This window comes from Vulpes lagopus, chromosome 8 (genome assembly GCF_018345385.1).
Source record: "Vulpes lagopus strain Blue_001 chromosome 8, ASM1834538v1, whole genome shotgun sequence".
NCBI classification, from domain to species: domain Eukaryota; kingdom Metazoa; phylum Chordata; class Mammalia; order Carnivora; family Canidae; genus Vulpes; species Vulpes lagopus.
In genome coordinates this window covers 106,999,927-107,064,782 of record NC_054831.1, presented here as the reverse complement: position 1 = coordinate 107,064,782, position 64,856 = coordinate 106,999,927, and the positions used below count along the sequence as shown (strand labels likewise).

Here is a 64,856-nt window from a genome sequence, read left to right as displayed (position 1 = left end):
TTCCATGGGGCTCAAACTCATGGCCCTGAGATTAAGAGTCACATGCTTTATTGACAGAGTCAGCCAGATGCCCCTTATCTAAATATTTTATTGTATTTTATTTTAAATTTTTATTTTTTTTTAATTTTTTATTTATTTATGATAGTCACAGAGAGAGAGAGAGAGGCAGAGACACAGGCGGAGGGAGAAGCAGGCTCCATGCACCGGGAGCCTGATGTGGGATTCGATCCCGGGTCTCCAGGATCGCGCCCTGGGCCAAAGGCAGGCGCCAAACCGCTGCGCCACCCAGGGATCCCTGTATTTTATTTTAAAGTAATTTTTATACCCAATGTGGGGCTTGAACTTACAACTCCGAGATCAAGAGTTGAATATTCCATCAATTGAGCCAGCTGGGCACTCCCCCTTGTCTCAATATTTTAAAACAATGTATTTATACTGCTATTTCTTTATTTAAAAATTAAAAGCAGTAACTATTGACTAAAGATTTAGTTTTCTTATACCTGTACCTTGAAGTCCTTTCCTCCTTTTTTAATTTTTTAAAAAAGATTTATTTATTTATTTATTCCAGAGTGAGAGAGTGGGAGTGGGGATAGGGGCAGAGGCAGAGAGAATCCCAAGCAGACTCCAAGCTCAACATGGAGCTCCCATGACCCTGAGATCATGACCTGAGTCAAAACGAAGAGGCAGCTGCTCAAACGAATGAGCCACCCAGGTGCCCCTATTTAATTTTATTTATTTATTTTTTTAAAGATTTTATTTATTCATGAGAGACACAGAGAGAGAGGCAGAGACACAGGCAGAGAGAGAGGTAGGATCCACGCAGGGAGCCCAATGTGGGACCTGATCCCAGGACTCCAGGATCACACCCTGGGCCGAAGGCAGGCACTAAACCACTGAGCCACCCAGGGATCCCCCAATTTTATTTTTAAATTTTACTTAAGTATTCTTTACACCCAATGTGGGGCTTGAACATCATGAACTTATAACCCTGAGATCAAGAGTAGCATTCTTTACCTACTGAGCCAGCCAGATGCCTCTCTAATTTGGATTTTTTTTTTTTAAGATTTTACTTATTTATTCATGAGAGACACACAGGGAGAGGCAGAGACACAGACAGAGGGAGAAGCAGGCTCCCTGCAGAGACCCTGATGCAGGACTCAATCCCAGGACCACGGGATCATGACCTGAGCCAAAGGCAGACACTCAACCGCTGAACTACCCAGGTGTCCCTCTTCTTGGATTTTTAAAAATTAGGCTATCACACTTTTAATTTTTAGTTGCTAACTTTAATTTTGCTCCTTCTTTAAAAATTATTTATTTATTTATTCATTCATTCATTCATTCATTCATTCATTATTTAGCAAGAGCTGGTGTGGGTAGGGAAAGGGCCTGAGGGGAGGGAGACAGAGAATCCCAAGTAGACTGCTGAGCACAGAGCCTGACCTGGGGCTTGATCTCATGACTGAGAGACCATAGCCCAGCTGCAAACAAGAGTTGGACACTTTATGAACTGGGCCACCCAGGTGCCCCTATTTTGCTTATTCTTTAAAGCATTCTTTTCTTGTTTCATAATTGTAATATCTCTTTCATTTTCTTTCTCTCTAAATAACTTTTAAAATTTTATTTATTTACTTGAGAGAGAGGGAGCGTGAGTGGGGTGGGGGAAGGAGCAGAGGGAGAGGGAGATGCAGATCCCTGCTAGTAGGGAGCCTAATGTGGGGCTCCATCCCAGGACCCTAGGATCATGACCTGATTTGAAGGCAGGCATTTAACCATTGAGCTACCTAGGCACTGCTATTCTTTTTAAATTTTATTCATGAGAGACACACAGAGAGAAGCAGAGACACAGGCAGAGGGAGAAGCGGGCTCCCTGCGGGGAGCCCAATGTGGGACTGGATCCCAGGATCTCAGGATCATGCCCTGATCCAAAGGCAGACGCTCAACCACTGAGCCACCCAAGTGCCCCTAAAGAGCTTCTTTTAACACTTCTTTCAAGGCAGGTCTACTGGCAACAAATTCCTTCAATTTTTGTTTGTCCATGAAAGTCTTTAGTTCTCTTTCATTTTTTTTTATTTTTTTTTTTCATTTTTTTTTTAAAGTAGGCTCCACATCTAGCATAGAGCGCAATGGGGAGCTTGAACTAACAACCCTGAGATCAAGACCTGAACTGAGACCAAGAGTAGGACACTTAACTGAGGCACCCAGCACCCTCTCCTTCATTTCTGAAGGATAATTTCATAGGATACAGAGTTCTTTCGATATTTAAAATATTTCACTCCATTCTTTTCATGCTTATATGGTGTCTGAGGAGAAGTCAGATGTAATTCTTATCTTTAGGTATTCTCCTATCTGTAGGTATTCTCCCCACCTCCCTACCCAAACCACCCCCAGCCCTTTCAGGATTTTTCTTTAAAGATTGTATTTATTTATTCATGAGAGACGCACAGAGAGAGGCAGAGACACAGGCAGAGGGAGAAGCAGGCTCCTTGTGAGGAGCCCTATATGGGACTCGATCCTGGGACCCCGGGATCACCTGACCCAAAAGGAGATGTTCAACTGCTGAGCCACCCAGGCATCCTGAGAGCAGATCTTGTGAAAGAACATACCACTTTGCACATTTCAAAAATGGTTTCTTCTACTCTCCCCTCCTGGAAACTTAAGAGGATTATCTGGTGTTAACTATGAGAACCTATAGAACTCCAGAAGGTAAAATGCACAAAAGTGAGTTCACTCCCATGACTGGGTCCCCCTGTGTTTTTATCTCTCCGATTTGTGCACACTGAGCCTCCAGCAATTTATCTGTTATATTTCTGGTTTCCCTAAGCTCGTGCTGGTTCCTGTGCAGGTTTCTGCTGGTGAGTTCCTGCCCTGTACGTGTCTGTCATTGTCTCCAGTTTTGGGGGAAGTGGTGTGACCTGTAATCTGATATCTTACAGATTTAAGTAAACTTTTCAGTGTGTGTAGCTTTTTACTTGTTAGGATGGAGTGGTCACTCCCAAGCTTCTTATATGCTGGACTGGAAACATCAATTTCATGTTTAATGGAAGAATGACTGAATGAGTCTTGTGCCTATTCCCTCCAAGGAAACACAAAGTGTTCCTTCACAGGACAGTGTCTCTGGCCTTCTTCCATGCCTACTGAATTTTGTTTTTCATTGTATCATAGCAGTGAATTATTACTAAATCTGGATTTGGAACTTCTAATCTACATCTAGCACATGAATCTACACAATTGGATTTTGTGATTATTTGGCCTGCTTCCCCCACTAAACTGGAGGACAGAATCTAGAGGTGGTCCTAACCCCAATATAGGGGCATCACTCATGGGTAGCAGGCGGCAGCCAAATTACCAGGACCCCCAGTGACTCAGAGATCAGGAATCTCAGCTTTCCAAAGAAGACATTACACAGAGATGACCCCTATTGACCAAAATAAGAAACTGCAGTCATACACTCCTTCCATACAGGGAAATGATCCACATAACCCCTGCCAGCTTCCAGGCACTTCACATGTTATTATGCCATTTGTCCTTGAATTTACAATATTTACATCTACAAGGTGGGCACCATCACTATCATTCTCACTTTAGAGTTGAGAAAAACAGGGTTGAAATAAGTGAACTAATTTCATGAGTTTCCACAGTTTAAGAAGCATTGCTAAGAACCACCCCAGGTCTGTCCTGAGGCTAAAGGCTTTGCTCTACCAGTCCCCTGCTACTGAAAGTGTGGTCCAAGGACCAGAGCATGGGCAACACTAGAGCATCAACAATACAGACTTCTCAGGGCTCCTGTGGGGCTCGGTCTGGTGAGCATCTGACTCTTGGTTTTGGCTTAGGTCATGATCTCTGGGTCAGGAGACTGAGACCTGAATGGGGCTCTGCGCATAGCGAGGAGTCTGCTTAGAGTTCTCTCTCCCCCTCCCCTTCTGCCTCTTCCCCACCTCATTCTCTATCATAAATAACCTTAAAACAAACAAACAAACATCAATACAGACTTCAGGCAGGCTCCCTGAATCCACACTTGCTGAATTGGAATATGTATCCTAAGGAGATAAAAATTTTTATCTGTACCTTAAAGGTTGAGGAGTACTCTGACTCCCAGGAAGTGATAGGGAAATGCCAGTTTGCCTTCTTGAGGAGACACTGAGTCCTCCTATTTATTCTGTGAATGTGGATTTCTGGCTACAAAGCACTTCTGTCATTTTTCATGTACTGTCTCTACATTGGCTCCTTTTTCCCCTGGGAGGTAAATAAGGTCAGTGATTATCATTCTGATTTTAGAACTGGGAAAACAGAAGCCCAGAAGGGTGAAGCAATTTACCCAGAGGCATCCCAGCACTTGACATGGATTGGCTGGGAGTACGATCCAAGGGTTCCCAGATCTGGCATCGGCACCAGCATGGGGACCATAGGTTCCAGAGCTTGCCTTCAGGGGTCAGAAACCACTAGAGAGGGCCTTTTGCTCACTTGTTTATCTATGCATGATGAGTGCTGAGTCCAATTTTGCTACCTGCATGTCCCTGAGCAAACTATGTGATAATCTCTCTTAGCCTTGTCTTCAGAGCTATTGTAAAGATCAAATGAGGAGGATGCAGGTGAAGTGCTGGCACAAGGTAAGAATGCACAAATATTTGTTGCTATTCAATCATTTGCTCCACAACTATAGGACACTTACTTACTAAGTGCCAGGCTCAAGGCTCTGGGCTAAGATACCAGATGGATACAAGTGTTCAAAAAAACCAAAGGCCCAAGGTTGAGTGCAGTTTCAGCCTCCCCCAGAACTGTCTTAACTGATCAGTTAGGAATTTTCTGGTCAGCACCAAGGAGGCAATCTGTCATCTGGGCCTCTCAATCCCCCAGGGAAAGATGAAGTAATCCACCTAAGCTCCCTGCCCTCCTTCCCTTTAAGGGAAGGTGACTTTGCCTGAAGCAGTCTGTTCTTTTCTTTCTCTAATAACCAGCTTGTCCCACTCCTCTTCCCATAAAAACCTTCCATTTTGCACAACTCCTTGGAGCCTCTCTATACTTGGATAGGATACTGCCCAGTTCATGAATTGCCTAATAAAAGCCTTATTAGATCTTCAGATTTACTCAGTTGAATTTTTTTTTTTTTTGAGAGAGAGGGGGGTAGGGAGGGGCAGATGGAGAAAGAGAGAATCTTAAGCAGACTCCATGCTGAGCAAAGAGCCCACCCACGATGTGCCGCTCCATCTCACAGCCTGGGATCATGACCTGAGGTGAAATCAAGAGTTGAACATTTCACCAACTGAACCACCCAGGTGCCCCTAATTTTTTTTTTTTTAAAAAAAAAAAACAAGAAATATGCCCTTGCTCCCATGGAGCTTAGTGTATTGGAGGATATATGATCAAGTGCTTATAAGTAAGGTGAACAAGACTGGGAATGTCTTGAGTATCATGAATGAATGGATGATTGTTTGCTTTTAGCATAGATGTAACCTTTTCTTCTCTCTGTTCACTCAGAGAAAGTGAAACCAAACCTCAAGTTCTGGTGTCCAGAGTCCCGTGTGAGGCAAGGCCTGAAACTGTCTCACCCCTCTAACCCTTCAGAAGTACTGGGCCACTTCATTAGTATTTTCCCCCTGGGGAGTCCCCACTCCCACCAGGAGGGAAAGGGAGCATGGTGGGAGATGAGCTGGTTAAACTTGACCCTCCAGGCAAGTCTCATCCTTGCTCTCCTACACTCACCTGATAATCCCACAGACAATGGCCACTTTTCAGTTCTTCAAATATCAAGTGCCAAATTCCAAATTCCTCCCCACAGGGCTTTTGCACATGCAGCTTCCATGGTCTGTAAAGGTTTCCCTATCTCTCTTCATTTAGTTTATCCCTACTCATCATCCAGGGGCCAGCTCAAATGTAACTTTTTCCAGGAAGCTTTCTCTCACTCCCCAGACAAACTTCAGGCCCCCAAATACCACATTCTGTATATTCTCTTCTTGGCACCTATCACAATTTGTAAGTGTGTACTTATGTGACCACTTGCTTAGCATTAGTCTTACACAGCAGTTTGAGAATGGAGCTGCATACAGCTGAGTATCCTGCAGCCCTGGAAAGTGCCTGGCTCCACAACCAGGACAACCAGGGCCTGCAAACACATGCCTCTGAAGGGATGAGGTGGTTGTTCAGGCAGGAGTCTGAAGCTCATCGCAGAATGTGAAGTCAGTGAGCCCTGCAGCATGGAGGCCAGTCTGAAGGCCTATGGTGTGGGGAAGACAGGAGGACTTGAAACAAGGCAGTGGCTGTGGGACAGGAGACCAGGGCAAACTGTCAGGTTGGCAGGTAAGGGCTGGTGGGATGTGCAAGAAAGAGGAGGCATCTAGAACCACTTGTATGCTCCCATCTTGGTGAAGGGAACATAGCAATACTCATGCCTGAGACAGGGATCAGAGTTGATAAGGCCAAAAGTCCCCACCCCAACCCCTACCCCCGCAGCCTATTTTCCTGCTGTCAGTGGCTTGGATTCTGTCCCCAGCACCAGACATAGGCCACACAGCTCAGCAGCACAGCCTCTTTTTATTAACCACCCTCTCTGGTATGAATGCTTACAAGTAGAAAAGAAACAGTAAAATACCCTGGAGGGGAGGGCAGAGCAGGGGGCTCTCGAGGTTAGGCCAAGTGGCCAGATTCCAGCTCCTTTTCCTGACTGGTCTGTTTTGTGTGATGACTCCCCTCACATCCTCCATCCCTCGGCTGAAATCCAACATTAGGAAGCTGTTCAGCCCTGCTGACTGGACCATCCTAAGCTTGGCAGGGATGGGCACTGGAAGGGCCTGATGCTGAGTACGGGCTAAGAGAACACAGCAGCACTGGTCTGGCCCCAGGGGCTGTGGTGGGTGGATCTGAGGAAAGGCAGGTCATCCAGTCTGGGAACTGAGCAAAAGTCTATCCGGCCACCAGCCAGCCAGCCAGCCTCTGCTTCTGCGATCTCACAGCCCTGAGTGGTGGGTTGCTGGGTGGGGGTCCTGCTCACCCCTGGAACAGAGGTTTTGAGCAGAAGGGGCCAAGGAAATGTTGGGAGTTCCAGGTGGAGGAAGCCTGATTCAATGCCTGGGATTGGTCAAAGTGAACAGCCAAAAAGGGAAAAGTGGGAATGCAGACCTAGAAAGAAATGTCCCTCTTCTCCCCACCTGGGGCACAATCCATGTGTGACCTCAGTGTGATTGACAGACCGCTGAGGCCAAGCCTGGTGGACCTGTGGAGCTGAGAAAGCTGGCAAGAGAAGGTCTTGCATACCCCCTACCCTCAGTCTTATGTGAGCAGGAGAGCCTGCACCAGAAAAATGGAGTAGGGAGTGAAGAAACGACGGAGGGAGGGAACAGACAAGATCTGGACTGGAAGGGAAACTTCCAGACTGTCATGACTACACGAAAATGTTGCCCAGTCAGTGACAATTCAGCTGTTCTTCTCTGTGGGCTATCCTGCTAGGGTTGACAAGGAGAGGTGAGCAGAAGGCCGGCAGAAGAGAAGCAGTCACTGAAAGAGAAGTTATCAGAGAGGCTCACCTTGACACTGACCAGCCCAGCCTACATGGGTTTGAAAGGTTCTCAGGCTTATCACCCTCCCTGTGTCTCTGAAACACAGGGCACATCTGGAATCTGAGAGAGCAAAGTAGACTTCCTGCCAAGGGAAAAGCTAACTGAGGAGTACTCACAGCACCGTGGTGGCACGGTATGGCCCCTGGCCTCTGCTTCAGACCGGGCTGGCACCGTTTGTAAACATTAGACTTGATGATGTCTGGGGATAGAAGAAGACAAGAATGCCTGGACTCTTAGGTTTGGGGAAAGAGGCCCCAGGCTGAGGTGGACAAGGCATGACTATCTACCTCTGTGCATCTGTATGACTTTTGTGCTACCTTTGGAAGCTGCCATCCCAGAGAAGCCACTGCTGGCCAAGCGGCTGACAAACTGGAGCAGGCACTGAGTCTCAGAGTAATACGCACGGTTCCTGCTCAGGACAGGCTGCTCTGAGGAGGATGGTGGTGGCCCTTTGCCCACACTCTTTCTCCAAAGGAAAGTCAGGCCAGGTTCTCTTTTCTGAGGTGTTCTGACCCTCTTCACCCATGTTTTTCAGGCATGGAGAAGCTGAGAGCTGGCAGACAGGGAAGGTTCTTCTGTGATATGAGACCTCCTCCCTGCATCCTCACACTGCTGGGACCACAGAGCAGGAGGGGAGCTGGGTTTGAGCTGTCCAGAGGTAAGAGGCCTGATTTCACTCAAAACTGTCCCTGGAAAAGGATGTCCAGATGTCATCCCATCAGGAAAGGGGAATGATGCTGGACTCAGAGTGGTCCCACAGCTCTGAGAGATGGGCTCCTGGGTTCAGTGGCAAAGGCCATGTGTTGCCTGGGAGGCAGCTGTTACGCCAAGAGATCCACAAAGATGGCGTTGGTTGTGGTCTGGCCGAAGATGAAGGCTCCCAGGGTCACCAAGAGGATACCATAACTGACCAGCGCCCACCAGCTGTAGGGCAGAGGGAGAGAGGGACCTAGTCAGTCAACCTACAATTGACTTTGCAGACTTCTCTATATGTATATATATATTACTGTTTTATATATATATATATATATATATATATATATATATATATATATATATATCAGTTAATTACTGTAATTACTTATCCCACTTCTTTACAATTAATTATTGTAATTATACCACTTCTCCTGTGGGTAGAGCACTTCCTACTTTTTTTCTTAAGCACTTCCTACTTCTGAGTGACTTTTCATATAAAGGTATGTGAGGCCAGGTATGTGATCCCTAGACCATGCGCCAGAAGACCAAGACCTAATGGGATTTATTGTCCTTGGTCATAGTAAGCCAAGGACAGAACCAGGATTAGAACATATGTCTTCTGATGGAAATAGGTTCAGGACAAAGCAGTTCACACAGAGTATGATCCACTTCATTTACAAAAGAAAGCAGACATCTGTAAATCTATGTATCAAGAACAGCAACAGGGAATTAAGAGGGTACAACAGGGCATCGAGATTAGGGTGACTTTTATTTTTTTTAGGGTGACTTTAATTTTCTTCCTCAGACTTGTATTATTAAGGTTTTCTATAATGAATATTACTAGCACAATTTTTTAAAAAGCTTGCAGCAACCTGTTTTCAACCTCTGTACTATTCAAGGAAATGTGGATATTAAAACAATGTCATGTTTTTCATCTATCAGACTAACAGTAATTTAAAAGCCTGTTCTATACAGTACTGGCAGGGATGTGGAGAGGTGAGCACTCTGCTGCTAGAACTCTGACTGGTACTGCCTTTCTGGAGGGAAATTTGAACCCATGTGCAAAGGTAAAAATGAGCATTTCCCATGATCCAGCAATTTCCTTCAAAGAATTGATCCTACCAAGATCCTCAAACCAGGTGTGCCAAGATGTACATGTCTAAGAGTATTCATACATTCACCAAACAGAATGCTCTGCAGCCCTCAAAAAAGGGAAGAAGTGGACGGATCTTCTTGTGCTGACACAGAGTGATCTCCAAGACACATGGTTAAGTGAAAGAAAGCAAGTGGTAGAAAACTTTGGCCTGAAGCCATTCTTGGAAAAACCAAACTAGACACACAACCTCACATGCTTGTGTATACATACGCCTAGTTTATGTACACAAAGCTCTCTCAGGAGAAAGGATACAGTGGGGAGTTGGCTGTGGGGGCAAGAAGGACTTCCACTCTTTTCTCTAAAGCTCTTCAGTAGCAATTTGAACAGTTGGAAGCAGCATGTGCCACTTGGTCTTTTAAAACTGTATTTAGAAAACTCTTAGGTTTTTTAAGTATACAAGTCTCTTGATCCTTCCCTGTTTTAAGCCTCCCTGCCCCTACTGGACCATCCCTTGTCCAGCACCTCCCTGACAGGACCATAGATGTGCCCGGCTTTACCTGGCTGGCTTTACTTCTTCCATCTCAGAGAGTTTGGCTTGAATGAGGCACAGCCCTGGAAGAGAGGAGGTGGCCCCAGAACTCAGGTGGGCTCCTTCACTCAGGCCCACCCACCCCCTTTACCAAGAGGTGGTGGCAATGAATGGACAAAGGCCTCTGTGTACTCGTCCAGATATTCCATCTCTGTCCTCAATCCACACACAGCTGGAGGCCTTGCATCTGCTCCTCCAGAAGAGGCCAGCATCTGACAGGCACTTCCTAGGCTACACAGGAACCTCAGAGCTAACAGGGGCAGCCATGGAAGATGATATAGCAGTAGCCCCCACCATACCCAGGGCCCTTCCAGTTACTTCTAAGAAGTGGTCCCCCTGGTCCAGGCAAAGTGGCAGCAGCTTTCAAGCTGGCCTCTTGGAGAGGAATAAACTGGGTACAGGCGGAACTCGTGGCTGGGCACATGGGACCACTTCCTTGGAGATCTGGCGGCAGAATCGTGTCTGAAACACAGGTCTCCCGACTTCTGCACCAGACCCCATGGCCGTCTTGCCTATAATGGGCTGAACCAGCTCAACCCCTCACAGTCAGGCAGCAACAGGTATGTGCATGAAAGGTGATGAGTGCAGGCTGCACACCCAGACAGACCTGCATCAGAAAAGCTGTTACTCAATAGTTGAGTATGTTAACTTCCTCCCATCTCACCAGCAAAGTGGAGATAACACCTGTAGCTTCTTTTCAGGAGGGGCAGGGGTCAGCACAGAGCCTAAGTCGGGTGATTAATAAGCACTAGTGGTAGTTCTTCAGGCAGGAAAGCAAGGGAGGTACTGAGGCAAGCAAGGGAGATACAAAGCAAGGGAGGCCAATGCTGTGGGGGTGCCGGGAGTGCCCACCTGGGAAGACAAAGATGAAGCAGGCAGCCAGGCCTCCAATGACCGAGATGACCTTGCCGATGTCAGGGATGAAGAGGGCCAGCAGCAGGGTGAGCAGGAACCAGACCAGCGTCTGCAGCACACGCCGCCGCTGCTCCCGCCCCACGTCCTCCTCCACCGGCATCCCCTGGTAGCGCAGCCATAAGCCTTCGACCACAGCCCTGCCCACAAAGACAGTGGATCAGAGGCCCCTACCTCCAGCTCACGGAGCCAGGCCTCTGAGTGGGTGGACTGGGGGTCTGGCCCTAAGCTCCCAAGCCTGTTTCCTGTTCTGTGAAGTGGGCCTGACAGGACTCTTCCGGTGGCTGCCACGGAGACTGGATGGGATGGTGGACGTGACACGCTCAGTGCCTGGCCTGGCCCCCTGGGAACTGACACTGATTCTCCTGAAAAGGAAGGGTCTGGGAACCCACAAGACTAGGTGTTCAGGAAAGGACTCACAGAAGGTCAAAGGACCATGTCCAAAGGGCTTTTGTGAGCCCTGAGAAGAGGAAGCACCCTATGGGGTAAGGAGGGAGCTCACCGCCCGCAGAAGTGCAGGATGGGGTAGGAGGTGAGCACGCTGAGGATGATGAAGGCGCGGGCAACAGCCACGGCCATGTCCTCTGAGGGGTAGGACAGGAGCACATCGGGATCCACAGCAGCCCCAAAGGTCAGGAAGCCACAGATGCCTGAGGACAGGGACAAGAGGGCTGGGCAGGAGCAACCCTGGTAGGGGGAAGGGGGGCGGCCATTCACTCCTGGGTGGTGCACCAGATGGGGAGTGTCCTGGGGCAGCTCTGGAGGCTGGGACCCGAGGCCTCACAGCCCATCCGCACCACCACCTTTGTCATCTTGAGCTAGCCCAGCATGTTCTCGTTCCCGTTCCCCGTGTCAGAGTGTCAACACTCATATTGTCTGCCCAGCCCTTCACACCTCCATCCCCTCAGCGTTCAGGTCTAAGCCCAGACAGCCCTTCCTCAGAGAAGGTATCCACCCTGTGTGTCCACGATGCTCCTGACACTGGGCACTCACTCACATCACCCAGCTCTACTTTTCTCAGAGCACGCCTCTCTCTCTGCATTTTTTTTTTAATTTTTATTTATTTATGATAGTCACAGAGAGAGAGAGAGAGAGAGGCAGAGACACAGGCGGAGGGAGAAGCAGGCTCCATGCACCGGGAGCCTGATGTGGGATTCGATCCCGGGTCTCCAGGATCGCGCCCTGGGCCAAAGGCAGGCGCCAAACCGCTGCGCCACCCAGAGATCCCTGCATTTTTTTTTTTAAACACTTGTTCACTGTGTCTCCCCAGCCAGAACACGAGCCCCAGAAGGACAGGGACTCTGCCTAGTTGCCTCTTTGGCTCCTGGCTTTGTCTTCAGAGGAAGGACAGTGCTGGCCCCATTACACCTGCGGAAGGTCTTCTGTCCTGCTCTGTCATCTAAATCATTCCCCGCATGGCGCCCACAGCCATTTTTTGCTGAGACATGCTCCTGCTTGAAACACTTCCTCTCTAGTTCCCCCAGTCCTCAGGCCCAATCGGACCTATCAGTCCCCTGTCTGGCCTTACTGCCTGCCACTTGCTCCCAACTCACTCCACTCCAGACCTTTCTGTCTCTGCCTCAGGGGCTTGGCATTTTCTGCCTGTCTGGAATGCTCTTCTCCTGGCCCTTCAGATTCTGGCTCTTTCTCACCACTGGGGCCTCCCCAGATGTCACCCCTTCAGAGAGGAGCCTTCTGTGAACCACTTCTTTCCTGCGAACCATGGCAGCTGTCACCACTTTTCTAGTCCCACGCACATCTCCCCTGTTTGACTGTCATGGTGGCACTCACCACTGCCTGGAATGCTTTACTGATCCCTGATTTACTCTTGTAAGACTCTCTTTAGCTAGATTGTCAATTCCATGAGAGCAGAACCATGTCTGTCAATCTTCGCGGCATCCTCCATGCTGGGAATAGTTCCTGGCACTTACTAGGCACTGACTGAAGCTGCTGAGTGAATGGATGAATATGTCTCTCTCATTTGGGCCCACAGAGGAGGCCCAAGGCAGCCCAGGGTCAAGCCAATGCCTATGGAAGTGTCTGATATGCTGGGAGTGCAGGGCTGTCTCCAGAAGAGCTGGGCCAGGGGACTTGGAGCCAAGGAGGGAAACCAGGAGCATTCCAAGCCCAGCCCTCAGAGGGGAGCACTCACCTGTGCCCATGTAGACAGCGAGGGCTATGACCATGGCGGCTGTCACCACTCCACCCCAGGTCTTCACCTTGGGCCGCTGCATGCTGTTAAAGACGGGCACACTGCTCACATGGCACTGTTAGGGTGAAGGTCACGGTTATGGGGTGAAGTGACCCCTTCCTCAGTTTCCAGAGGGAGGTACTTTGGGGACAAAGGCCACGGGGAAAAGGGACATGTCCCAGGGCCCTGACTCTTTCTTCCCAGGATGTCCCCATCCTCCCTGTAATGTGGATTCCAGCCCAGGGAGGGGGGAGTGAGCTAAGAGGACGACAGGAAACTTGCAACTGGCACCTGAAATCCGAAGCAGATGGTGGGCATAGCATTGAATACGGCTACCCAGGAAGCTGGCCTGTGGACAAACACATAAGAATCTGCTGCCTGTGAACCCCCCAGAGCCACCAACCCATGGCTCATTCCCGTATTCTTCACTCAGCCCACCATGCCCACTCCCCAACCACTATTCCACATGTTCAACCCCCCCTAAGTCTGGAAACAGGGAGAGGGAGCATCTCCATTTCACAGGTCATTAAACTGAAGCTCTGGAAGACCCTCCTGGGACCAAAATCTGGAATTTCTGGATCCTGCACTGGGGCTTTTGCTTCCCTTTCTCTTCAAAAACAGGATTTTTTTTTTTTACATGACAAAACAGATTATACTGTATAGAAGATAGAGAAATTACAGATAAGCACAAGTTGCAAAAATGTCCAAGTTCACCATGGTAGGCTCCATAAGCAGGGGCCTAGTCTCATGATAGCTCATCTTTTGGATATTGGTGGCAAAGTCTCCCTGGGTCTGGTTCTCACTCTCCCCTCCAATGAAAAGAGATAAGGACCTCTTGCCTCCTTCCTACAATGACCAATGGGTCAAGCTCTGGTGAGCAAACGAGGCCTGAGAAGAGCACTTGTGTGGCCTTTTGATGGTGGCCAGCAACTCCACGGGCCCAAGTGGTGGGTTCCCCAGGGGTTCTTACCCACCTAGTCAGGATGTCCCCTGGGGTCATCTCTTTATCTGGCCAGATATATTTGATGATAATGATGGCAGTGACGTACCAGGTGCCCACGACGCTCAAGAAGCTGCCAGAAAGAATGGATTGAGCTTCCTCTTCTCCAGTGCCAGATGTTCTCTGACTCCACCCCAGGAGTATCCACCCTCAGCTCTAGTGACCACAGTGTCAGAATGAATTGGGTGACTATTCCAAACAACAATTATTTATTTATTTATTTATTTATTTATTTATTTATTTATTTATTTATTATTTATTTATTTATTCCCAAACAACGATTTAAAAAAATGCACAAGAAGTAGGTTTTAGAGGGGTGCCTGGCTGGCTCAGTCAGAAGAGCATGTGACTCTTGATCCTGGGGTCATGAGTTTGAGCCCCATGCTGTATGTCGAAATGAATAAACTTAAAAAAAGAAATAAGTTTTAGAGAAACTGGTCACAGCTTGGAAGGAGCTAAGACCTCAAGAGGGGAAGAGACTAACATTTCAGACCATTAGGAAATGCACTGGTTCAGCTCCATAGCTCAGACGTCTGGGCTTCAAAGCACATCTGTTACTTTGATTAGTGCAGCCCACACTTGGTGACAGCTGCAGCAGGGCCCTTGAGAACCAGGAGCCGTTGGAGGTAAAAGAGTTGAAGATTCAAATACTGGAATGTCAACATTAAAGGGGACCTTAGGAGACAGCTGATAAGACCCTGTCAATTATGGATCACAGGAAACAGCTCAGAATTACACAGCTTTTCTGACTCTGAGCCAGGAAGCCAGTCCTTTCCCTTCATACCAAGCTGCATGGAGCATGCGGCCAGGCTCAACAATTCCAAATGATCAAATATCCCACTCTCCCTGGGAAAACCAAAGCCCTGGCCAGGAAACTGCTCTCACACTCCTGATTATCATCTGTCCTTCCTCTGACAAGGACATCTGGAGCTGAGTCTTTCACTGATGCAAAAGGCCACTGTCTTGCTTGTTGCTGACACAAAAGTAAATCTTAGGCTGGAAGCCTCACAAGCCCTGGTCCACCCTGCCTTGCCCACTCTTGCTGCCCCCGAAGAAGAGGACTTCTCCAGTAGCGCCTGAGTCTCTAGCTGCCTGTGATTAGAGCTTCCATCCGGCCCAGGTTGTGGTGGGGTCTCCGAACCTGGCATATTTCTGGAAGCCAATCTCTCTGGGGATAGAAAGGGGCAGGATGAAGAGGACGGCAGTGAGGCTGATGGTGAACTTTCGGTCTGTGTACCAGGGGCTGCTGCCGCCCCCCTCCGGCTCCTTTGCCATCACAGCTATAACTGCACAGGGAAGAAAGAGGGAACATCACTCCAGGCTCCTATAGGCTGTGACCCTCCTGCTCTGGTGAGCCTCAGGGCCTCCATCAATCTAATGGGCTCAGCAGCCAGGAGGCAGGATTTATAGAAGAATGCTGGATCCAGGCTAGGCCTTGGGCAGCTGTTCATGCCCATTCCCTCCCCCCAGGGATCCCCAAGGTCGAGGGGGAGGTATTAATGGGGAGCCTCACTCTTGTCTTGTTGGTCCCCAATGATGATGAGGAAGGCGATGCAGGTGCCGAAGGTGTAGATAGCAATGGTCACCTCACAAAGTACTCCTGTCAGCTTGCCACACACGGCCCATACCACCTCCTGGTAGGTCCTCTCATTGCTGGCCTGGGAGCAGTAGGCCAGGATGACGAGGCCGCTGATGATGAAGACCAGCATGCCCTGCAGGCAACACAGAGCCAGAGAGTGTGGGAAAGGCCTGGCTGCAAAGGGCAGCTGGGTCTTGTTCAGTATTTACCAGGCCAATGCCCAAAGCCAGTTTGGTAAAGGAGTCGCATCCTGTAGGCAACTGTACCAGATTGCTGGATGCTGCCGAGTTGAGGTTTTTCTTTCAAAACAGAAGTTTTGTAGAAAATTTCGAACACACACAAGATTTGACAGAATTGTATCTTGAACTCCCATGCACCCATCACTCAGCTTCAAAAATAATCAATTCATGGCCTATCTTGTTTCTGCTATTTCCCCTCCCACTCTGGATTATTGGAAGGAAATACAGGCTATTGAATTATTTCACCAGTAAATATTTTAGCATGTAGTTCTAACACATAAGGGACCACTTTCTAGATGTAAACTACAAAATTAATTATGTAGTTGGTGTCTACACTTCTCTGATTGCTGGGAGGCCTTCTGAAGCCTCATCTGGGCTCAGAGGAAAGAACACTGGAATAGATTGGTAATGTCTGCCAAGTATGAGGGTGGGGAGAGTGGTCACCTGTGTCACTGACCATCTTGGATGCAGCACCTCCCTTCTGAGGTACAGAGCCCTGGCCTAGCACCTGACCTGCATTTCCACCCTAAGGGCCAGCATACTCACCATCTGCAGCGTGACACCAGCTGCCACACCCCCTGCAGAGCTGAAGGCCGCGGGGAAGTTGAGCAGCCCTGCACCTAAGCAGGCATTGACGACGATAAAGATGGCCCCCACTGTGGAAGTGGTGCCTCTACTCAGGCCCTCAGGAGAGGCCTCCCCTTCGCTCTTGGGGGCTGTGTCCACACAGGGACTCTGCAGCAGACGGGCCCGCTCCCCAGAGTCCGTGCTCGAGCCCCACTCGCCAAGGTCACTGTTGATGCTGACCTGGGCCATGGCCCTGGGAGCCCTCTTCTCGCAGGGTCTGTGGATTTGGCCTCACAACCACATCTCCTGGGTAGCTGAGGGAACGCCTTCAGCTGGAGACCAGCACCAGCCTGTTTGGGACTATTATCCTAGGAGGCCTGTGAGCTCCAGCTCTTTTCAACCTAGATGGGAGACAGGTACTACCGTTATCCTGAGATGGGCACAGAAAGCTGAAACAACATTCCCAAGGTCAGATGGCTGAGATTCAAACCCAGGTGTCCCTGTGTGCAGAACACTGCAGTGGGTACCACAGTGAAGGGTGGCAGAGACAGAAATACATCCTCTGCAAATCCTGCTTGCTTCAGGCTTACAGACCCATAGGGTCAATAAGACATAAACATTAAAGAGAGGGGTACTAACACTATAGCACTACAGAGAAGCAGGAGTATCGTAGACATATCTTATCTCATTCAGTCCTTACCACAGTGGTCCTTTTTCTTTCCTTTTTAAAAACATCTTATTTATTTATTCATGAGTAACATGGAGAGGGACAAAGACATAGGCAGAGGGAGAAGCAGGCTTCCCGGGGAGCCCAATGTGGGACTTGATCCCAGCATCATGCCCTGAGCCAAAGACAGACACTCAATCACTGAGGCACCCAGGTGTCCCATACCACAGTGGTCCTAAGGTTCATTGAGATTGTATAGCTGACCTAGGGTCACATATTAGCAAGAGGAAGAGCAGGATTTGGATCTAAATTTATCTGGCTTCCCAGCCTGTTTCCACTTCACAAGGTTGCACAAGAGCAGCCTTCAGCTAGAACTGTAGGTATTTTTTAAAAAGATTTTATTAATTTATTCATGAGAGAGAGAAAGAGAGAGAGAGAGAGAGAGAGACATAGACATATATACATAGAGGGGCAGAGGCACAGGCAGAGGGAGAAGCAGGCTCCCTGCAGGGAGCCCGATACGGGACTCGATCCCAGGACCCCGGGACCATGACCTGAGCCTAAGGCAGAAGCTCAACCACTGAGCCACCTATGCATCCCAACTGTGGTTATTTCAGTGAATTACAGTCCAACATACCTCTTTCTGGTCCAGACTCTAAATTCTGCATAGCTTTCAAAGTCCTTCAAAATTCAAGGCTAATTCTCACTCTTCTCTTGCAACACTGATCTAACCACCGCCCATCAGAGAGACATCCCTTTGATGCCCTCAATACATTTAGAATGGCTAATGAAAAGCTTAGGTAGGTAGTCAGATGCTTCCTATTTCTCCTTCTGGTGATGGCTGAACAAAGATAGGAATCGTACACTCATGAGAGGGAAAAGGAAGAGTGGGAGTGCTCTCAGACAGTTGTCACCAAGGATGCAACCAGGGGACCCAGTTCCAGAGGAAATACCTCTCTGCTGCCTCCAAGTCCAGAAATATCAGTCTGATGCCACAGGGCTTCCTCTTATGCAACCTGTTACCCAACCAGTAACTCAGCCAAAAAAATCAAAGCTGTGAGTAGTGGAGGTAGAGATTTGGGCTCCCAGCTTTCCAGCTGGCTCCAAGGAGAGCCATGCAAAGTCAGCACTCCCAGAGCTGTGAGACCTCCGCTTTCACCCGGCTTACATCTCAGACACAGAAGTCTCAGCACTGGTCCAAGAGCTCTCAGCTCTTCTTCCTCAAAACATCCTCAGCTCCAAAACCCCCAGCTTACCTGCTATTTCCACCTGATGGCCTACGGTGGAGGGTGTGTTGCTCCTTACAGGTCTTTCTCCCCAAAGATCTGGGATCTGATTTTCCTCACTTCCCTCTATGGCACCAATTTCTTCTTTCTCAAAACTTCACCTAAAACCTGCTGTCAGCAGAAGGAAGAGTTTGAGCTGTTTCTGTGCTGGTCAGTAGAGGGAAGGGAACCGAGCAGCTCTGACGCTAACTCACAGAATAGGAGCACCAGTTAGGTCAGGGGAACAGGCCCAGGGAAGAAAAAGGGCTAGACTAATGTCACAGCAGGTAGTTGGCAGAACCAGAACTAGAGGCCTGATGTGCACAGGCTCAGGCCAGAGCTGTAACCACTGCCGTGGGCCCCCGGAGATTCCAATCGGAGGGGGTTCCCTGTACAGCCGGGGCTGGATCCCAGAAATACGCAGGGTGGGCTGCATAGGGAGGTGGGTCAGGGCGTACCCGGAGGGTAGGATGCCCAGGCCCGAAGCAAGGCGACGGGGCTGCGGTGAGGTAAGCTAGGAAGGCGCTCTGGGACGCGATCCGGGCCTAGCACTAGGCGGAGCCAGTCGGTCGGGGCTGCGGCGGGGCCAAGCTGGCCGAGGGCGGGCGGGGGGCCGAGGACGCCTGGCTTCGGAGCGCTGCAGGGAGTGGGCAGGACTCTACCGCAGCGGGGGCCCCAAGACTGAACGCTTCCACCCTCCACAGTCCTCCCGCCACCTACCTACAGTGCTTCACACCCGAGCCGGCGGCAGGGACACGTGAGCAGCGGTCACATGACCGCCGGGACTGCGGCGGCCGCGGGAGACGCCGGGAGTTGTAGTCTTCTGCGGCTTTAGTCTTGGACGGCACCAGCTCCTGCAATCCTCAACCCCACAGCATTGACCTGAGCCCCTCTCCGCGCCCAGATCGCTATACTTATACTGTTAGTTTTAATCCTGGTATCTTGGTCAAGCCAAACACTTCACTTTCCTCCTAGGAAGAGCATTAGGAGCTTTGGTGTCTTAGCAGTCTCATGAAGTGGGCAAACCTATTTGGCCTCCTTAATCCTTGTCCGTCTCCCTCCTTGCCTTCAGGCTCGCAACCAGAGACCCTGTAGTTTCTTTCACTGAGGACAGGGAAGGACCTTCTGTGCTGTGTGTTCTCTACTATGCGAAGACTGGTCTGAGTGTTGCCCAGGGCCTAGATTCTAAGTTTCTGAGGCATCTAGTTACTCATGTAAATAAATAGTCGCATGAAGGAATGGGTGTCCAGAGCCCTGGCTTCTGTTCTTGGCTCTGTGACACTTGCAAGTTGTCACAAAATATTTCCAATGTACTAGGTCTGTGTTATATGAGAAGATGCTCTCCACTATACCTACCTATCCATGTGTCAAAGGTCCTCACTAATGAGGGAACACAGGGAATGTCATAGAAACCCATCTTTTTTTTTTCTTAAGATTTTATTTATTTATTCATGAGAGACACGGAGACAGAGAGAGAAGCAGGCTCCATGCAGGGAGCCTGACGTGGGACTCATCCCAGGTCTCCAGGATCACACCCCCGGCTGAAAGCGGTGTTAAATCGCTAAGCCCCATCTTTTAACTGAAATTTTTATTGAGATCACTGTAGATTCATATGCAGTTATAAGAAATAATACAAGAGCTCCTATGTACTTGAGGGAGAAACAGGCTCCCCTCAGGGAGCCAAAGTGGAACTCAGTCCTGGATTTGACCAATGCCCAAAGGCAGACGCTCAACCACTGAGCCTTCCAGGCATCCCGCTCCTGTGTTACTGTTTCCCTCAGTGTGTTACTGTTTCCCTCAGTGGTGACATTTTGCAAAACTACAGTACAACAGCCAGGATATTGACATTGACACAATCCACCAATCATATTCAGATTTCCTCTTGTTTAGGTATTTCGTTCTATACAGTTTTTTTTTTAAAGATTTTATTTATTTATGTATTCATGAGAGAGAGAGAGAGAGAGAGAGAGACAGGGAGAGAGGCAGAGACACAGGCAGAGGGAGAAGCAGGCTCCATGCAGGGAGCCCGACGTGGGACTTGATTCAGGTCTCCAGGATCACACCCTGGGCTGAAGGCGGCACTAAACCGCTGGGCCACTAGGGTGCCCCTCGTTCTATAGTTTAAGCACATGTGTAGGGTTTATATACATCTGCACCACATTCAAGATACTGAAAGTTTCCCTCGCCATAAGGATCCCTCCTGTTGCTTTATAACCATACTCATCTTCTCCAGCAAGGCCACCCCTTCCATAACGCCAGCAACCACTAATCTGTTCTCTATTTCTAAACATTTGTTGTTTCAAAAATGTTATGTAAGAGGCTCAGTTGGTTAAGAATCTGTCTTTGGCTCAGGTCATAATCCCGGGGTCTTGGGATTGAGTCCTGCATTGGACTTCCTACTCCGCAGGATGTCTGCTTCTCCCTCTCCTTCTGCCCCTCCCCCCTCTGCTCCTGCTCTCTCTCTCAAGTAAATAAATAAAAACAAAAACAAAAAAAGTTATACAAATGGAATCTAACAGTCTGTAGTCAGGATTGGCTTTCTGTACTCGGCAGAATTCCCCAGAGACATGTCCAAATTGTTGTGTATTAACATGTATTTTATTACGGAGTAGTATTCCATGGTAGGTATATACCAGTCTGTGTAATCACTTGTTGAAGGATATATGAGCTATTAGCAAGTTTTTTAAACATAAGTAACTTTATTGAGCTTTATGCATTTTATCATAAAATGAGAGAGAGAGAGAGAGAGAGAGAGAGGAAGACGGGGAGAGGGGCAGAGGGAGAGGGAGAGAAGCAGATTCCCTACTGAGTGTGGAGCCCGATGTGGGGCTCAATCATGACCTGAGCTGAAATCAAAGGTTGGACACTTGACACGCCTGAGTGGCGCAGTGGTTGAGCATCTGCCTTTGGCTCAGGGCATGATTCCCTGGTCTGGGGAATGAGTCCTGCATCAGGCTCCCTGTTGGGAGCCTGCTTATTCCTCTGCCCGTGTCTCTGCCTCTCTCTGTGTGTCTCTCATGAATAAATAAATAAAATCTTTTAAAAAAGAGAGAGGCAGAGACACGGGCAGAGGGAGAAACAGGCTCCATGCAGGGAGCCCGACATGGGACTCGATCCCGTGTCTCCAGGATCACACCCTGGGCTGAAGGTAGCACTAAACCACTGAGCCACTCGGGCTGCCCTAATCTCAACATTTTTAATAAGACTGTCATTTTTAAAAAGTGGGTCTTTCAGGTTGCTAGATATAAATTTATCTATTTAAAAATAAACTAGTAGGGATCCCTGGGTGGCGCAGCGGTTTGGCGCCTGCCTTTGGCCCAGGGCGCGATCCTGGAGACTCGGGATCGAATCCCACGTCGGGCTCCCGGTGCATGGAGCCTGCTTCTCCCTCTGCCTGTGTCTCTGCTTCTCTCTTTCTCTCTCTCTGTGTGACTATCATAAATAAATAAAAATTAAAAAAAAAATAAAAAAATAAACTAGTAATTTCTTAAAAAAAAAAATTCCCAAGCCTAGAAGGAAAAAAGTTAAAAATTTTTTTCAAGGAGGATGAATAAGCTGGGCTTTGGTTGTTTAAATGCAAGCCTGAAGCAGTCTAGGTCTACTAGTGCCCAATGGCTGTCCATGGGGCAGCTATATATGAACCACCTAGAAGTTTTATTTTAAAAAACAGATTCCCAAGCCTTATTTCAGACATACTGAGTCTGCATGCCCAAAGGTAAGAACAGGGAACTAGTATTTAAAAAATCAATCCAGATTTGGGAACTATTATACTTTAAATTAGAACAAAGGCATGACTATTCTGAACCACCTCCTCCATCATGTGCAAGAACGTTAACATCTTAGAGCCCAAGAAACATGGAAGGGGTAAAACAAACAGTCTGAACAGTGGGGAGAAGCATCAGGTTCACACCTATCAGGTCTGTTTTTAGTGAGGAATGGGACTTAGTCCAGGGCAAGCTGGTAATACATGCGTTTAAAAATAACAAGTCAGCAGGGTGGCTAAGTTCCTTTTTGGTTGAAGTCTTGGCAGCCAACTTTCAACCTACTGGCCCCAGACAAGGAGACTTAAAGCAGTTTCTCCCAACCTAGTCAGTCCTTTTATGGACTACTGCTTTTCTTTTTAAGATATTTCCAAAGACACCAGTGATCCAGTCTGTCTACTTCCTTTTACCACCTTGGTATTTCCATTAGCAATAGGAACATCCCCGCCCCTACCCTGTGCACTGTGTCCCTCAGGGAGGGAGGAGAAACAAGAGCTCACTTCCCCCTCCCCCTCCAACTGTCACAACACCACAGATGGGGGATGGGCTCTGGGCCTGGCTCCTGTTCCACTGTGTGTCTGGCCAGGAGCCCTCCCATCTTGAATGGTTCCTAGCACTCAGCAGAAGGGGACAGAATAACCTTGGGCAGGACTGATGCTAAGCAGATGCCACTGCTAAATGCTGACAGAGCACATGACTTCATGCTAAAGGCTTCACACTGGCAAACTACTGTTTGCATCTTTCTGGTAAACCATTTTAAAACAACTGAATTAGTTGCTAACTTTTAAGCATCAGTCCTTGAAAAACCAGGACTTCCATTTTATTTAAAGACCTTAAGACCTGCAGTCCTGAACGTTTTCTTTCAGTGCTGTCACTTCCCTACTGCCCTGCAACACCAAGGGATGAAGGCTATGCACCAGGCATGATCTCCTATCTATTTCACATCACTTTCTATTTTACATTCATACATTCACTGTTTGCTTGTATTACCTACTTGGCTCTTGTAGACACCTAAAGTCGCCACTGCCCCTCCATTTCTTCACTGCTGCTCTATCTACAGGTTTCTTCACAGTATTTCATTTGACCCCACAGTACCCACATTTTCAACATCGTTGGACTGGACAAGCTGAATGGCAAGACAAACAGAAAGCCATGGCTTTGGTTTACATTCAGAACAGTCACATACCTACTGGCTTACGGGCAGCTGAATAGACTGCAGATTTCTGGGACAATTGGCCACTCCTACCCATTCCCCCATTAAAAGAAAAACGTAACAGAGTAGACAGTGGTGGGGTCTACAGTAACTTTATTTTCAGAGAAACCAGGCTGCAAGAAGTCTACATGATTGGAGCAGATGGTGGTTATCTTTCCAAAAGGTGAAGCCTGAGTCCAGCTGGCAGCACACAAAGGTTAAAACCAAAGCCCAAATATCTGCTTTCCTGGTTCTGCCCTGCATTGCCCACTCATGATGTGAAATGTGAGACCGCACAACAGTACTGAACGAAGAGGTCCAACCAGGCAGAGGCAACATTCTGACCAGGAGACAATCAATCACTGAAGAGGATGCTGATCTAAGTGCCATTACCTACTCTCTGCTATTCTTTGATGAGAAAGGTGAGGGTATGGGATGAGCAGTAAATTATATTCTTAGTTCTTCAAGTAAGTAAACTCTATAGGATAGGGCAGGTGGCCAATCAAGCAGTAGAACAGGATGCAAATCTAGGCTAGTTATAGATCTCTGTGCCTAAGGAAAAGAACAGAACTTAAAATGCCCAAAAGTACGGAAAAAAAAAAAAAAAGAACCTTATTTCCACTCCCCCAAATAAGACAGGGAATAGCATCTTTTATTTTCCTCACTGCAGTGGCAGCAGACATGCTGGTTTTCATGAAACATGATTTCTGTAATGAGGTCTGTTGATAAGCTTGCTCAGTCACAGGATGAAACACGAGGCTGCCTGTTAGAACGGGCTCTGCTCACAACACCTTGTAGGTGCTATTCTCATACTAGATCTACAGAGGTGCCCCAATACCGCTGGTAAGGGGCTGCAGTTAAAGCTTCTGAAATATTGCAATGGTATGATCGACAGAATTTTTTGGGCTATGTCTTTCTTGTACATGTAAACTCTTTTGGAACAGCTGGAGTTAAAGGAGGGGCAGGAGTTTGGTTTTGAGCCCCAGAGTTTCAGACACCCACCACAGGTGCCTCTGCCCTATTTCACTACACCTTCTTTTCTGCAAAACACATTCAGTGGTTGAGTGTTAACTACTGTGGTTGGAAGAAAAGACCTGATTGCCACCATCCACCCTCCTTCTCCCTCCATGTGAATCTCACAACAGCAGAGGTCGTAGGCAGGAAGGTTGTCTCTGTTCCCTCTCACCAGGGAAATTACTTGGTAACCTGGTGAATGGCATGGGCAAGGTAGCCCACATTGCCAGAGGTGACCCCTGCCACAGAGATGCGGCCATCCTTTGTCATGTAGATGGAGAACTCCTTGGTCAGCCTCTCCACCTGCAGGGAGACAAAAGCACGTTTGAGGCAGGGGGATTTGCCTAGCCTGGTGCAGTAAAACAGGAAAATAACAGAAATGATTTTCTTGCTTAAACCTTGTTCCCAGAATTTGGTGGGCTAATGTTGAGAGAAGGAAGAAAAAACTATTTTATTTATTTTTCAAATATTTTTTATTTATTCATGAGAGACATAGAGAGAGAGGCAGAGACACAGGCAGAGGAAGAAGCAGGCTCCCTGCAGGGAGATGCTCAACCACTGAGCCACCCAGGCGTCCCAGAAAAAACTATTTTAAAGTAGGATGAGAAATTCTGAGGTGTGAATAGGTGAAAAAAAACCTTCCGTCCAACATTTCTAGAAACAATAGTTCCAGAATCCAGCTATGGAACAGCTTTGTCTATCAATATTCAGGCTCTTGCTTGCTCTGATATCACTTCAGAGGAGCAGCAAGGGTCACAAAAATGCCCAAAACACACTCTGCTCAACAGTGGTTTGCAGCGTCATGGGAGATACAGAGAGGTGAATGACTAATAACAAAATGAGGGACACCTGGGTGGCTTAGTGTTTGAGCATCTGCCTTTGGCTCAGGGCATTATCCTGGGGTCCTGGGATTGAGTCCTGCATTGGGCTCCCTGTGATGAGCCTGCTTCTCCCTCTGCCTATGTCTCTGTCTCTCTCATGAATAAATAAAATCTTTAAAAAACAAAAAATAAAAATAAAGAAAATGAATGCTACACTCTTCTTTTACCTAAGAGGGCTGCAAAATGCCTGTTTTAAGTGTAATCTGAACGGGTGGGTGATCTATGAGGAATTCTAATTTGCCAGGACTGATCAATTGTTTAGCTGAGGAGAAAACAGAGCCCACTAACCTGTTCAGGCTTTAGTCCTGTGAAACAAAACATGCCAATCTGGTCAGTGATGTGCTGCCAATTGTGGGAGGAGCCCTCCTTCTTGAGGTTGGAGACCAGCTGAGTACGCATGCTAATGATGCGGTCGGCCATGCCTTTTACTTCCTGCAACCTGCAAAAGAAAAAAAAAAACAAAAACAAAAAACCCTGGGATGCAGCTCAATTCTGGACAAGCACTGACAGATAAGCCGCAGTTCACAGCAATTTTACCCTCCTTGAGGATTCCTCTAGTATGCTTTAATTCTTTGTCCTAGCCTAAGTCAAATGCTGTCACTGGTTCAGGAAATAAAAAGCTATTTTACAGCACTGTGCTCTATCAGAACACTATTTTGATCAGGCAGCTAAAATGACTAATATAACTGAGTTACTAAGAAAGATGGGGAAAAAAAAAAAAGAAAGATGAGGGGTACCTGGGTGGCTCAGTTGGTCAAATATCCGACTCTTCATTTTGGCTTACGTCATGATCTCGGGGTTGTAGGATTGAGCCCTGTATTGGGCTGTGTTCAGCATGGAGCCTGCTTCGGATTCTCTCTGTTCCTACGCCACCCACCCTCTGCTTTCTCTCTCTCCCAAATAAACGAATAAATCTTAAAAAAATAAAATAAAATAAAAGGAATGAATGACCCAATTTTTTTTTTTTTTTAAGATTTTGTTTATTCATGAGAGACAGAGAGAGGCAGAGACACAGGCAGTGGGAGAAGCAGGCTCCCTGTAGGAGCCTGATGTGGGACTTGATCCCAGGACCTCGGGATCATGCCCTAAGCCACCCAGGTACCCCCTTTGTTAAAAAAGATTTTATTCATTTATTCATGAGAGAGAAGCAGAGACCTAGGCAGAGGGAGAAGCAGGCTCCCTTTGGGGAGCCCAATGCAGGACTCAATCCCAGGACCCTCGTATCTCGACCTGAGCTGAAGGCAGACAACCACTGAGCCACCCAGGCATCCCCTTAGCAAATTTTTTATAAAAGGATAAATTATAAATGTGTTAGGTCTTGTGGGCTATTTGCTCTCTGTCACAATTACTAAACTCTGCTCTATGGCACATAAGCAGCCATACATAATTCATCAAAAATGGGTGTAGCTGTGTGCCAACAAAACTTTGTAATAGAGGACAGACTAGATATGACCCAAGAATAGTTTGCCAACCTCTGATCAAATGTAAGGTTTTCTAAATTATGTGGCACCACCCTTTCATATCTCATATATTCAAGGTAGTTGGATGCAACTGGCATTTAGAAAACAATAGAATATAATACATGAAGCCCAAGTATTGAGTTTTTGACAAGCGTTTCAGTTACATGTATGTTTTATAGATAATGTGTGTTCAGGGTCATGATACAAAATATCTGTTTTATGTGGACTACAAGAGACTGAGTAGCTAAGAGCAAGCACAGATGCCAAGAGATTCAGACAGTAAGCCTAATAAAACCCCAAGATATCATGTTCTTTTTTGTTTTATTTATTTATTCATGAGAGACAGAGAGATATAGAGGCAGAGACACAGGCAGAGGGAGAAGCAGGAAGCTTCAATGCAGGAAGCCCGATGCGGGACTCGACCCCAGGACTTCAGGATCACACCCTAAGCCAAAAGCAGACACTCAACCACTGAGCCATCCAGGCGTCCCAAGATATGATGTCCTTAAAAAAGTTTTCCATGTAAGGCACTTCAATTTGAACTTCGGTTGAGGAGAGGGCAGATTTTACCTAACGTGGAGATGATGGAATAAAAAACCCTGCTGTTTCTGAATTACGTTTGTCTCCAATGTATTTATTTGAAAGGGCTAACAAAATGTACACTCCTCTCTCCTCTCTTCCCCTTCCACATGTAGAAGCTGTGTGATATTTTATGGCACTACTTGCTGATTATAAACAAGATCTGAAAGATCAGTGGCAGGAAAGGCAGATGGCTGGGGAGTGGCAATGTGCTTTTACCATTGTTTTCGCAGGTCAGGGCTGGTCAGGATGGTTGAGGCAATTCGGGCCCCATTGATTGGAGGGTTGGAATACATGGGACGGATCAAGATCTTCAACTGTGACTCCACCCTTTTAGCTTCATCAGCATCCTTGCAGACCACAGTGAAGGCTCCTACACGCTCACCTGAAAAGACACAAATAGATCTTCTCTTCTAGTTTTCCAATCTAACATGCTAAAGCAAATCACGATTCAATTTGCTAGATTTTATGCTTCCATCAGAAGTGCCATAAAAATATGTTATAAATAAAAAGGTTTCAACAACCAGTATGGTGAATCTAGAGACAATAGGAAGTTTGAGTACTCAAAAGTCTCTTTTTATTATATCCATCTTCTTGGCTCGTGGAGCAGTCACTTTTTGTTTAGAGAAGCAGTCATTAGTTTTTTCTGCTGGAAGAATTCAGGGACACGAAAGAAGATGTAACTAAGATCAGTAAAATCCATGTCATCTTTTTTCTCTGTGTAACACACATACACATGTGCGTGTGGACAGACACACAGACACCCCAGCCCCCAATTGGTATTTCTGTGGCATCCTCTTCCAGCACTTCTTCAATCTCATCAGGACACACATCTCATGCACTGGGTGGGTCCCTTAGCTTACCGTATAAGCCCATGTTCTTGGCATAGGATTGGCAGAGACAAACATTAATGCCTTGTTCGATGAAGTGGCGTACAGCCCAGGCATCCTTGTTACCATCACCACTGGCAAAGCCTTGGTAGGCCATGTCAAAGAATGCAAAGAGATTATTTTTCTGGGAAAGAGAAGAGCAAAGCTTTAGGGAGTCCCTCTCAAGATGTCCACATGCTTATTGGGACCATGTGTCCCTCACATAGTTAACACAATTTTTTCGCCCCAGTGGCAATTTGGAGATGTTTAATTTTCCCTGAGTTAAGACATCATCATATATATTTTTACTTTGGTGGATATGGCCCCTCACGAAGACATTAAGAGAAGATACTCTTAATTGCAATCTTCCCAGAAAGCTGCTTGATCAATTGGGAAGCATTTTCAGGCTCATAGGAATTTGGGTAATTACTCTGGCCCAGTCAACACAGGACAGCATCAGCCTAATGTAACTTTGGCAGCCTCAACTTACACCCAGGACTCATGGGAACCATCTCATCTCCAGAGTGCTCTCTGAATGCTCTCTCTTTATTTTCCTCTGTTTAATTCTGTTTGTACTCCAGGTTTGACAGAATATTAAGAAAGGGAAACCAAAAGAAGTGAAAATGGGGACACAAGGCAACAGGAATATTTTCCTTCTCTGGAATTTCTTAAGTAAACTCTCCCTCCAATGTGGCACTTGAACTCCTAACCCTAAGATCATAAGTTCCATGCTCTACAAACTGAGCCACCAGGTGCTGCTCCTCCCTTAAAACTTTGACTAGTGCCTTCTCTGACAGCTGATCCTCTGAATGATAATGGTCATGTTGAGAAAACAGGCAAGGATAGGAGACATAACAAAGTATATAAAGGACGAATAAGTAACCCTGACCAGGGCAAACGTAGGTGCTAATAACAGACATCCTGGGACCAGTGGATGCCCACTGTACAGGCTAACCAACCACAGAATTGATCAGAATTCCCTACATCCAGGCTGAGGAACAAAAATTACTTTCAAGCTGTTCACGTATCATCAATTAAGAACTGCGAATTATGCAGGGCGCCTGGGTGGCTCAGTCGATTAAGTGGCTGACTCTTGATTTCACTCCGGTTGTGATCTTGGAGTTGTGGGATGGAGCCCTGTATTGGGCTCTGTGCTCAGCAGAGTCTGGTTGAGATTCTTTCCCTCCTTCTGCCCCCTCCCCCCACTTACATGTACACGCCCTCTCTTCCTCAAATAAATAAATAAAAATCTTAAAAAAAAAAAAAAGGAACTGTTAATTATGCAAATAAGTTTTTTTCTGACAACAATGTGGGCTCAAGGGTAACTAATTCTCACTGTTCAGACTTTGCCCAGTTAAGCATCTCATAAGGCCAGTTACCACAGAGAGAAGTTTCCTTACCTTCACCACTGTTGCTATTTCCTTCCATTGCTCAGGGCGGGGGTCTACTCCCGTGGGATTGTGGGCACAGGCATGCAGGAGAAGAACACTTTGCTGTGGCATTTTCTAAAGAGACAGCCAACAGATAACTTTGCAGCTCTGAAGGAGATAATTTACCTAAAGTGTCACAGGGTCACTATTTTTGATCAATAACAGATAATCTGAGATCTGGGAATTAGTTGATCCTCAGTATTTTAAGTCAGCTATTGAGACTCAGCTGTGAAACATCAAATCTCTGCAAGGAGGTTTGTTCCAGTTCCTTCACCCCTCTTGCCCTGAAAGTCACACTTACCGAAATGTCCTCTATAGCGCCTGTGAAATCAAAGCCGCACGTCTTGGGGTCATAGTATCGATAACCATGTAGCTTCATGCCAGCGTCCCTGAAGATTGGTGTATGGTTTCCCCAGGATGGTTTGGGCAGAAAGACATCTTGGCTGAACTTAAAAAATCTTTGCTAAAAAGTGGGATGAGGCAGAATGGAAAAGTGAAGAAGAGGAAAAAGAAAGAGTTGATGTATTTTATTGAAGAAGACATTTTCTTTTCCTTTTTTTTTTTTTTTAAGATTTTATTTTTTCATAAGAGACACTGGCAGAGGGAGAAGCAAGCTCCACGCAGGGAGCCCGATGTGGGACTCAATCCTGGAACCCCAGGATCACGCCCTGGTCTGAAGGCAGACGTTAAACCACTGAGCCACCCAGGGATCCCAAGAAGACATTTTCTTTACTGAAACTCAGCTTATCTCTGAGTGAGAGATAGTAATGACTCAGCAGCAGCACTGTGAGTTGGAATCCAGGCTCTGACAAGTAAATTCACTGTGTAGCCAAGGACCTACCTGTCTGGCCCTCACTTTCTTCATTTGTCAAATGGTGGGAGGTTCACCTCCTTCACAAAGATTAAATGAGTTAAAATAAAAGCTGGTAGTAACAGATGTGCTTAACAAATTATATTTATTATTATTCTATCTTCCTTTTAATTTCTTCTAAGAACTTTCACTCTTCTTAGCCTGACTCCATTTATCAGACTCCATTTATCCATTTTTCCAACTTTGTGGAAAGAAGGCAGCAAACACACATGCAATAGGAAACCCCATCATCCTCAACTTCCGGACTGTCTTACATCTTTCTCCTAAAGGAATTTCCAGACTTACCAGAAAACTGGCTCCAATCCTCAATGCCCCTGTTCCAGAAATGGTCTGCACCGTGACATACTGAAGGAGAGACAGCATGGTCAGTAACATGGGGCACTCTCTACAGGCCCACAACGAACAGAACCGAGGCCAGGCCCACGGAGGCACTGTTCTGTACAGTCAGTCCCCTTCCTTCTTCAGAATCTGAAGACAACGTTCCAAATTGTATTTGGAAATGAGCGAGAATGGCACTATTGTTTCATTTCCCCATTTCCTAAGAGATAGACCGACTCTCCCTGTGAGTCCTCAAACAAACCACCTCTTTAGTTGCCAACACCCTTGCTGGTGGAGAAGCTAACTCCTCATGGCTTATTATCAGTATCATACTGTATTATATGAGGAATGATCACCCATGAGAAAAGGCTGATTTACACAGAGAAAAAAAGACACTAAGAACAGTCACTATATTTAAATATTCCAGAGGCAGGAGAAGAAATGGAAGAACCTAACAAACTCTTTACCAAACAAAATTTGTCTCTACAAACTTTGCCGTGACAGAAATAAAAACCCAATTGTGGGGACAACTGGCTGGCTCGCTGGTGGAGCATGGGACTCTTGATTTAAGGGTTGTGAGTTTGAGCCCCACACTGGTTGAAGAGATTATTTAAAAAATAAAATCTTAAAACAAATCTAACTGTGGATCTGATAATACTAATAATTCACAAAGGCACAGCAACTTCTGGAACAAGCTGATGTTATTTTAGCTAGATAGATACAGATTAAGCAAAATTTATGTAATCTGTTTATAAGAAGTCTATGTTCAGTGACCTTTAGGGACATCTTTCTCCTACAATAAGAGGGTCCCCAGGGAGATAGGAGGAGATGCTAGGAGACACTTGTGTTTCCCCCCTCACTGCTGCATGATGCTCTCTGGACTGGAGAAGAGGGAGGCAGCAAGAAGGAAGCATGGTCTGCTCTCTCTTAATGTCCAAACTGGCTGTGAAAGGGCAGCAGAGCAGTGCCAAACTGGTCTTGTCCCCCACAGCCCTGCCTGTGTGCTTCTTCCATCTAAGCTGCAAGCTGAGAACATTAGGGTAGCAGCTAATTATTGGCCTAAAATTGGGCATAGTCTGGCATTTCTAAAACATATTCAGTGTAAAATGAGCATAAGCACACACAGAGCAAGGTCAACTCTTCAGTCAAATTATTCTTCCATTTCAGGATTACTGCTATATTTTTGGAATTGGTTATATGAAATCTTTGATTTAATAAGTACCATCTTACTTCCTAAAGAAGAGATATTAGCAGTAGTGTGGTCACCTCAAAAACAATCATCGCAAAGTGATATCTTTATTTATTTATTTAAATTATTTCAAATTTGTTAAACTGTTAAATTTAAAATTTAAAAACAGACTACATGATGCCAGAGTCTGCTCTGCTTACCCGGCTACTTTTCAACACTTCATTGTTCTCACCCAGGGCTAGTTCTGCAGATGCCTTACAAAATTCAGCAAGTCCAGCAATGGGCAGGTATTCTTTGTCCAAATTTTTTGCAGCAATCTGGGCCTCTGCCTAGAGGTGAGAAAGGTATCCTCTTAGTTTCTTCTCCTTACATGCAATTACTCTGATTAATATTTAATGTTTTATAAATTCAATTTATATATTAAATATAAAGGAAGTAAAGCCTTGTTTTCTAGTTTTTTTTTTTTTAATTATTATTTATTTATGATAGTCACAGAGAGAGAGAGAGAGAGAGGCAGAGACACAGGCAGAGGGAGAAGCAGGCTCCATGCACCGGGAGCCCGATGTGGGATTCGATCCCGGGTCTCCAGGATCGCGCCCTGGGCCAAAGGCAGGCGCCAAACCGCTGCGCCACCCAGGGATCCCAAGCCTTGTTTTTATCTGGAAATACTGTCCAAGAAAAAGGATAAGTAGTACACCTGAAACTAATATGACATTGTATGTTAACTAAATGGAAATTAAATAAAAACTTGAAAACACATACCAAAAAAAAAAAAATATATATATATACACAAAGTAGAATACTTACTATTTTATATTGTAGAATAGAAATATTTGTAATTTTTAAAGTAATATTTTTCTTTTACAACTAGGTTTTATATGGATGAGTACGCAATGTTCTCTTGGTTAATATGAAACATAAAATGGCATTCTTGGAATGCACAAGAACAAAGTTTATGAGCAATGCTTTAAAGATATAATAAAATCAAACTAAATACATAGAAAAGAAGTATTTCAAGATATATGCTAGTCTAAGAATTTCAAAGAGTTACTAGTAACAGCCACATCTCTTAATGCTTTGGAGACAGGTGTGCTGTCCCTTATTAGCTATGTGACCCTGAGCAAATCAGTAATCTTCCTGAGCTTCAGTTTCTTCACCTGTTGAATGGGAGAACAAACTGTTGCTATGACTCTTACGGTTGGGTGAAGACCTGATGAAGGAACATACAGCAGTGTGTGGTGATATTCCAGCTTGTAAAATAGCTAATACTTGTCGAGTACTTGATACTGAGACCAGAACAATTCCTGCATGACTTGAGACACGGGAGCCACCAATTTTTAATGGGTTTTCTCATCACGATTGTTTCTTGAATCCTTTTTTTTTCTATTCAGAGAGTTCTAGAGATGACCCTTAATCTATACACTTAAAATTTCTTCTTTCAGGGGTTCATTCAGCTCATTTTCTATTACTTCAGTGGCCTGAGCCATGAGGGCCTGAGCCAACCTGCTGCAGGGTGGTGAAGCTCAGATTATGGAGTGCCTTACCTTCACCCAGAAGTATTTTTTTAAAGACTTTATTTATTCATGAGAGATACACAGAGAGAGAGAGAGAGAGAGAGGGGCAGAGACATAGGCAGAGGGAGAAGCAGGCTCCATGCAGGGAGCCCGACACAGGACTTGATATCGGGACCCCAGGATCATGCCCTGAGCTGAAGGCAGGGCTGAGCCACCCAGGCATCCCACCCGGAAGTATTCTTTTGTAACTTTCACTCACTGTGCCCAGTACTGCTGTATGGAGAATGATGCATCGCCACCTCACTTTTGGAAATGACAAAGAAGCATTCATATATCAACAGAGGTGGTGTAGATGGAAAGGAAACTGTTCCATCCCCTGTTCTAAGGGGATTAATTATTTAAAGTTATGGTGATAACCAACAGAAAGACTACTGAAAAAAATACAACAAAAATAAAGCGTATTACTCTATAGCTCAATAGGAAGAGAGGACAGAGAGCATGCCTGTGTAGGAGAGCTTACTAAGGCAATCAACACGAGAAATGGAAAATAATGGCAGTAACCCTCCTCCACAAAGGGCTATTCTTACCACCAAGAAGCAATGTTTAAATTGTCAGTCCTTTTGTGCACCCTCAGGATTAAACATGATGATGTATCTGCTTACAGATAATCACATAAATTCAATCTTGAAAAAGACCACGTAGTTACAATATGTCACTATTGGAGCTAAGGAGACCATAGCCCAGTCGACCTGAGTGATTCAAGAAGTTAATGCCAGGACTAGAACCCAGGTCTCTGGACTCCTAGCCCTGCACTCTTTCTGCTACTCTTCCTGCTACTCTTCAGGAGCTTCAGTTTCTCTCTCCCAAGAAGGCAGGGGACAGATGGCAAACTCACCTTCCGGACACTAGGGAGCACATAAGGCTTTCCATTATCATCCCGATAGGCGCCAACTCCCAGATTCATCTTTTTGCTGTTAGTGTCTCTCTTAAAGGCTTCTGTGACTCCCAGGATGGGGTCTGGGGGCCCCATTTCCACATGGGTCCACCAGGAACTGAAATGGGAAATAAAAGATGTGAGATACAGTAGCTAGACTTCCAGGGCCATAGACAGCTCAGATCCTTCAAAAATCCATTTCAAAGCACTTTACAGAGGAGTATGGGAGACCAAATATTTGCAAGTGCAACGAGGAGCAGGAGGGAAATACCCCAATCACCCTGGGAGGACAGGGTGCATGTATAGACTTTCAAAGCAGTCCAAACCTGACTCAAATTCTCAAAGATTATTTCATATAATGTGGCTGTGAGAAACTGAGGGTGGTAAGAGATGACCAAAAGAAGCAAGGACGACTGTAAGAATATTATGTGACACCCTTTCGCTCCCCAAAGGTATTTGGGTTGTACCCTGTTCTCAAACTTATTAAAGGGTAGCATTTGGAGAGCTTGTTAAAAACATAGGTTCTTGTGTCCCATCTTGGATATAGTGAGAACATGTAGAGTCATTAAAGTTTTTTTTAGGGGAGGGGGCAGGTTGATTAAGTGGAATGACATGAGTAGCCTTGCAGTTTTAGAGCCCATCTGGTTGCAAAGTAGGGTACTAAATGCAGAGTGATAAGAGCAGATGCAGAGGATCACTGGTTCATTACTTGGCAAAAGAGATAGAGATGAGGGCCTAAACCAGGACGGGACAGGAGGGGGTATAGAGGAAGACAGAATTTTGAGGTATTTAGGAATTAAAAATCAATAGGAACTAGTTATAACATCCTGTTGTTACTAAGTTAAAATGCTTACTACTAAGTTAAAATACTAGATGTTATTCTACATGTATACGAGTCATGATTTTACCTTAAAAAATTATCCCTTGGCAGACTTAGGGGGTCATCCACCTGGGCCAGGTGAACTTTGTTGCTAGGGAAGTATACCTCATCTTTCTTGGTGCCCTGAGGTAATCTCAAGAGGCAACAGAACTTTATTTTTTTAAAGATTTTATTTATCTATTCATGAGAGACACATAGAGAGACAGAGACATAGGCAGAGAGAGAAGCAGCCTCCCTGTGGGGAGTCTCCCCTGATGCAGGACTTGATTCTAGGACCCTGGGATCATGACCTGAACCAAAGGCAGATGCTCAACCACTGGGCTACCCAGGTGCCTCAATTATATATATATAATATATATATATATATATATTTTAAATTATCTTCATTCTTTTTAGAGAAAGAAGGCGGGGGTGGTGGTGGAGGGAGAGAATCTTAAGTAGGCTCCATGCCCACCACTGAGCCCAACATCGGGCTTGATCTCATGACCCTGAGATCATGACTTGAGCCAAAATCAAGAGTTGGATGCTTAACTAAGCCACCCAGGTGCTTCCCAAAATTATCTTTATTATAAGTAAAATATACAGCTGCCTAAACACGGCTTCCTGCTGTGGGGGACAATTATTTGGCTCATATCTTTCCTGCTTTTCCTGATTCAAAGAAACCACTCTTAGGACGGGCCCCATTTTTCATTCTCTTCCTTTGGAAGAGAAAGGTTATGAAGGGTTGTTGAGTTCTCAACTTTCAAGAAGGCAATATGGAAAAGGAAAGGATGTCACAGCCCTTTGGTCCAGTATTATGCCCAGCCCCATCCCTCAGTATTTGTTGATGCCAAAGAGATAAGCCTCATGGAACTGGGGTATTTAAGCAGCAGTATGCTGAGCAATGAGGCTATGTTGATGAGGAAGTGAACAGCATCATACTTGGTGTAGAAGTAGGCCAGGAGATAGAGTACAATAGGAGAGATGCTGAGAAATTTGAGGGAAGAGGTAAATTGGAGCTTGTAGTCATCAAGGAAAGCCAAACCTTTCCTTGGTCAGGGGTGTCCCTTTCACTGTATATATTAAAAAGACATAAATAGCCAAGTTATGGATGATATTGGTCGGGGTCCAGACAACACGAATACTTAAGGATAGCCCTGACTATTCATCACTCGAGTGTTAGGGTTTACTTGCTGTGTGCCACCCCCACATTCATCCTCTGGCTTCAGAAGCCCTTCCGGCTGGAGGCACGGCACTCACTTCCATACCTGCAGTCTCCAGGGAGCAGTCTGAGGCAAAAGAACTCTAAATAACTTTCTCTGGTTCCCCACCTGCTACTGATTGGGGGCTTTGTTTCCAGTTTACCGATGGCCAATTGGCTAGTTTTCATTGGCAGCAATGATTGTGAATCTGGTTTTATGGCCTGACCATTCAGTAAACTCTGAAAATGGGTAGCAGAGATCTATTCTCTGTTGGGTGAGAAATTACGCATAATCTGATTTGTTTGACTTTTTTTGTTTGTTTTTAAGATTTTATTTATTTATTCATGAAAGACACAGAGAGAGGCAGAGACATAGGCAGAGGGAGTAGGCTCCATGCAGGGAGCATGATGTGAGACTCGATCCCAGGACCCTGGGATCATGCCCTGAGCCAAAGCAGATGCCCAACTGCTGAGCCATCCAGATGTCCCGACTTTGTTAATTTGAAGCTTAAATCAAGAACTTTGCAGCTCTGGGGTGCTTGGCTGGCTCATCAGCAGAGCACACGACTCCTGATTTTGGGGTTGTGGGTTCAAGCCCCAAGTTGGGAGCAGAGATTACTTAACATCTTTTAAAAAAAGACTTTTGCAGCTCTTTTTATTTTTATTTTTATTTTTTTTAAAATATTTTATTTATTTATTCATAGAGACACAGCTAGAGAGAGAGGCAGAGACACAGGCAGAGGGAGAAGCAGGCTCCACGCAGGGAGCCCGATGTGGGACTCAATCCCGGGGTCTCCAGGATCACGCCCTGGGCTGCAGGCGGCGCTAAACCGCTGCGCCACTGGGGCTGCCCTGCAGCTCTTTTTAATATCATAGCTGTGAGGTTTTTGTTTACTCTTGGCCTGTGACTGAAGTTATAGACCCGAAGAGCTGTAGAATCTGTGTAATTCAGAAAGGTTTTGTTTACCTCTGAGTGTCTGATGTGAAATGTTTTCCAGCTCTGTAGGGTACTGATAAATTGGGATTATAAAAATCGTAAACATCTGACTTTTATTCTCAGGGTCCTGAGTTCAAGCCCTGTGTTGGGCTCCATTAAAAAAAAAAAAAAAAAAAAAAAAAAAAAGGTGCTCTGTTCTGGTTGTATTATAGAGATTGAATTTCTAGTACTTTAAATGTGCTAAAGTTTTTTTCTTTTAAAAAAAGATATATTTTTTTAACTTATTCATGAGAGACACAGAGAGAGAGGCACAGACACAGGCAGAGGGAGAAGAAGGCTCCATTACATGCAGGGAGCCTGATTTGGGACTTGACCCTGGGTCTCCAGGACCACACCCCGGGCTAAAGGTGGTGCTAAACCGCTGAGCCACCTGGGCTGCCCTAAAGTTTTTTTTTCTTAAACTCAGAAATGTTTAAAAAAAAAATTCAAGTTCACATCAGTGATATAAACCTTGGAGACTAGTTTAACGGATTTAATCAAAATAGCTAGGTCTTTTATTTATTCATGGTAAGTATGATGTAAGCATACATTTTATTCTGTGTGGCTTTGTTTTTCCTAAACTTATATTGGTTAACTGATACTATAAGCTAATATTATTTCTATACAATGTTTAAAATTATGAAAAATGTAAATTTGTGTTCAGCTAATTATTATTCTGACATATTTTTACCTCACATTTGTCAGAATAGCTAAAATCAAAGACCCAAAAACAAGCATTGGCTAGGATGTGGAAAAAAAGGAACCCTCGTGCACTGTTGGTGGGAATGCAAGGTATAGCAGCCACTATAGGAAAGAGTATGGCAGTTTTTCAACAAATTAAAAATAGAGAGCACTTGGCTGGCTTAGTCAGTAGAGCATGCAACTCTTGACCTCAGGGTTGTGAGTCTGAGCCCTATGCTGGGTGTTGAGATTACTTAAAAAAGAAAAGAAAAGAAAAAAAAGTTAAAAAAAAGATTAAAAATAGAATAACCATAATATCCAGTAATTCCACTACTGGGTATTTACTCAAAGAAAGCAACAACAAAAATAATTCAAAAAGATATATGCCACCATATGTTGTTTGCAACATTATTTACAATAGCCAAGATATGGAAGCAACCCGAGTGTCATCTATCCATAGATGAATGGATAGAGAAGATGTGATATGATGGAATATTACTCAGCCATAAAAAAGAATGAAATCTTACAATTTGCAACAACATGGATGGATCTAGAGGGTATAATGCTAAGTGAAATAAGTCAGAGAAAGACAAATACCATAAGATTTCACTCCCATGTGGAATTTAAAGAAACAAAACAAATGAGCAAAGAAAAAAAAGAGACAAAAACCAGACTCTTAAATACAGAGAATGGATGGTTTCCAGATGGGAAGAGATGGATGATGAGTGAAACAGGTGAAGAGGAGTAAGAGTACACACACTTTTTTAAAGATTTTATTTATTTATTCATGAGAGACACACACAGAGACACAAGAGACATATGCAGAGGGAGAAGCAGGCTCCCTGTGGGAAGCCCAATGTGGGACTCAATTCCAGACCCCAGGATCACGCCCTGAACCAAAGGCAGATGCTCAACTGCTGAGCCACCCAGGCATCCCAAGAGTAAACACACACCTTGGTAAGGATTGCCTATCATACAGAATTGCTGAATCATTATATTGTACACCTGAAACTAATATAACACATTTATATTAGTATAAATACAATAAATATTAGTATAAATGCAATAATACAATATATAATAGTATATTATAGTATATATACTATATATATTATAGTATATAATATAATACTAATAAATATTAGTATAAATGCAAATATATATATATATATATATATATATATATCACAGGTTATACTTGCAAATATGAAAGACCATACAAGGACAAAACTTGGAAAATGAAGTTTGTCTTGATTCATTAGAATTTAGTCTGAAAAGAAACTATGAAATGTGTTAACATTTTAAAAATGTTTGCCGTCTTCCTTGGTTTAGTGATTAATGACTTTACCTTTAAAGATTTTTTTTAATTCATTTGAGAGAGAGAATGAGCACAAGCAGGGGTAGAAACAGAGGGAGGTGAAGAAGCAGACTCCTCGCCCCCATTGACCTGGGGGGCTCTATTCCAGGATCTGAAAATCACGATCTAAGCTGAAGGCATATGCTTAACCATCCGAGTCACCCAGGTGCCCCTTAATGACTTTACCTTTAAAACAAAAGGTTAGGGGATCCATGGGTGGCTCAGTGGTCCTGGGGTCCCGGGATCGAGTCCCAGGATTGAGTCCCATGTCAAGCTCCCTGCATGGAGCCTGCTTCTCCCTCTGCCTGTGTCTCTGCCTTTCTGAGTCTCTCATGAATAAATAAATAAAATGTTTTTAAAAACAAAACAAAACCCACAAAAGGTTATTTTTTTTACCTTCTGTGTAATCTGCCTAGATAGTAGAGATTCTTTGTTAACAGAATACTTCTCTATGCTTTATGTTGACTCTCTTATGTCTAAAGAAAAAACAAAAACAAAAGTTCCTCACATATGAAAGGGCTTTAAAGTCATGTTGTGTTTAATTTTAATGTTTTTCCATTTTCATAGGTAAACAATGATTAATTCTCAACCACTCACAATATTATCTTAATCAAGTGATCAAATATCTAACAATTTTTTTGAATTAGCCTTCCCAGATTGAATCCTAAATATAGCAAACAGAAAACTTTCAGGTTATGTTTCACCTAGAACTACTTTGAGACTTCTAAGAGGGCACGGAAGAAGCACTATCTTTGTTTCCAATAAACAGTTTCTTGGCAGCAGTTAATGTATCAATTGAGGTTTTTTACCTCAAGGTAAATTACTGTTCTGCAAAAAAGATTATTCTACCCCTTTTCTTCAGGGCAAATAAGCAAAAAGCTTTTTACAGTTTAATATTATGGAAAACAAAGTCTTTATGATCTCCTAAATTAATTATTGAGAATGTGCTATCTGCTAAAAGCTGGGAATGTAGAGTAAAACCACCCCTCCCTACCACATTAGCCCAGTGGGACGACCCGTAGGGAGTCCTAAACAATGCAGGCTAGTGTGTGTGGGGGGTGATGTACAGTGATAAGGACAGGCTCAGAGCACAGATTATTATTTTTCAGAGCCTGAGGACAGGACCTAATAACCTGGGGTAGGGGAAGAAAGAAAAGCTTCAGGAGGCTTCCTAGAGGAGGTGACATATGAGGTGAGTGCTAAGGATGACAGGAGGAAAAAGGCATTCCCAACAGAGGCATAAGAATAAAGGCTAAAGGTGAAACAGACCGTGTGTGTGGGTGGGGGGGGGGGGGCACTCTACAGTGACAAGTGGAAGCTTGGGAAGCAAGGGTCCAAATTACCCAGGTGAAATAGCTCAAGTTTTTTTAGTAATCATTTATCCAATCTCAAGCAATCAAACGTTTTAGCACAGCACAGTGAAAGTTCTCTCTGCTTATCATGCTGACAAGCTCAGCGAATTATTTATATTTTTTTCCTCGAAAATGGTTCCCTTGTTGAACTAGTCAGTGGCCAGTCAGCACTTGTACACTTCACTCCTCTGTAAGGCACACTGGATAGCTCAGCACAGCATTACATTTATGCTCTTCTGACATGCTAAAAACTACCTCAGCATTAGTAGCTGTAATTGTCACACACAGTTAATTCTGTTATTGAAGGGTAGATTATTCCATTTTTGGATTTCCCAGGCATTTATTTCTTTTATTAGCTTGCCTTAGATAATGTCAGACTGCATGGATTTAAATAACAGCTCGGCTGTATACCAGCTTGGGGGAGGGAGCACAGGCAAGCCAGTTAACTTCTAAGTCTCAACTTTCCTGATCTGAAAAATGAGGGCATAAGAGTCCCTCTCCTACAGAGATGTTATAAGGATGAAAGGAGTTATTTTTTTATTTTGTATTTTTTATAATAATTTTTTTTATTGGTGTTCACTTTGCTAACATACAGAATAACACCCAGTGCTCATCCCGTCAAGTGCCCCCTCAGTGCCCGTAACCCATTCACCCCCATCCCCCGCCCTCCTCCCCAGAGTTAGGAGTTTCCCAGAGTTAGGAGTGAAAGGAGTTATTAAATCTAAAACACTCAGGGCCTGGAGCAGAGTGAGTGCTTGATGTTAGTATCAACACTCCTAAGTTATTACTTGTATGTTTTCATTTATAACTATAGTGCCACTAGTAAGGTGTCTGGTGAGGCAAATATGTAGATAATTCAAGAAGCATATGGTCATAACTTTATGACTAAATACAGGTCTTTCTTGCTTTTCAATTACTTCTACTTAGTTTTTTTACAATCTTATAAGACATTATTACCATTCTTCCCCCTTACTAGCTCTATTGCCAGGACTCAATATCTCGCTCTTCTTTTTTCATTGTTGTAGGCTGCTTAGTTTTTCCAGTCTCTATGCAAAAGAAAGAAAGAGATACCTTGAAGTGATTGCTGAACTGGGCCTGAAGAAAGCTTCCTTTATTTCCTACCCACAATTCAGACTCTCAAAACATGTAGCCACCTGCCACTGATGAGTGAAAGGAATACTCTGAATGTCAAGGACATATAGAAAACTTCCAGTAAGCAATTATCATTTAAAAAAAGACATCTCTGGGCACCTAGTTAGCTCAGTTGGTTAAGCATCTGCCTTTGGCTCAGGATGTGATCCCGGTGTCCTGGGATCAAGTCCCATATCGGGCTTCCTACTCTGCAGGGAACCTGCTTCTCTGTCTCTGCCTCCCTCTCTCAGTCTTTCATGAATAAATAAAATCTTAAAAAAAAATAAAATAAAAAAGATATCTCTGTTTCTAAGGCCTCTAATCAACAATGACAAGACTTGGAATGCCTGGGTGGTTTAGTGGTTGGGCGTCTGCCTTTGGCTCAGGGGTGATCCCGGGGCCGGGGATCGAGTCTCACAGCGGGCTTCCTGCATGGAGCCTGCTTTTCCCTCTGAGTATGTCTCTGCTTCCCTCTGTATGTCTCTCATGAATAAATAAGTAAATAAATATTTAAAAACAAAACAAAAACAAAACAAAAAACAATGACAAGACTGCTGTCCCAAGGACGGAAGGCACCATTCTTTTTTTTTTTCTAATTTTTTTTTTTTTTAATATTTTATTTATTGGGCAGCCCCGGTGGCTCAGCGGTTTAGCGCCGCCTTCAGCCTGGGGTGTGATCCTGGGGACCCGGGATGGAGTCCCACGGGTTCCCTGCATGGAGCCTGCTTCTCCCTCTGCCTCTCTCTCTCTCTACCATGAATAAATAAATAAAATCTTAAAAAAAATATTTATTTATGAGAGACACACAGAGAGGCAGAGGCACAGACAGAGGAGAAGCAGGCTCCATGCTGGAAGCCCGATGTGGGATTCGATCCCAGGACTCCAAGATCATGCCCTGGGCCGAAGGCAGATGCGAAGCCGCTGAGCCACCCAGGCGTCCCTAAATAAAATCTTACAATAAATAAATAAATGAATAAATGGAATAGTAATAGATGAACACAAGATGGGACAAAAATGATGCTGGTAACCTGTGGCCTACAAACGGATTCCTGCCAATGTACTTTGGACTTAAGTGCAAAGCCCGAGTCATTGAGCAATGTTGACTAGCAAACGAAAAGATGTTAGATACAAACTATTCAGATAAGCCTTTCTAATTCCTTGCATTTTTTTCTGGGAACTTGTCTGGTGCTTTATAGTTTAAAAAAAATGCTTTCCCTCACATTCTTATTTTAAAATATGAAGAGAAGTGAATTATTTTTATTTATTTATTTATTTATTTATTTATTTTTTTATTTATGATAGTCACAGAGAGAAAGAGAGAGAGAGAGAGAGAGAGAGAGGGGCAGAGACACAGGCAGAGGAAGAAGCAGGCTCCATGCACCGGGAGCCTGATGTGGGATTCGATCCGGGGTCTCCAGGATCGCGCCCTGGGCCAAAGGCAGGCGCCAAACCGCTGCGCCACCCAGGGATCCCAAGAGAAGTGAATTAATTTGCTCGTGATCACAGAGCTAAAAATGGCAAAGATGATACTACAATTTTGATCTTCTAACTACTGGCTATTATACCACTATTGCACACTGCCTTTCTAAAGGGTCTCATGATATGCCTTCACTTATTTCCCTAAAAAATAATCAGGATAATTAAGAACAGATCATTATAAATCAAGATACATTAGCATATTTCCCTTTCTTTACTGACCTGGGACTAAGCCTGATTTCATGTAACTATGTTTTCACAGCACGGTCAACCAGAAAAGGTTAAATGTTGAGTGCTTTCTGTTTAAAGGGATCCCTGGGTGGCGCAGCGGTTTGGCGCCTGCCTTTGGCCCAGGGCACGATCCTGGAGACCTGGGATCGAATCCCACGTCGGGCTCCCGGTGCATGGAGCCTGCTTTTCCCTCTGCCTGTGTCTCTGCCTCTCTCTCTCTCTGTGACTATCATAAATAAAAATTTATAAAAAAAAAAACAAAAAACAAAAAAAACCGCGCAGCTATGGGGATCCCTGGGTGGCTCAGCGGTTTAGCGCCTGCCTTTGGCTCAGGGCACGATCCTGGAGTACCGGGATCGAGTCAGGCTCCCAGCATGGAGCCTGCTTCTCCCTCCTCTTGTGTCTCTGCCTCTCTATGTCTATCATAAATAAATAAAACTTTAAAATAAAATAAAATAAAATGTGCAGCTAAATGGGGGCGCCTGGGTGGCTCAGTGGTTGAGTGTCTACTTTTGGTTCAGGGTGTGATCCCAGGGTCTGGGGATCGAGTCCCACATCGGGCTCCCTGCAGGGAGCCTGCTTCTCCCTCTGCCTGTGTCTCTGCCTCTCTCCTGTGTCTTTCACAAATAAATAAAATCTTAAAAAAATATACTTTGGTCAAGATCACTTCTACAGTGGCAGCAGTGAAGGTTCTCATTTCCTTGTTGTCGGAAGGGTTACCTGTCATGGCCAAATATGGCAGCTGGCTCTATCACCCAATCATGTATCATTGCTTAAATCTGAACAGCATCTTCTCAGCTGCAGATGCTCAACTACTTTATGACTTTACAGCAGTGAGTAAAGTCGTTAAGGTTTCTGCTCTCATGGAACTTACATTCTCATTGTGAAAAGACTGAAAAGAAAAATGAGTCAGCCACTCAAACTCAAAGAATGACTAAAAGGTCACACCCATAGGGATATGCACCAAGCACTTTAAGTAAAGCTTTAGGCCACCCAGCCAAATCTATAAAACAATAATTACTTTTAAGACCACTACAATATTGCAAGACTTTCTCTTGCCCATAACTTTAGGCACCCCTTTCTCTTCTCCCTAATTCTGGTCCACTAGGTAGGCTGGCTTAGAGAGCACACCTTGAGAGAGTGCCAAGGAGGAACTAAATCAGGGATAGACAAAGTGTGAAAGCCCAAGCAAAACTGTACTGCCAAGAGTGTGAGGCTGTGTAAAGGACAAACTGTCCTGCCGATTGAGGATGACATGCATACAATCAAGGCACACAGAACAGGCCAAGGCTTTGCTCCTTGTAATCAGTATCTGGCCCGTGGTGGGCTGGAGACTAGGCTCCTCATTAGGTGGTACTTAAGCATACAGTCTCAAACTGCCTTCTTGAGTCACTTAATCGCCTGGCTCGGGTCTTCACTAGGAAGGAATTACTAATTCGTTTTAAACTCCATACTTTCTTATTGCAACACTTAGCACAGTGTGAAGTTACATATTTGTAAATGTCTTGAGTGACACCCGTCACTTGTTCACCACTGCCTCTATCATTTGGCCTAGCACCTGGCTCTGAGAGACTGTAACGAAATATTTAGTAAATGAGAGCACAGAGAGGTGGAGAGGAAGAGCGGTGACTTCCCTATAGTCAAACAAAAAGGAGGCGAACTACACCTTGAACCTTTTCCATGCGAAGGCCACATGGTCCAGGGGTCACCGGGGACTCTGGTGGTAACACGGGGGAGGGGGAAGGAGGGAGGATGCCACGCACCAAGGTCAGGGGATGCAGAAGCGAGAGCTGGGCCTGAAAGCCAGGGCCCCGGGAGCCTTCCTGCCCTGTACTTCCTTTCCCGCGGCCCACGGCCAGAAGCACGCCGCGGCCCTGCAACCCCGCTCAAGCCCGAGGGAGGCCACGACAGGTGAGCCCCGCCGCGCGCCCCAGGGCAGCGCCCCAAGGGCACCCGGCCCTGCGCGCCGCAGCCAATCCGCGCAAGGCAGCCTCGGCGGCGCAGCCAATGGGCGCCAGGCCGGCCGGGCACCGCAGCCGCGAGAGCCTTCCCCTCGCCACCTCACCCCCCCGCCCCCCGCCCCCCCGGCGCCGAATCCGCGTCTCGTGACCCCCCAAACCCTGAATGGGAGTCCGGGTGCTGTAGAGGGCCGCAGACTCCGAACCCGGGGGAATGCGCTGGCACGCTGTCCTGCCGTCCCGGGGACAAGGGAGGGGAGGGATGGGGATGTAAGACCCCGAGGGTCACTTTGAGGCGCCGACGCTCAATTATCAGCCCCCACTGAAGCCGAGGGGGTGTCAGAGGAAGTGTGTGTATGGTGCCTGTGCTTGGGGGGCGGGGGGGGTTAGAGGCCCTGGGGCGCCGGCAGCCCGGATGGGCAGGCCCGTCGTCCCCAGCTCCGTGTCCGTCTCCCCTGCTTACCTGGCTCTCGCAGAAGCCGCACCAGCGAGGCCTGGGTGGAAGGCGGCGGCGACCCCAGACAGGACGCGGCCGGAGTGCAACAGGGCCATGCTGGGCGGCGAGAAGGCAGGGGGCAGCTGCAGGACGGAGCGCAGGCCAGCGGGCGCAGACACGCAGGCGCGGGCTCCCGCGGGAGGTAAGGACAGCGACTTACCCGGGCGGCTAGAGCGGCCGTCCGCCGGCGCGAACGTCGTCACAGCGCACCCTGGCGGCAGGGGCGCCTCGGCGCGGCCGCCGCCTCTGAGCCGCGTGCGGGCTCGCCCGGGAGTCGGCTCCCCCAGGGCCACGTGGTCCCGGAGAACTGTGACCCCGCGTTGTATCGCGGTTCGCAGCGCCTGAAAAGCTTTTGTTTAATCACGACAGACCCGACTGTAGAGGTAGCAGCTGTTATGCCAACTCGAGAGCTGGGAAAATATATACCGATGTAGGTGAGAGTAATTTGCCATCTGCCGTACAGCCAGTGCCCAAGGTGGCCAATCCTCAGACTTTAGCAAGCTGTTTCCCTAAGTGCAAATCACCCACCTTCTTCCTGAATCTTTCTTTATCCCTGGTTTGTAGAGGATAACAGGCCCATCTCGTGGGGGTATTTGTGATGATTGACATTAGCCGATTATGTCTAAGAACGGCCTGGTGTAGTAGCGCAAGATAATGCATGGTTTTTAACGACAAACTTGTGTTTGTCAGTCAAATCCTTACAGTTGTGTGTGGAATGGAATGAAACAGTTTTAAAGGAAAAAGTGAATAAATTTGAGATACCAGAACTAGAATGATTCAAACAAGTCAGCTCTCAAGAATGGCTGTTTCTCAGATACTTCTCTAAACCCCAAATAGAACCGTGTCCCTTGCCAATTTAATTTGTCTTCTGTGGCATCTCATTGCCTGAGGTCATATTCTAGGCCCTTCCCAGCCCAGCCCCAAGCGACTGTCTCAGATTCATCTGCTCTCTCCCTGACCTCAGCCTGTGCTCCCATAGACCACAACTTTCCATTCCACTACTAGATTAGCTTCTTACAGGTGCTCTAACAAAATGCTACAAACTGGATGGTTAAAACAATGGAAATTTATTCTTTTACAGTTCGGGAGGCTAGAAGCCCCAAATCGAGATGTCAGCAGGGTTCGTTCCTTCTGGAGTCTCTGGGATAGGAATCTGCTCCCTGCCTTCTTCCAGCTTCTGGCAGTTGCTGGCAATCCTTGCCAGCAAGCGGGTCCTTGGCTTAGAGACACATCACTCAATCTCTGTCTCTGTTTTCACATTGTATTCTCTCCCTGTGTGTATCTCTGGGTCTGTTCTCGTCCTCAAGGACATGAATCGTATTGGATCAGGGCCTACAGTGACGGTTTCATCTTAAATTGATTACATCTGCAGAGACCCAGCTTGCAAATCACAGGTACCTGGGATTGGAACTTAAACTTATATTTTGGGGGAATGCATTTTGACCCATAACAATCACTATCTTAAGATCCAGCAATTTTACTTCCAGGTATAGCCTTCGAGACCTCAAACATGTATAGGATATTAGTGAGGCAATGTTCATAAAAGAAAAACACAGGAAACAGCCAAGTTGCTCATCAATAGTTATATAGATGTGCTCTTATAGTCATGTGATGGAGTGCTATAGAGCTACATGTAAGTGATCTCAAGCCTCAAAAATATAAAAAAACAAGTTGCAGGGATCCCTGGGTGGCGCAGCGGTTTGGCGCCTGCCTTTGGCCCAGGGCGCGATCCTGGAGACCTGGGATCGAATCCCACATCGGGCTCCCGGTGCATGGAGCCTGCTTCTCCCTCTGCCTGTGTCTCTGCCTCTCTCTCTCTCTCTGTGACTATCATAAATAAATAAAAATTAAAAAAAAAAAAAAAACAAGTTGCAGACTCATTTAGGTAAAATTTTAATATAAGCAAAATCATTTCATGTATTCATTTGTAAATGTATGTAAAAGTCTGAAAAAAACATACACCAAGGATACATTTCAGTACAGGAGAGTATAGGAAGGTGTTTGCCCTTATGGAGGGAATGACACAACTTTGTCATATTTGCTTTATAAAAAATTACAAGTAATATTAACAATGATCATTTTGGGTGTATTTGTTATACTGTTCTCTTATATATATTTAAATATATATAAATAAATATATATAATGTATATAATAATAAATAAATATAATATATATAAATATATATATTTAACTTTCTCATATGACAGCTAATTTGGGTTACTGATAGGAAAGATAGATGGAAAGGGACAACCCTTATGTGATAGGGAGACTAGGTAGAAAGAAGGCTGAGTAATCCAGGTAAGAAATTCTGATTAAGTTCAAGTGGAAGTAGTAATGTTGGACAAAAGATTACAGATCTGGGCCATATCACAGAGGCAGATAAAAGGGGGTTAGTGATTACATGCAGGAAGAGGTGGAAGGGAGTTCACAGTAACTGCCAGTATATCAGTTAAAATTGGGGTTGTCTGTCTGGGAGCCTGCTCCTCCTTTTCCCTCTGCTGCTCCCCCTGCTGCTTGTGGTCTCTCTCTGTCAAATAAATGGATACAATCTTAAAAAAACTAAAAAAAATGGGATTGTCTTAAGTAGTAGAGACCCCAAATAATTGGCTTAAATAAGATAAACTACTTCTCTGACATAAAAATCTAGAGATAGGGATGCCTGGGTGGCTCAGGGAAGCCCAACCCCTGTTGGGCTTCTGCCTTCAGCTCAGGGCATGATCCTGGGATCCAGGATTGAGTCCCACATTGGGCTCCCTGTGAGGCATCTGCTTCTCCCTCTGCCTGTGTTTCTGTGTCTCTCATGAATAAATAAATTTAAAAAAAAACTTAAAAAAAATCTGGAGATAGGTAGCCCAGGGCTGGCATGACATTTGTGCCAACAAAGTCCTCAGGAACCCAGGTCCTTCCAGCTTGTGAACCCACTCTCCCTAGGTGTGGCCATCACCCAGTCTTCCTAGGTGGTAGCAACAACTTCAGCTACATGTCTCTACTCTGGGCAGGAGTCTCAAGGAAGGGACCAAGACAACAGTGCAAAGGGTTCACACTAGCTACCTTTTAAAGGAGCTAAGAGGAGGAGGCAAACATGGCAAAGATCAGATGGAGAAGAGGGAGCCAGGGAGGGCCCAGGAGGGAGGGCTCAACTCTAGCTGTGGAAATCAGAGATTTCATCACCATGGATTGACAAAGCTTTGCTGGAAAATCAATAATTCCTCTCAACCAAAGGCCACGTGTTCTCTACTCCAACCCTGTTAAAGTTGATGCTTATTGAACTCTAGAAACTGAAAGGTTTTCAGAGCTCATTTGGGACAGTGCTTCTCATTCTGTGATATGCATCAGCATCACAGAGGGATCTTGTTAAAATGCAGTATCTGATTCAGCAGACCATGGGAGGGGCCTGCAATTCTGCTAGTCTAATAAACTCCCAGGTGAGACCAATGTTGCTGCAAGTGGACCACATTTTGAGTAGCACATCTAAACCATACCTCGCCAGCCTCCCCCGTGACCCTTTATAAGATTTTATTTATTCATGAGAGACACAGACAGAGGGAGAAGCAGGCTCCATGCAGGGAGCCCGACATGGGACTCGATCCGGGGTCTCCAGGATCATACCCTGGGCTGAAGGCAGTGCTAAACCGCTGAGCCACCTGAGCTGCCCTCTCACCAGCCCTTCGTAGATGTTACAGGAAGCTGTGTCTCCAATGCAGGCTTCCTGCTACATATATGGAAAATCTGAGGCCAGAAGAGGGGAAGTATTGTCTAAAGTTGCATAGCCAGCTGGAGTTTCAGACTGACTACAAAGCACAGATGAAGGGTAGATCCCTTTTACCGACTTCAGCACCAGTTACAGATATTTGGGAGGGTCCTCAGCCTGTTCCCAGCCCTGAGTCAGCCCTTTGGTAGCCTGTTCAGGAATCCTCTAGGGCCTTCTGCTCCAGGCCCAGGCTATAGGATAGATGCTGTGGGTCAGCCCTGAGGCTGCAGGGAGAAAAGAGCTGGTTTCCCCTGTCCAGAAGACTGAAGATGCTGAAAGAAAGGGAGAGTCCCACACAGACTCATGGCTTTTTTGGGGAGCCCTGTTATGATCAACACCTGGGGGATCAATACCTCTTTTCAGTGGAAAGAGGGCCCAGGGGATCTGAGCAGCACCTCACAGCATCTGGTACGTAACTGTGCATATAAAGTCAATAAGGAGAGAATACTTGAAGTGTGTCTGTGTGTCTGTGTGTCTGTGTATAACTGTATATGAACATGACTGTCTTTAGTGTTTATGGAAGGCATGTGTGGGCACTTGGAGTGATTGTATTTGAGTGTGACCTTGTGTTTGGCATTTATGTGCATATGTGGAAGTATGTGGTGTGTGTCTCTGCAGATGTCTGTGTGTGTGCCCGTTTGCATGTGGGTATTCAGTATGTGGGAGTGGTGGGGAGTAGTTGTATGCCAGCTTTCAAATCCATTAGGCAAGAAGTTCTGTGGCCCCCTGTTCCTGAGGAGGACAGAGGAGGCCATCTGGGTCAGGGTGGGGGATGATGGGCTGCCTCAGTGGCCTCGGGTGGAAAAAGAGTGCTGGTTGAGAGGGCCACTGTCATCTGAAAAGTTAGCCCTTTCTTTCTTTGGACTGACCAGGGTCTTTTGGATCCTCATGACCCTTATGCCCAGCCTGCCCCAAGAGAAATGCATAGCCTCAGAAGAATAGCTTGGGGGATGTCTGCATGAAGACACTGCCCTGCCCTGTCAGCTTTTTCCTGGCAGGAAGCAGGAGGAGGTAGTTTCTGGTGACTGTGGCCCTCCTCAGGGTGGGAAAGCATCTCCTGAGCTCCCATAGAGCATCCTGTTCTCTGATCAGTGGACCTGAGCTCCCATAGAGCATCCTGTTCTCTGATCAGTGGACCCTCTGGAAACCTCTCCCACTGGCTCACAGAGTATCTGCAAACACTTTTCTGCCTATGTGAAATTGCTCTGGAAAAGTACCTCCACCCTTCTCCATCTGATAACTCTAAGGATTTTAATAAATGATTGAAAAATACTTTACTAATGGTGTCCACCCGTGGCTCCCCTGCTGTGCAGCCCTTTTGTACAGGTATGTCTTAATTTCCCTTGGTTCTGCTTCACACTCAGACTTTTCACTAGGAGGAAAATCATCCAGTTCCCCTGTTTACTTGGAATCTGGCAGCTGGAGCTGTGGGTTCTGGACTAGCTCTGGGCTGCTGCTGGCTGCTTGCTGTGAGGGGGGGAAGACCAGCACATGTAGCAAGGAGCAAAAGTGTGGGCCAGACAGAGCCTTATAAGTGCTCAGGGAGTGCAGGTTTTAGGAGCCCAGAGTAGAGAGTGGTTACTGCTGGCTGGGGAACCAGGAGAGGTGACGGGGAGGGGATGGCCCATGAATAGGACCTTGAATAAAGAGATGTTTCAACATCATCATCTGTGCATTCTAGCTCTCAGTGTCTGGGAAGCCAGGGCTGGGACATGTCTCCCCCCACTCATATGTGTGTTAGCTCAGTTTCCAGGCAGTCAAGTGACTTACCCAAGGCCATACAGAGCACCTATGACAGGGCCTAGCCTTTCAGATAATTAACCTGTTGTTATTTCTAATCAGTTCCACCCTTTCTGGCTGCCTATGCTGAATCTACTCTGCCCTGCCCATGGGAGTGAGGACTAGGCATCAGAGCCAGGGCTGAGATATATAAGGGTCTAAACACATTCCACACACATCCCAAATATGTTCTGCTCCTCTCTATCCCAAGACCAGACATGCTCATAGTTGAGTCATTTTTAAAATTTATCTACCTATTTTCTTAATCCAGAAATCCAAGAGACGTCCTTGATCTGGCTTTCCCTCACCTCCCGTATTCCCTACTACTACTAAGACATTTATTCCTCACAATGATGCTGTGAAGTTGGCACTCAAAGTCCATAGCCAAGGAAGGCCGAGCTGAGATTCAACCCGAGCTTTCTCCTTATTATGGGAAGTGGAAGCCGCCTGCCTTTTGTCATCCACATGACCAGCACCATAAGCCCTCTCTTGAGTCACACCAAAAGCTACTCACTTGACTCTAGTTTTGTTCCTTCTATACATTCTCCATACAGTAGCCAGTGGGATCCTTCTGAAACATATGGCCAATCATAGTCTCTGTCTTGCTTAACACTCTTCAGAGGCTTGATATAGAGTCCAATTGCTTTCACATCCCCCTTGAGAGGCCTTACAGGATCTTCCTCCCATGGAGGGAGGCTTCCTCCCATGCCGCAGACAATGCCAGTGCTGCACCCACATCCCTTGGGTCATTGTACTGTCTTGGTGGCCCCTGCACCCCACATGCCTTCACTCTCAACAGTCAGCCATTATGTGCCTAGACTCATATTAGCTAGCTGAGGGGACATGGCAAAAAAGCCCAGTTATAGAAAAGAATACGTTGCATCTGTCCATGAGCATATTAAAGGTGGAAACTGTGATTTCGGGTTCTCTAAGTACAGTAGCAAATGCAAACACAGGTGCTACTGCAGAAGAATGCAGAACAGAGCCAGTCAGCCTGGGATGTTAAGAAAAATTACTTGGAGGAGGAAATACTTGGCCTGGTTCTAGAAGAATGAGGAAAAGTTTATTAAGGAAAAAAAAAAAAAAAGGAAGGACATTACCAGGATGATGGAGCAGCACTTGTCAAGCCTGGAAGATACCAGAGGATGAGGTAGATAGACAAGGTCTAGATGCTCCCAGATATCACAGCATGAGTTGGGGAGAGGCAAGAAATATCCCACCAGCAGCCTGATGAAGTTCTCATGGCAAGATTATCATTTTACAGGGAAAGAAAGTTTCTGAAGCCCAGAGAGACTGCATGACTGGCTCAAGGTCACAGATCAGTAAAGTCAGAGCCAACCAGATCTTGCTTGATCCTCTCTCTGCAAGGGCAACTTAAGGGATTTAGACAAGCCCCAGGCCTCATGCAGCTGACAGTAGAGAGGGCAGGGAGAGGGTGCAGTCAGTGACCTCAAAGCCAAGGCTGGAGGCTGCATTGGGGGGATATTCTTTGTGCTCAGTGGTTAAGAGGATTTGAGCTCTGCAACACAGTTCAGAAAGTAGAAGCCAACATTCACATTCATAGCATTTAGTTCTCCAAAAGTGAGCTGTGCTTAATCATGCTACGGCCTGGACAGAGCCACACAGCAAAAAGTGTGGAGGCTGAGAAAATTAAGGCCATTCCACCTCAAGTTTAGCATTAGCACAAGTACAGCCATCTCAGGCCCCTGTGAATAAGATCTGAACTTTACAGGAAAAACTGCAGAATGCCTTGAAAGAGAGTCCCATATCAGAAAGAAAACAGAGCTCAAAACGCCCTTGACAGAGACAGAAAGGAAAGGAAAGGAAGGAAAACAGATCTTAAGAAACTCCCCCACCGTTTCCCCCATATCAGAATGAAAAAATTCCTCTACCTCTTCTGAAAATCCCCTTGACCAGCCCATAAAAACTCAGCTATAACCCACCTCGGGGTCCAAGTTCCTGGTCTGCTGTGTCAGGTATACTTGGACCCAAGCTCGAGCTTGTTAATAAACCCTCATGTATTTGCATCGGTGTCGGCTCCTTGGTGGTTTCTCAGATTCACGAACTTGGGCACAACAAAAAGAACAAACTTGAACTTCAAACTTGAAACCATTCTTTTGCCTTAACCTATGTGTTAAGCTATGTGTCTGGCCCTGCTTCCAGGCCCAGTGTAGCTTTCATTCCTTTTGAAGGTTGAAGTGAACAACTTAAATGAGTGTTTTTGTCATTTTAAAAAGATGGGAAATTATTAAAAAATGGGAAAATGTCAGGATCACAGCAATCCAAGCCACTGATTTGGTGGACACAGGCTGTTTCCAAGACTGGAGAGAGCATTTCCCAAAGAATAAGAGTGATCTCAGTGTGGCACTGATCGTGAGAGGTGTGGAGCAGCTGTGTTGAAAAGATTCAGATGGGCTTGAGCTATTCCCATCTCCAGCTTTGCTTGTTGGAGGTTCCAGAGGCTAATGCCTACTGAACAGGTCCAGAAGGCTGCTGCTGCAGAGGGCTGTAGTGATAAACCATGAACTTGATGCATCAGAGAAAAAAAAAAGCCATTTCTTCAGAGCAAAGCAACAATCTCAATTTTTGCATGAGAACACAGGAACCACCTAGCTCAACTTCCTCACTGTCAAGATGGGGAAAAAACACGGGATCCCTGGGTGGCGCAGCGGTTTAGCGCCTGCCTTTGGCGCAGGGCGCGATCCTGGAGATCCGGGATCGAATCCCACGTCGGGCTCCCGGTGCATGGAGCCTGCTTCTCCCTCTGCCTGTGTCTCTGCTTCTCTCTCTCACTGTGTGCCTATCATAAATAAATAAAAAATTAAAAAAAAAAAAGTCCATTAAAAAAAAAAAAAAGAGATGGGGAAAAAACAAAAAACTCCACAAGGTTTGATAAGGAAGATGACTCACTTCAAATCAGGAGTGAGTTCAATGGTGTAGGCAGAATTGGAATACAAAGCTTCCAGATTCCAGGCCATCATTCTTATTGGATTTAGCTGTTTAGGAAGCAGGAAAAGGCTTTATGGTTACAAGCTCCCGCCCCCCCCCCCCCCCATCTCATTACTAAAGAAACGGCTTCCCAGGAATGGTGCAAAAACAAAGGATGTTTGGTGGCAGTAAGAATGTTGGAGAGTTCATTTGTAAACTTCCAATTTCACTGTCATCTTTGTGCACTCACTGATGGGGTGTGTGTTTTATTGATGTGACTCTATGTACATATAGACCTGTTTGTTGCCTATGTCCTGTGATTTAGGAGTAACAAGTGTGGTTCCCATCTGCAAGAACACCTTTGCCACTCATACCTGAGGTTGTAACTACGGAAAGAGACATCAAATATGGGTAAGTGATGATAGAGAGGAACAAGGTCGTTGACCTTTGAAAGAACCTTAGATCACGTGGTCCAGCATTTTCTACAATACAATCCATGGGCTGATAGTTTGCTGTCATGAGGAAGAAAGATCCTGTGGTCAAATCACATTTTGGAAACGTTGGTTTTTTTTAAAATTTATTTATGATAGTCACAGAGAGAGAGAGGCAGAGACACAGGTAGAGGGGGAAGCAGGCTCCATGCACCGGGAGCCTGATGTGGGATTCGATCCGGGATCTCCAGGATCGCGCCCTGGGCCAAAGGCAGGCGCTAAACCGCTGCGCCACCCAGGGATCCCTGGAAACGTTGGTTTAATTTAAATCAAACAGGTTTTTTTCTGCAGGGCTCTCTCTTTTTACTCTATGCCTTATAGATTTTCAGGGGAGACTTATAAGATGCAAAATGTCCCAGATGTCTGTTCACAGGGCCCTTTTATCCTCCAGAATAATCTCATGAGTCAAATGCTTCTAGGAAAGCATCTTCTAATTGTTGACCTTTTCTAGTGTACTAATTTTGCAGATGAGAGTACAAAGGTCTGAGAGAGGGATGACCTGTCCTGGGTCACAAAACTGGTTAGTGATGAGTTAGAACAGAACTCAAACTCATATTTGCAGACAGAAATCCAAAAACCAAATCCCTTTCTTTCTTTCTTTCTTTCCTTCTTTCCTTCCTTCTTTCTTTTTTTTTAAGATTTTATTTTTTTTATGAGAGACACAGAGAGAGAGAGAGAGAGACAGATACATAGAGGGAGAAGCAGGCTCCCTGCGGGAATTTGATCCCAGGAGCCCCGGGATCATGCCCTGAGCCAAAGGCAGCCGCTCAACCACTGAGCCACCCAGGTACCCCCCTCACCCAAATCCCTTTCTTGTTGTCTACTGTGACCCTAACTTTGTGTCTTTAGTAGAGTGATTAATAAAATAAGGCACAATGACAATAATTAAGTGCATTATTCACATAGTTTGATTAAAACCCTTAAGGGATAAGCATTGTTATTACCCATTTTACAAAACATTAAGTTAGAAATTGTGGAAGGTCTGAGATTTTATCTTACTTGCAAGCTTACAAATTGACCTGGCACAATTTTATATACATATACTGACAGAAAACATGAGACCCCTGGATCAGTGACCAGATTTATTATAGCAAAACCAGGAGCTAGGGCAGCACTTCTCTATGCTCCAAGTTCTGTGGGGAAATGCGATGAAGGCCGGTTGTTAACTGCACATCACACAAGAGAAACCCTAAAATTAGGAAACTGATGACCTGTCCCCTCTGGAGAGAGAGATTACTCATTACCCTGGAATGTAAACAAATCTCCCAGGGGGAAGAGAAGGCTTATCTTTACTACTCTGGGACATCTCTGGGGAGGTAATATCCAAATCTCTCAGGAAGGAACATATCTCTAGCTTCCAAGGTTTTTGTTATTCAAACACATCTTTGGCTCAAAAGGCTCAGACCACGCAGAAAGTGAGAATTCCAGGGAGTCTTGTCTCCCAACAACAATGTGGAAATTGAAGCTTAATGTGCAAACTATTTGACCTTGCACAAGTGAAAGTCCTGGGAAGATAAATTAATGAGTGAATGACCTAGGGAAAGCACTTTCTACTACAGATGTGAATGACCACCTTTATATATTTTCCTGATGGCAGGTAATAATAGGGGACAAGGGAGGGGTAAAGGTGTATAAGTGCCTTGCAATCATTGCCAAAACCCTTCTATCAGAAGTGAATTCAAGATGTTTTCTGACATTCACAACCAGGTCTGTAACTCAGTCACATGACCAACACAATTTATGGACGACTTTTTTTTTTTATGATAGTCACACAGAGAGAGAGAGAGAGAGAGAGAGGCAGAGACATAGGCAGAGGGAGAAGCAGGCTCCATGCACCGGGAGCCCGACATGGGATTCGACCCTGGGTCACCAGGATCATGCCCTGGGCCAAAGGCAGGCGCTAAACTGCTGCGCCACCCAGGGATCCCTATGGACGACCATTTTGCACAAAATAGACCACTCTGGCCTTGCAATATAGCTTCCCTGGAAACCTGGCTAAAGCCTGAGAGATACCATGCTAGCCATGAGGAAGGCCATCCAGCTAGCCTTAATGTCAGCTTCCATTGTCTCTTTTTTTAAAATTGAGATATAATTCACATGCCATTCACACCCATAAATGAGCCATTTTAAAGTGTACAATTTAATTGTTTTCAGCATATTCACAAGATTGTACACCTGTCACCACCTGCTAATTCCAGAACATTTTCATCACCCCAGATAGAAACCCCCAGTCATCAGCAGTCATCTCCATTCCCTTTCTCATCATACCCTCATATGATGTATGTCTTTTGTGTTGGTTCTCTTACTAATTTTTCCAAAGTTTACTCATGGTAAACATACATCCACACCTCATTTCCTTTTGGGGCCAAATAATATTCCATTATGTGAATATACCACATTTTGTTTATCCATCTGTTAGTTGATAGATGTTAGGTTGTTTGCACTTTTTGGCTATTACAAATTAATGCTGTTATGAACATTCACAAGTTTTTGTAGGATCATGTCTCATTTTTCCTGGATGTACACCGAAGAATGGAAATGCTGGGTCATATGTTTACTCTATGTTTAACTTTTTGAGGAACTGTCAGATGTGTTCTGCAGTGGCTCCACCATTTTATATTCCCACCAGCAATGTAAGAAGGTTTGATTTTTTCCACATCCTTACCACTTCTTTTTTTCCAAAAATTGTGGCCTGTCTCGGTGGGCGTAAAGAGGTGCCTCTTATTGTGGTTTATTTTATTTTATTTTATCTTTTTTTTAAATTTTTATTTATTTATGATAGTCACAGAGAGAGAGAGAGAGAGGCAGAGACACAGGCAGAGGGAGAAGCAGGCTCCATGCACCGGGAGCCCGACGTGGGATTCGATCCCGGGTCTCCAGGATCGCGCCCTGGGCCAAAGTCAGGCGCCAAACCGCTGCGCCACCCAGGGATCCCTTATTGTGGTTTAGATGTGCATTTCCTGGATAATGACATTTGAGCATTTTTTCCATGTGCTTATTGGCCATTTGTGTATCTTCTTTGGAGGTGTCTTTTACCCACTTAAAAAGTTGATTATTTAAAAAAAAAAGTTGATTATTTGTCTTTTTATTGTTGAGGTATAAGAATCCTTTATATGCTCTGGATACTCGACCTTATCAGATACATGATTTGCAAATATTCTGTGGGACATCTTTTCACTATGTTGATGGTGTCCTTTGAAGCAAGCATAGAAGTTTTAAATTTTGATGAAGTCTAATTCATCTATTTTTTCTTTTGTTTCTTGTACTTTTGGTGCTGTATCTAAGAAGCCATATCCCAATCCAAGGTCACAGAAATTTATCCTTTTTTATTTTAATAGTTTTATGATTTGAGCTTATATTTAGGCCTTTGATCCATTTTTTAAAAGCTTTTATTTATTAATTTATTTGAGAGATATACAGAGAGAGCACAAGCTGAGGGTGAGACAGAAGGAGAGGGAAAGAGTGAAGTAGACACCCCTGTGGAGCTTGGAACCTGATATGGGGTTTGATTCCAGGACCCTGAGATCATGACTTGAGCCAAAGTCAGATGCTTAACTGACTGAGCTGGTGAGGTGCCCATTAAAAAAAAAGGTTTTATTTATTTATTTGAGAGAAGGGATGTGGGGGAGAGAGATTGGGAGAGAAAGCAAGACCAGGGGAAGGAACAGAGGGAGAGAGACAAGCAGAGTCTGCACTGAGCATGGAGCCCAATGTGGGGCTCTATCCCATGACTCTGAGATCATGACCAGAGCTGAAATTGAGTCCAACACTTAACTGACTGAGCCACCCGGTGCCCTACCTTTGATCCATTTTGAGTTCATTTTTGTGTATGATGTGTAGTGGGGGTCCAGATGCATTCTTTTGTATGTAACTCTCCAGATGTCCCAGCACAGTTGTTGAAAAGACTATTATTTCCCCATTAAATGGTCTTGGCATGGTTGTGGGAAAACAGATGTTCATAGATGTATGGGCTTATTTCCAGGATCTTACTGTTCTTCTTTTGCTCTATATGTTTATTTTTATGCCAGTAGCACACAGTCTTTACTTCTGTAGCTTTGTGGTAAGCTTTGAAAATAAGTGTGAGTCCTCCAAACATTCTTTTTTGTGATATTTTGGCTATTTTGGGTCCCTTGAATTTCCTTATGAACTTTAGGATCAGCTTCTCAATTGCTGCAAAGAAGCTAGCTGAGATTTTGATAGAGATTGCACTGAACCCGTTCTGTTAAATCAGGTTGGGGAGGATTGCCATCTGAACAGTATTTTTACACTTTCTGATCCACAAAGATGGGATTTAAATCTTTAAATAATGTTTTGTAGTTTTCAGTATATAAATCTTGTTCTTATTTGATTAGATTTATTCCTAAATATTTTATTTGATCTATTACAGGTGAAATTATTCTCTCAATTTCACCTTTAGGTTTTCATTGCTGTTGTATATAGGAATATAGCTACTTTTTTATATTGATCTTGTATCCTTCACTTTGATGAATTTGCTTATTAGCTCTTATAGTGTTTTAGTGGATTCTTTGGGGTTTTCTAAGTATAAATTCCTGTTATGTATTTCTGATCTGTGTATCTTTATTTCTTTTTTCTTGTCTAATTGCTCTGGTACTAATTTGTACAATTTGAATAGAAGAGGGAAGAGTGGACATTCTTGTCTTGTTCTTGATTTTAAATTTTTTTTAAATTTTTTATTTATTTATGATAGTCACAGAGAGAGAGAGAGAGAGGCAGAGACACAGGCGGAGGGAGAAGCAGGCTCCATGCACCGGGAGCCCGACGCGGGATTCGATCCGGGGTCTCCAGGATCGCGCCCTGGGCCAAAGGCAGGCGCCAAACCGCTGCGCCACCCAGGGATCCCTTGTTCTTGATTTTATAGGGAGAGTTTTCTTTTTTTTAATTTTTTAATTTATTTTTTATTGGTGTTCAATTTGCCAACATATAGAAGAACACCCAGTGCTCATCCCATCAAGTGCCCCCCTCAGTGCCTGTCACCCAGTCACCCCCAACCCCCCGCCCACCTCCCCTTCCACCACTATAGGGAGAGTTTTCAGCCTTTCACCATTAAGTATATTTTTCAAAGATGCTGTTAATGAGGTTGAAGAAGCTTCCTTCTATTCCTGGTTTGTTGAGTTTCTTTCTTTTTTTTTTTTAATCATGAAAGGGTGTTGGACTTTGTCAAATGCTTTTTCTGAATCAATTAAAATGGTGCTGTGGTTTTGTTTTTATTCTGTGGATATGATATATTACATTGATTGGTTTTTGTGTGTTATTTTATTTTATTTTTTAATAATAAATTTATTTTTTATTGGTGTTCAATTTCCCAACATACAGAATAACACCCAGTGCTCATCCCATCAAGTGCCCACCTCAGTACCTGCCACCCAGTCATGCCCACCCCCCGCCCACCTCCCCTTCCACCACCCCTAGTTCATTCCCAGAGTTAGGAGTCTTCCATGTTCTGTCTCCCTTTTTGATATTTCCCACTTATTTTTCCTCCTTTCCCCTTTATTCCCTTTCACTATTATATATATTCCCCAAATGAATGAGACCATATAATGTTTGTCCTTCTCTGATTGACTTATTCACTTATGACATATATTATTATTGACTCAGCATAATGCCCTCCAGTTCCATCCACGTCGAAGCAAATAGTGGGTATTTGTCGTTTCTAATGGCTGAGTAATATTCCATTGTATACATAAACCACATCTTCTTTATCCATACACCTTTTGATGGACACCAAGGCTCTTTCCGCAGTTTGGCTACTGTGGACATTGCTGCTATAAACATCGGGGTGCAGGTGTCCCAGCGTTTCATTGCATCTGTATCTTTGAGGTAAATCCCCAGCAGTGCAATTGCTGGGTGGTAGGGCAGGTCTATTTTTAACTCTTTGAGGAACCTCCACACAGTTTTCCAGAGGGTTTTTGTGTTTTAAACTGATCTTATATTCCTGGGATAAATATCACTTGGTCATTGTGTATAATTATTTTTATATGCTATTGGGTTCACTTTGCTAGTATTTAGTTGAGAATTTTTAAGTCTATGTTCCCAAAAGAGACTGATCTTTAGTTTTCTTTTTTTTCTTTTTTTTTTTTTTTTGTCATGTTTTTATCTAGTTTTGGAATCAGGGGAACAATATTGGTCTCATTCAATGAGTTAGGAAGTGTTACCTTCTCTCTCTTTATTAACAAGTGTCTATTGTTTCCTGAATGTTGCTGAAGTATTTTGGTCACCAAAGACTTCTTGGAATCTGAAAATAACTTATATCCTTGCTCTTGACTTTATGACCTTGTCTAATAGTGGAAAGACATCAGTATTTAACGTCAGAAGATCTAGAATTGGAACCTGCTTCTACCTTACTGTTATATGACCCTGAACAAATTGTTTGAGAAGACAATCATTACCTTTATTATCACTATCTTTTATAGCTCCATAATTTATTGGCTATTTATTATGAACTTTATTTTTTTTTTATAATTTTTTTAAAATTTTTATTTATGATAGTCACACACACAGAGAGAGGAGAGAGCCACCCAGGGATCCCTATTATGAACTTTATATGCCTTTATTGTCTTTAAAATTTTCACAAATATATGGGGTAGCTTGTAGGTAAGGAAATCTGGTATGAGGAGCCATACTTTTAAATTTGTGAGCTTTGGCAGATGGTAGGCCTGCAGTTTTTTTTTTTTTTTTTTTTTTTTAGATTTTATTTATTTATTCATGACAGACACACAGAGAGAGAGGCAAAGACACAGTGTGTGTGTGTTTAAAATAGCAACACCGGGATCCCTGAGTGGCGCTGCGGTTTGGCGCCTGCCTTTGGCCCAGGGCGCGATCCTGGAGATCCGGGATCGAATCCCACGTCGGGCTCCCGGCATGGAGCCTGCTTCTCCCTCTGCCTGTGTCTCTGCCTCTCTCTCTCCTCTGTGTGTGTGTGTGACTATCATAAATAAATAAAAAAATTAAAAAAAAATAAAATAGCAACACCAAAATAAAAAAATAAAATAAAATAGCAACACCTGTGTAGTAGGTAATAGTGCAGGAGTGCAGGGTCTGTGTGTACCTGTGAAGGTGTGGAAAGGACTGCCCCCTATCAGGAAATGTTTTCTGAATCAGCCTTCTGGCACCCCCCCCCCCCCCCCCCCCCCTTAACAGGACACAAGGGATCAGGAGCCTCTAGTGCTCTAGTGTTCTGTAAACATTCTGCCCCGAGTATTGCAGGGATGGTCTTGGTCATGGGCGGCTGCTGCCATCTCGTGGTGGAAGTCTCAGAATGCCCCACACAGGAGCAACCTTTAGATCCTCGCAGCTGGAGCACAGGACTCCTGCTTCTCTGACTCTAGCCTCACAGACTACCCTCTTTCCCTTTTTCCTTTGCTCCCCAGCCCAGAGGAAGCTTTTCTAGTCTAGGAGGAAGCTTCTATTATGCTCTATTTCTTCTTTAAAAATATTTTATTTATTTATTAATGAAAGAGAGAGGCAGAGACACAGGCAGAGAGAGAAACAGGCTCCATGCAGGGAGCCCAATGTTGGACTCGATCCCAGGACTCCAGGATCATGCCCTGGGCTGAAGGCGGCACTAAACCTCTGAGCCACCCAGGTGTCCCTCTTCTATTCTACTTCTAACCAAGTAGCCTATATTGGAGTTCTTAAGAGAAACAGAATTTGTAGGGTCTATCTATGAATTTATGCATCTATTTATAGATAATTATTTATTTTTTTATTTTTAAAAAATTTAAAAAATATTTTATTTATTCTTGAGCAACAGAGAGAGAGGCAGAGACATAAGTAGAGGGAGAACCAGGCTCAGGGAGCCTGATGTGGGACTTGATCCTAGGACACTGGGATCACAACCCTAGCCAAAGGCAGATGCTCAACCACTGAGCCACCAGGTGCCCCTCTATAGGGATTTATTATAAGAGTCTGGCTCACACTATTAGGGAGGCAGAGAAGTCCCATAATCTGACATCTGCAAGTTGGAGGCCCAGGACAGCAGGTGATGTAGTTCCAATCCAAGCCCAAAGTCCTGAGGACCAGGAGAGCCAATGGTGCACATCCCAGACCTAGTCTGAGGGGAGCTAGTTGGAAAACTGGGGGAGCTGATGATGTAAATCTTGATCTAAGACTGGAGGCCCATGACCCAGGATTGCCGGTGTCTGAGGGCAGGAGACAGACATGTTTCAGTTTAAGCAAAAAGAAAATTTGCCCTTCCTTCATCTTTTTATTCTAGTTAGGATCTCAGTGGATTGGATGATGCCTACCCACATAGGGGATAAAAATCTGCTTTGCTTAGTCTACCAATTCAAATGCCAGTCTCCTCCAAAAACTCTCACAGACATACTCAGAAATGTTTTACCAGTTCTATGGCCATCCCTAAGTCCAGTTAAAACAACATATAAAATTATCCATCACAGGGGTGCCTGAGTGCCTCAATTGGTTAAGTGTCTGCCTTTGGCTCAGGTCATGATCCCTCCCAGGGTCCTGGGATGAAGCCCCACATTGGGCACCCTGCTCAGCGGGGAGTCTACTGTTCTCTTTCACTCTCTCTCTGTGTCTCTCAAATAACTAAATAAAAAAACTTTAAAAAAATTATCCACCACATATTCCTAATGTGCTCATACCTCTGATTCCTCTTCTTCCTGTGGCTTAAAATTTAAGTAAAAATATCAAGAGTATTTGCAACATCTCTCTGATTTCTGCTCTGGGTTGTTTTCCCTTTTAGGCAATGGAGATATGACCCATTACTTGCTTGTGTCCTAGGAAGTGAAATTGGGAAAGCATACCATAAAGATAAAATATCTCAAAATATTATTCTGTTGTGTTTCTCCATCTGGCAAATTCTTGTGGCGATGATAGTGCCCTGAATGTATATCTACCTTGACTTTTGATCAAAATTCTAAAATAACCACTATGACTTTTTCCATAGTGGAGTAGCTGATAGGTCAGAAAAGCAGGTGAACACTAGAAAGTGTGTGTGTGTGTCCACTGGGGAGGGTTGGTTTGTGTCACAGTTAGATGGTTCAGGTACACGGTTTGTTTCCTCTTGGGTTTATAAAGAGGTGGGAGCTGGAGAGCCCTGGAAATGAGGATTCTGGGATTGGGGTCTTTTTGCCTTGGCTGCCTGCCCATAGAGCCTATGAAATTCTCAAAACCTGCTCTCTCTCCATCTGCCTTCCAAAAAGACTGTAAAGTGACAAGGCTTATTTACCTGTGGTGTTCCATTCCTACCTACCTGTTGGAACCACCCCTCACAGGTCTAATTGTTTTAGAAACACTGGGAATGACACAGGAACTTTATTTTTTTTAATTTAAATAATAAATTTATTTTTTATTGATGTTCAATTTGCCAACATACAGAATAACACCCAGTGCTCATCCTGTCAAGTGCCCCCCTCAGTGCCCGTCACCCATTCACCCCCACCCCCCGCCCTCCTCCCCTTCCACCACCCCTAGTTCGTTTCCCAGAGTTAGGAGTCTTTTTTTTTTTTAATTTTTTTTTTTAAATTTATTTATGATAGTCACAGAGAGAGAGAGAGAGAGAGAGAGGCAGAGACACAGGCAGAGGGAGAAGCAGGCTCCATGCACTGGGAGCCCGACATGGGATTCGATCCCGGGTCTCCAGGATCGCGCCCTGGGCCAAGGGCAGGCGCCAAACCGCTGCGCCACCCAGGGATCCCGAGTTAGGAGTCTTTATGTTCTGTCTCCCTTTCTGATATTTCCCACACATTTCTTCTCCCTTCCCTTCTATTCCCTTTCACTATTATTTATATTCCCCAAATGAATGAGAACATATACTGTCCTTCTCCGATTGACTTATTT

At 45.0% G+C, this 64,856-nt stretch overlaps 2 protein-coding genes and 1 pseudogene across 11 annotated transcripts; all 3 read right to left on the bottom strand.

The window, feature by feature from the left end:
• Nucleotides 1-6,512: 6,512 nt before the first annotated feature.
• SLC38A7 (solute carrier family 38 member 7) lies at nt 6,513-19,121 on the bottom strand. Of its 10 annotated transcripts, none has more exons than XM_041767635.1 (12): nt 19,075-19,121; nt 18,346-18,486; nt 16,402-16,823; nt 15,551-15,749; nt 15,179-15,323; nt 14,012-14,110; nt 13,329-13,386; nt 12,999-13,113; nt 11,349-11,496; nt 10,787-10,986; nt 9,903-9,957; nt 6,513-8,477 (listed from the first exon to the last, which is right to left on the bottom strand). In XM_041767635.1, the coding sequence occupies exons 3-12, from the start codon at nt 16,669-16,671 to the stop codon at nt 8,375-8,377; spliced, it is 1,392 nt and encodes a 463-aa protein (XP_041623569.1). In that variant the 5' UTR covers nt 16,672-16,823; nt 18,346-18,486; nt 19,075-19,121; the 3' UTR covers nt 6,513-8,374. The 10 variants fall into 10 exon arrangements, 7 of the variants coding, with proteins under 7 accessions (XP_041623569.1, XP_041623570.1, XP_041623567.1 ...); XM_041767636.1 differs by having other exon boundaries at nt 18,346-18,483; nt 19,075-19,098; XM_041767633.1 differs by lacking the exon at nt 19,075-19,121 and adding an exon at nt 18,813-19,058.
• A 4,283-nt stretch (nt 19,122-23,404) lies between these two features.
• Nucleotides 23,405-46,235, bottom strand: GOT2 (glutamic-oxaloacetic transaminase 2). Its single transcript, XM_041767553.1, has 10 exons — nt 46,052-46,235; nt 34,328-34,484; nt 32,119-32,247; nt 30,697-30,756; nt 29,842-30,003; nt 29,511-29,615; nt 28,105-28,255; nt 27,461-27,626; nt 25,491-25,641; nt 23,405-24,624 (listed from the first exon to the last, which is right to left on the bottom strand). The coding sequence occupies exons 1-10, from the start codon at nt 46,138-46,140 to the stop codon at nt 24,502-24,504; spliced, it is 1,293 nt and encodes a 430-aa protein (XP_041623487.1). The 5' UTR covers nt 46,141-46,235; the 3' UTR covers nt 23,405-24,501.
• On the bottom strand, nt 35,841-36,441 carry LOC121497841 (annotated as a pseudogene).
• Nucleotides 46,236-64,856: the final 18,621 nt, after the last annotated feature.

Bases quoted from the DNA above. Each gene is read 5' to 3' on its own strand.
- SLC38A7 (XM_041767635.1), bottom strand. From the start codon at position 16,671: ATGGCCCAGGTCAGCATCAACAGTGACCTTGGCGAGTGGGGCTCGAGC. The intron at 11,497-12,998 runs GTGAGTGCTCCC...CCCTGTCCTCAG, and splicing joins CGCTGTCTACATGGGCACAG to GCATCTGTGGCTTCCTGACC. The intron at 9,958-10,786 runs GTGGGCACTCCC...CCTCTCTTCCAG, and splicing joins CTTCATCTTTGTCTTCCCAG to GGCTGTGCCTCATTCAAGCC.
- GOT2 (XM_041767553.1), bottom strand. From the start codon at position 46,140: ATGGCCCTGTTGCACTCCGGCCGCGTCCTGTCTGGGGTCGCCGCCGCC. The intron at 32,248-34,327 runs GTGAGTTTGCCA...TCTCACCTCTAG, and splicing joins TGCTCCCTAGTGTCCGGAAG to GCAGAGGCCCAGATTGCTGC. The intron at 29,616-29,841 runs GTAAGTGTGACT...CTGTCTCTTTAG, and splicing joins GCGCTATAGAGGACATTTCG to AAAATGCCACAGCAAAGTGT.